The sequence below is a fragment of the Stomoxys calcitrans genome, chromosome 1, assembly GCF_963082655.1.
Source record: "Stomoxys calcitrans chromosome 1, idStoCalc2.1, whole genome shotgun sequence".
NCBI lineage: Eukaryota > Metazoa > Arthropoda > Insecta > Diptera > Muscidae > Stomoxys > Stomoxys calcitrans.
The window spans coordinates 41,383,317-41,455,405 of record NC_081552.1 but is presented as its reverse complement, the minus strand read 5'-3'; the positions used below and the strand labels follow the sequence as shown (position 1 = coordinate 41,455,405).

At 37.3% G+C, this 72,089-nt stretch overlaps 3 long non-coding RNA genes across 6 annotated transcripts; 1 reads left to right on the top strand and 2 right to left on the bottom strand.

Moving 5' to 3' along the window:
• Positions 1-24,202: 24,202 nt before the first annotated feature.
• Positions 24,203-64,076, bottom strand: LOC131994316 (uncharacterized). Its single transcript, XR_009396627.1, has 3 exons — positions 63,766-64,076; positions 24,543-24,734; positions 24,203-24,390 (listed from the first exon to the last, which is right to left on the bottom strand). It is a non-coding gene; the product is annotated as an uncharacterized LOC131994316 (long non-coding RNA).
• Positions 42,433-43,423, bottom strand: LOC131994314 (uncharacterized). Its single transcript, XR_009396622.1, has 2 exons — positions 42,776-43,423; positions 42,433-42,712 (listed from the first exon to the last, which is right to left on the bottom strand). It is a non-coding gene; the product is annotated as an uncharacterized LOC131994314 (long non-coding RNA).
• Positions 43,739-65,070, top strand: LOC131994315 (uncharacterized). 4 transcript variants are annotated; one of them, XR_009396626.1, is made up of 3 exons: positions 43,739-43,753; positions 64,594-64,727; positions 64,791-65,070. It is a non-coding gene; the product is annotated as an uncharacterized LOC131994315 (long non-coding RNA). The 4 variants fall into 4 exon arrangements; XR_009396625.1 differs by lacking the exon at positions 43,739-43,753 and adding an exon at positions 59,095-59,109; XR_009396624.1 differs by lacking the exon at positions 43,739-43,753 and adding an exon at positions 59,181-59,195.
• The last annotated feature ends 7,019 nt before the right edge of the window (positions 65,071-72,089 follow it).

The following is a 72,089-nucleotide window of genomic DNA, read 5'->3' as shown; positions in this document are numbered from 1 at the left end:
AGATCAGTCCAGATTTGGATATAGCTGCCATATAGATCGATCCTCCGATTTATGGTGTAAGGCCCATAAAAGCCACATTCATTATCCGATTTTGCTGAAATTTGGGACAGTGAGTTGTATTAGGCCCCTCGAAATCCTCCGTCAATTTGGCCTAAATCGGTGCAGATTTGGATATAGCTGCCATATAGACCGATCCTCAGATTTAGGGTCTTAGGCCCATAAGAGCCACATTTATTATCCGATTTTGCTGAAATTTGGGACAGTGAGTTGTGTTAGGCCCCTCGACATCTTTCGTCAATTTTGTTCAGATCGGTTCAGATTTGGATATAGCTGCCATATAAACCGATCCTCCGATTTAGGGTCTTAGGCCCATAAAAGCCACATTTATTATCCGATTTTGCTGAAATTTGGGACAGTGAGTTGTGTTAGGCCCTTCGACATCCTCCGTTAATTTGGCTTAGATCGGTCCAGATATGGATATAGCTGCCATATAGATCGATCCTCCGATTTATGGTGTAAGGCCCATAAAAGCCACATTCATTATCCGATTTCGCTGAAATTTGGGACAGTGAGTTGTGTTAGGCCCTTCGACATCCTTCGTCAATTTGGCCCAGATCGGTCATTATTTGGATATAGCTGCCATATAGACCGATCCTCCGATTTACGGTCTTAGACCCATAAAAGCCACATTTATTATCCGATTTCGCTGAAATTTGGGGCAGCGAGTTGTGCTAGACCCTTCGACATACTTCTTCAATTTGGCTCAGATCAGTCCAGATTTGGATATAGCTGCCATATAGACCGATCCTCCGAGTTAGGGTCTTAGGCCCATAAAAGCCACATTTATTATCCGATTTTGATGAAATTCGGGACGGTGAATTATGTAAGACCCATCAACATCCTTCGTTAATTTGGCTCAGATCGGTCCAGATATGGATATAGCTGCCATATAGATCGATCCTCCGATTTATGGTGTAAGGCCCATAAAGGCCACATTCATTATCCGATTTTGCTGAAATTTGGGACAGTGAGTTTTGTTAGGCCCTTCGACATCCTTCGTCAATTTGGCCCAGATCGGTGCAGATTTGGATATAGCTGCCATATAGACCGATCCTCCGATTTAGGGTCTTAGACCCATAAAAGCCACATTTATTATCCGATTTCGCTGAAATTTGGCACGGTGAGTTGTGTTAGGCCCTTGGACATTTTTCTTCAATTTGACCCTGATCGGTTCAGATTTGGATATAGCTGTCATATAGACCGAACTCTCGATTTAAGGTTTTGGGCCCATGAAAGGCGCATTTATTGCCCGATGTCGCCGAAATTTGGGACAGTGAGTTAAAATATGCCCCTTGACAAACTTCTGCAATATGGTACAGATCAGTCCAGATTTGGGTATTGGAAGGTGGTTTACATATATACCCTAGGTGGTGGGTATCCAAAGTTCGGTCCGGCCGAACTTAACGCCTTTTTACTTGTTTAAAAGGGTTTTATTCCAGAATATGCCTTTTATGTGATTTGTAGTTTTTGGTTACTACGGGTATTAATGTAAAAACAAAATTTTACAACTCTGATATATTTCAGATATACCGCAAAATATTGAGACGCTTTGTCTTCTCTTTAGGCGCAAAAAGAAGTTTGGCCTGAGAACTCTGAACACTGATTTGACATTTACCGCACCCCTGACCTCGACCTTAAAATTGTTCCACAGTGTATTTCGTGACTCTTAAGTGATAGCAAATTTCAATATCCTTTTTAAACATTTAAGCAGCTGATTTAAATCCACTTTTTAGAAATTTTCGGCCGGTCAATGTTTAAATTAGCATCTTGAAAGAGGGCTTGTCATGTTTATACCTACCCAAAAACATGACTACTGCCGCTTCATTGGGCTACCGGTGAAAAGATCTATAGGGTGTTCTTAATTTGCTGGACAAATAGTTTTTTGTTAGTTTTCCTAAGCGAACACAAAACAATTCTGGCCACTTAGAAAGGCAATATAAACATTTTAAAAACATATTTTCAGCATTGGTGAATATGTGAAACAAGCCACAAAATTTCCCAAAGAAAATATTGGCTCAGAAAATTTTTCGGAGAAAAATATTTGCTTAACTTTGCTAGGTTTGAAAGCCACTAAACAATATTTTCACATGTTCCAAAAGGATATATGTATGACTAAAATGCAAATATTGGCTTCATCGTTGGTTGCTCAGAAATCGCAGTGTCATCTTGCCGCCTTTGACCTTTTGGGCTCTTATTAACTCCACAAAGTGGTCAGCCCACATCCATCATTTATTTGACATGTGTGGATTCGAATGACACACCATGTGTTTGCTTAGTTCTTTTTAATGTTATAGAAGGAGGACATCAGTGTTAATTCATAATGTGTCATGTTCATAGCATGTGCAAATTAGTAACGCTCAACCCAAATGCACCACAAACCAAAGAATATGAGAAACAATCCTCATAAATGTTCATAATTCTTCAAATATTCGTTGACATACATGTGATGCTTGATGATAAGTTAAGGCCTAGAAAAAAGGAAAGTGATTGAAAAAATCAAGCAAATGTTCCCTTAATTTTTCACGGTTTCCAAAATTCAACTCATTTGTGTCCTATCTCTTGAGCGAACTAGACCATTGTCCTTTTGATCCTTGACACACAGTGTTATACACATGCCGTGGCCCTTTTCGTAGCAGCACACACGAAAAAATCCTTTGATCCTATCAACTTATTAGTTACGCTTGTTTTCTATTCTTATAGGATTTATGTGTTTAGTTTTTAGATCTCTCGTAGGACGAGACTTGGTTCTGTTCACACGAAAATCAATTCGTTTTGCATGATCGAATTTAATGAGGAATCCTTGTTTTCAGTGTTTATTGAGAATCTTTTCCAGATGTTAAAGCAAGAAATTTTCGATTTGAACGCTTATATTTTATTCGCTTGTTCAAATGAACAATGCTGAATTTTATATGCCAAGGATAGAGCTTGTTAAGAAATTAATTGCAAGATATTTTTCGAAGAGCACTCCATTAAAGCGTTAAATATCTGTGTAATGCGTTAAATGTTTTGCTAATAGAAAGTTGGTAAATATTGCCTTCAGGCTTGATTAAGTTGTCAAAAGTTTATAAAAGGGTTGATAGTGATTGGAGAGAAGAAACAAAGTAAAAGCATGCTAAGTTCGGCAGGGCCACATCGGGAGATCGGTTATATGGGAGCTATATCCGGTTATTGACCGATTTGTACCGTACTTAGCACAGTTGTTGGAAGTCAGAACACTATGTGCACAACTTGACTAAGTTGGACAAACATTGCGGCTTCAGATATATTTTGCCCAAAAAGTAATTGCGGATTTTTCATATAGTCGGCGTTGACAAATGACAGCTTGTGACTCTGTAATTGCATTCTTTCTTCTGTCAGTTATCAGCTGTTACTTTTAGCTTGCTTTAGAAAAAAAGTGTAAAAAAATATATTTGATTAAAGTTCATTCTAAGTTTTATTAAAAATGCATTTACTTTCTTTTAAAAAATCAATTACTTTTTGGGCAACCCAATATATATATACTCCTACCTTTCGATATCAAATTCGTGTTCTACTCCCAAAGACCTTTCATTTGAGCCCCATATTGCTGTGGTCGTAAGTTTGTCCCCTTTGGGGGATGTTTTTGGGAAAAGTCGGCCCCCCAAACTCTTGGTTCCATATTTGGATATCAGATTCGAATTCTAAACTCAAATACATTTTATGTTAAGCCCCATATTCCCATGGTCAGTAAATAAGTCCTATTTGGGGGGTGTCTTGGGGAAGTGGTGGACCCGCAGAAACGTGGTCCTATATTTGGATATCGGATTCGTATTTAATGCGTAAATACCTTTCATTTGAGTACCATATTGCCATGGTCGGTAAATATGTCCGATTTAGGGATATTTTGGAGGTTATTCGATACGTTTTCTAATCTGAAAAACCTTTCATTTGAGTCCCATATTGTCGTTATTGGTGCATATATATATTTGGTAGGTTTTGGGGTGGGGCTACCATTTTTATACCCTCCACCATAAGATGGGGGGTATACTAATTTCGTCATTCTGTTTGCAACTACTCGAAATATTCGTCTGAGACCCTATAAAGTATATATATTCTTGATCGTCGTGAAATTTTATGTCGATCTAGCCACGTCCGTCCGTCCGTCTGTCTGTCGAAAGCACGCTAACTTCCGAAGGAGTAAAGCTAGCCGCTTGAAATTTTGCACAAATACTTCTTATTAGAGTAGGTCGGTTGTTATTGTAAATGGGCCATATCGGTTCATGTTTTGATATAGCTGCCATATAAACCGATCTTGGGTCTTGACTTCTTGAGCCTCTAGAGTGCGCAATTCTTATCCGATTGGGATGAAATTTTGCACGACGTGTTTTGTTATGATATCCAACAACTGTGCCAAGTATGGTTCAAATCGGTCCATAACCTGATATAGCTGCCATATAAACCGATCTTGGGTCTTGACTTCTTGAGCCTCTAGAGTGCGCAATTCTTATCCGATTGGAATGAAATTTTGCACGACGTGTTTTGTTATGATATCCAACAACTGTGCTACGTATGATTCAAATCGGTCCATAACCTGATATAGCTGTCATATAAACCGATCTTGGGTCTTGACTTCTTGAGCCTCTAGAGTGCGCAATTCTTATCCGATTGAAATGAAATTTTGCGCAACGAGTTTTTTTATTATATCCGATAACTGTGTCCAGTATGGTTGAAATCGGTCCATAACCTGATATAGCTGCCATATAAACCGATCTTGGGTCTTGACTTCTTGAGCCTCTAGAGGGCACAATTCTTATCCGATTTGAATGAGTTTTTGCAAGAAATATTTCGTCATGATATCCATCAACTGTGCCAAGTATGGTTGAAATCGGTCCATAACCTGATATAGCTGTCATATAAACAGCTCTGGGGATTTAACTTCTTGAGCTTCTAGAGGGCGCAATTCCTATCCGATTTGGCTGAAATTTTGCATGACGTATTTTATTTTTACTTTCAACAACTGTGTCAAATAAGGTTCAAATCGGTTCATAACCTGATATAGCTGCCATATAAACCGATCTGGGATCTTGACTTCCCTAGAGGTCGCAATTATTATCCGATATGCCTGAAATTTTGTACGACGGATCCTCTCATGACCATCAACAAACGTGTTTATTATGTTCTGAATCGGTCTATAGCCCGATACAGATCCCATATAAATCGTTCTCTCTATTTTAATTCGTGAGCCCCAATGGGCGCAATTCTTATACAAATTGGCTGAAATTTTACACAGGTCTCCAACATATAATTTAATTGTGGTCCGAACCGGACCATATCTTGATATTGTTTTAATAGCAGAGCAACTCTTTTCTTATATCGTTTTTAGCCTAAGAAGAGATGCCGGGAAAAGAACTCGACAAATGCGATCCATGGTGGAGGGTATATAAGATTCGGCCCGGCCGAACTTAGCACGCTTTTACTTGTTATATATAAGAGATACTCCATCCTATTGTGGTGGGTATAACAAGTAAAAAGGTAAGCCGTGCCGAACTTTGGATACCCTCCAATATAGGTACCGTCCAACATATTTATAGTTAAATGTAAATAGTGGCTGTCCTGGATCATATTTTATTTATTTATTTATTTTATTTAAGAACTCTTATCGAAATCAGGCAATAAATCCGCTTTTTATGGGATTAAGACCCTAAAACCTTAATTGCAACATCGGCCTATATGGGAGCTATATATATATATATATATATATATATATATATATATATATATATATATATATTGTCTGATCTGGATCGGATGTCAGGAGGCTTACAACAACTCACTATTAAATTTCAAATTGTGTAATAATGGGCCTCAGACCCTTATTCGGCAGTTCCGTCTATATGGGAGCTATATATCCAAATATGGTTCGATTTGGGCCGATCAAAAACTTAGCCTGCGTACATCAAAAAGGCTTATCTATGCCAAATTTCAGCTCAATATCTCAATTTTTGAAGGCTGTAGAGTGATTACAACAGACGGACAGACACAAGGACATGGTTAAAACGTCTTTGTATTTTACGACGATCGGAAAAATATATACTTTGTAGGGTCGGAAATGGATATTTCGATGTATTGCATACGAAATAACTAAATGAATTTACCCCTATCCTATAGTGATGGGTATGAAAAGTCCGGAACATGTTTCAATTATAAAACAGCCTTAAAAGTCGAAACGCATTAAAGATATATATGCGAGTTTTATCTAAATCTGATTAGATTTTGATGAAATTTTGCACACGTATTGGGAAGTCAATTAAAACATCTCATGAAAAATTTTGTAGAGATCAGACCAAAATTGAAGCTACTACAGCCTTAAACGTCGAAACGATTAAAAGATATATATGGGAACTTTACTAAATCTGGTTCGATTTTGATAACATTTTTTGCATGTAGTGCGACGCACAGTGGGCCAAATGGCAAAAAAATTGGAAATAAGTCTACAACTTTTTATCTGTTGATTTTAGCCATACAAAATGTTCTAGACATTTGTAGAGGAGGACATAGGCTTTCAGAAAAGTGCTGTTGTTGGTCCATATCTTTAATACAGGGTGAGCTACAGGGTGTCAAAGTTGACCACTTTTGACTTCTCCAAGCTTCTGGGGGCCATAACTTTTGATCTACTCAACCGATTTACATGATTTAGGACTCTAGAGAAAGAGCTTGACAAGATCTAAAAAACTTATGCATAAAGTACCATGCCATCGTGTACTGTTAAGGAGTTATGAATTGTTTAATTTTAAAATATGAAAATTTGGCCTTGGTTTTTTTCAGTGTTTTTTAAATAACTCCGTCAATTTTAAAGCTATAAACTTCATACTTCACACAAATTATGCCAGCATATGTGTGCATAAAATACAAAAGGAATCACGTGAATATCTTTGGCGGTTTAAAAATGGCATCGTTTTCAATATGAAAAATATTTTTTTTGTCAAAAAATTGCAAAATTTTTCAAAAAAGATACTCCCATTTCCTTTAAGTTTTCGCAAACTTTGGCCGTCAAAGCATTATCATTTCTTTCCATTTTCACAAAGTCGAGGTATTAAGAAAAGTTTTAAGTGCTAATTTGGCTAATTTCGATATCAAACAACACCGTTATCTTAAGACCAAAATGGCCAATTTTTTTACTAAACTTCAAAAGTTTCTCACTGGAAAAAAAGTTCCACGGGGATTTTTTCGCTTTTTTTGAACTTAAATGAAAGCTTAAAATGTTCCCAACATTTTAAGGTATGTCTCGCCATATCCTAGCCATAAATGAGATCGTAGCGATCAAAATACTGAAAAAAGTCAATTTTCAAGTAGTGCTATATTCATTGCTAAAAAACAAGTATTACGTCACATTTTATTGCAAAGATGTTAAATAAACTTTTATTTGGTAACACTTCTTCTACAAAACACAAAAAGAATCATGGAAATATCTCTATTCTATTCCATTTTATGGAACCGGCAATAAAAAAGTCAATTTTTCAAAAAAGTCGAATTTCCCAAATTTTGTTTTTGTTGTCCTAATTGCACATGACACACTATAGCCATATTTACGCAACATACCTTATCGTAAAGGAAATTTTCATACCTTTCCAACAATGTATAAAACATTTCTCAACTCGGATTCTATCTACTCTAAAATTCATTTACACTTCATTAAACTCTATATAAAAATGTCTATTTGTGAAATGGAACCTTATATGGGGCCTACACTAAAACATTGATAGATTTGCCCAGGGTTTACAATACAAATGTGTTAGAATAAAAAAAGGTCTCCTGCCAAAGTTTAAAAAAATTGGAATAAAAATATGTGTTTTAGAGCGAAAACACTTCGCATCGGCGTGCGTTTATATGTATATTAGCTACTCCCAAAATAAAAAAGCATTTTAGTTTTGTATTATTTGATTTTATTCTCTACCAAATAATCTAAGGTATCAAAATTTAAAAGCTCTTTAATTTGAATGGCATCGGGATCGTCCTTATCTATATCGTCACATATTTTTGGTAGCCATTTAGTTCTGATGCTGTATAGTACCGGATCAGACGATAACAATAAATATTGAAGTAAATCATAATTTTGGTTAAATTTGGTGCTCTTTCGGGTATTGAAAAGCCGGAACTGTTTAACATCTCTATTACGGGATTCCTGAGCTTCTTCTGTAAGTTCTCCTAACGGAAGTATGTTGTATTCCACAATTTCCTTGCCATGATGTAAGACTTTATGTACTGTCGGTGTTAAAGCTTTCCACGAATATAAATCAGATAAAATGTTTTTTGTGTCATTACTATAAGCTTCAAATTTGGTTGAATTTATCATCTTTTTGCTATTGATTACAGCCAAAATCACTTTGAATCGTCTTAGCAAGTGTTCATCAAGACCGGTTATTTTAGATGTCGATACGGGGTCCTCAAAAAACCGCCTTGCCGAGTTGCCATCATTTGTGCTTCCGTATCCGTAAAGAGGTTTATCTATTATAAGTCCCTTTTGTTTAAACTCCAACTGGATTCGATTCTTCTCTTCCTGCCTCATTTTGTGAAGATCTTGGTTGTTTCTAGCAGAGACATCGCGGTTTCCAGGGCTAGTCCGATATTTAAGGTCATACGATAAATGCAAACAATACTCCATGAATCGAATTCTACAGTGCAGGGGCGAAATACCGAAATTGAGCGCATTTTCGTTTACTAAATTTTCATCAGACTTGTCCTCGAATTGCCCATTCTTCTTGCCACAAATATTGCATCTCCAATTGGACATAACGCCAGTTAATGCGTTTGCCACCTTTCCATCGATCATAGTGAGTTGTAGTTGAAACGAAACTTTTATATTTCTTCCCAATTGGTTTATAACAATCATGGGTAATGCAGCAATTTCTTCCTTTATTTCGTTCACCAAAGATCGTGTTGTGTTCCGGTCTTCCTTTGTATACTCAAACCGAATTGGGCGACATAAATATTTTGACCCAGGTGTTCTATTTATCCATATATCTTGAAATGCATTTTCTTTCGATGATGAAGATTGGTCCTTGTACAATCTCATTCTCAATGGTACTAATGATGCCATGAAAATTGATGCGAAGTTGGTATCTATTTCTGTTTGTTGCTTATATTCGGAAAATCCAGATGATCCATCACAACCCCATTTGCTGATCAAAACCACTTCGGAATTATTACATGTGTTCAACTGTTCTTCAGTAAAATTAGAAATAATTCTAACAGCTGTATTTTCAACAAGATCAGCAAGTTTCACTCTTGCTTTTAATTCGTCCACGTATATATTTGATGGCACCATTTTCGTCCTGGTGTTGTACAATTTATGTTTTGAGGGTAAACAACCCCATCCTTTTTCACGAAGAGCCTTCCTCATTGTTGAGTATTTGTTTCTTGAGAGGCCTAGGTTCAAAATCAGGGCCAGTGCATCTTCCTCCGTGAATTCTGTAGTCGATTTTGGAGTTGGAATACTTTCTACCATTCTCTTTACCCTTTTCGGAGATGCTAATGGTAAAACATCGACAATTCGTCCAACATTTTTTGGTTGTGTTTTTAACAATGCTGTTTTGAACGTATCTTTTATTAAATTTGGCGGATGTGCCGCCAATAGTTCCTCTTGTTTTTTCTTTTTGGTTTTCTCCGTAACTTCGTCGTATGCTTTGCTAGGCCGGCCGGGAATCAGCGGTTTAATTTCAATAAGTAGATCCGATTTCAGCCACTTCTCATACATTTTGAAAAACTTGATTTTTGCGAATGAACATTCTGGCAACCTTCTCTCAAATGATTTGTAGAATTTTTCAAGTTTGTCTAAAGCGTCTTTATTTAGCCTTATTCCATATATGTGGTCCAAAGTGTAAACAAGTTCCTTAAATGACTCCGTGTATGATTTGGAATCATTTTTGATGTCCCATACAATTTTCGAAAGAGTGGAATACTTCAGTATGACTTCCATAACTTATAAATGTCCTTTACGCCTCTACAAAATATAATGAAGAAAATTTGGATTTTGTTCAAATATTTATGCAATATATTCACAATTAATGACCCATTTCAGGTATCAGACGCAATCGTAAAAAGGGGTCCAAAGTGCCTCTTTTTACTTACTCTTCTATAATTATTTACCTGGACTCGAATTTGGTTAAAAAAAATGACAATGAATTTTTTATGGGTAGGTTTTTTCACATTCATTGATACGGTGGATTTCCTGGGAATTCGACATAGCGAAACAGGTAACATTTGTCTGCATCAAATCTTAACACAAATATATATATATATGCAGGTATATTTCTAGGTTACTTTTTATTCAAAAATCATCAGCTTACATTAAAAATAGATGTAGGTACTATACAAACGCACGCCGATGCGAAGTGTTTTCGCTCTAAAACACATATTTTTATTCCAATTTTTTTAAACTTTGGCAGGAGACCTTTTTTTATTCTAACACATTTGTATTGTAAACCCTGGGCAAATCTATCAATGTTTTAGTGTAGGCCCCATATAAGGTTCCATTTCACAAATAGACATTTTTATATAGAGTTTAATGAAGTGTAAATGAATTTTAGAGTAGATAGAATCCGAGTTGAGAAATGTTTTATACATTGTTGGAAAGGTATGAAAATTTCCTTTACGATAAGGTATGTTGCGTAAATATGGCTATAGTGTGTCATGTGCAATTAGGACAACAAAAACAAAATTTGGGAAATTCGACTTTTTTGAAAAATTGACTTTTTTATTGCCGGTTCCATAAAATGGAATAGAATAGAGATATTTCCATGATTCTTTTTGTGTTTTGTAGAAGAAGTGTTACCAAATAAAAGTTTATTTAACATCTTTGCAATAAAATGTGACGTAATACTTGTTTTTTAGCAATGAATATAGCACTACTTGAAAATTGACTTTTTTCAGTATTTTGATCGCTACGATCTCATTTATGGCTAGGATATGGCGAGACATACCTTAAAATGTTGGGATCATTTTAAGCTTTCATTTAAGTTCAAAAAAAGCGAAAAAATCCCCGTGGAACTTTTTTTCCAGTGAGAAACTTTTGAAGTTTAGTAAAAAAATTGGCCATTTTGGTCTTAAGATAACGGTGTTGTTTGATATCGAAATTAGCCAAATTAGCACTTAAAACTTTTCTTAATACCTCGACTTTGTGAAAATGGAAAGAAATGATAATGCTTTGACGGCCAAAGTTTGCGAAAACTTAAAGGAAATGGGAGTATCTTTTTTGAAAAATTTTGCAATTTTTTGACAAAAAAAATATTTTTCATATTGAAAACGATGCCATTTTTAAACCGCCAAAGATATTCACGTGATTCCTTTTGTATTTTATGCACACATATGCTGGCATAATTTGTGTGAAGTATGAAGTTTATAGCTTTAAAATTGACGGAGTTATTTAAAAAACACTGAAAAAAACCAAGGCCAAATTTTCATATTTTAAAATTAAACAATTCATAACTCCTTAACAGTACACGATGGCATGGTACTTTATGCATAAGTTTTTTAGATCTTGTCAAGCTCTTTCTCTAGGGTCCTAAATCATGTAAATCGGTTGAGTAGATCAAAAGTTATGGCCCCCAGAAGCTTGGAGAAGTCAAAAGTGGTCAACTTTGACACCCTGTAGCTCACCCTGTATTAAAGATATGGACCAACAACAGCACTTTTCTGAAAGCCTATGTCCTCCTCTACAAATGTCTAGAACATTTTGTATGGCTAAAATCAACAGATAAAAAGTTGTAGACTTATTTCCAATTTTTTTGCCATTTGGCCCACTGTGCGACGTCAAATAAAATATCACCTTAAAAATTTTGTAAGGATGGGACCAAAATTGTGGCTACTACAGCTTTAAAAGGGCATGAAATATATATATGTAAGCTATATATAAATCTGATCCGATTCTGATGCAAAAACGTATTCGTGGCAAATTCGGTAAAGATCGGACCAAAATTGTGCCTTCTACAGCCTTTAAAGACTAATCTATCTAATCTGATTCTGACGAAATTTTGCACACATACTAGGACCTCAAAAAAGCACTTCGTGCTAAATTTGGTAAAGATTGGACCAAAATGGCTGTAGAAGGCGCACTACAGCCTTAAAAGACCATATCGGATGAATGATATATATGGGAGCTATATATAAATCTAAACCGATTATGATGAAATTTTTTACACATATTGGCACGTCACAAAAAGCATTTCGTGCCAAATTTGGTAAAGATCGAACCAAAATTGCGACTTCTACAGCCTTAATAGGTCAAATCGGATAAAAGTTATATATGGTAGCTATATCTAAATCTGAACCGATTGCGATGAAATTTTGCACACCTATTAAGACGTCACACGAAACATTTCATGCTAAATGTGGTAAGGATCGGACCAAAATGGCCCCCACAGCTTTAAAAGGGCACATCGGAGGAAAGATATATATGGAAGCTATATCTAAATCTGAACTGATTTTTTTTAAATCAACAGCTTTCGTCCTTGATCCAAAAAAGACACTTATGCAAAATTTTGTGAAAATCGGACAACAAATGCGATCTGTACCTTGATTACAAAAATACATGGACAGACAGACGGATCGATGGACAGACGGACATAGCTAAATCGAATCAGGAAGTGATTCTTAGCAGTACCACAGTGGTGATGTAGGGTATAAAATGGGGTTTAACTGGCATGCCGCTAAATGATTATTCTAGAAAAATGCTAGAAAATTAAGCAAAATGAAGTTAAAGCGCGGCAAGTTCAGCCAAGTTGAGCCAGGGCGGAAATTATATACCCTCCACCATGGATCACATTTGTCAAGTACCTCGCATTTTTTTTCTTATAGGCAGAAACTTAAAACAAGTAAAAACGTGCTATGTTCGGCCTGGCCTAATCTTGGGAACCCACCACCATGGATTCTGCTAAAATATCTAGTTATAAACCGAATCGGACCGTACTTTCCGCAGTTGTTGAGAGTCATAACAGGACAATATAGGCAAAATTTCAGCCAAATCGGATGAAAATTTCGGCTTCCAGGGGCTGAAGAAGTCAAATCGGGAGATCGGTTTTTATGGGATCTATATCAGGTTTTATACAAATTTAAACTGTACTTGGCACAATTGTTGAGAAAAGTGTAGATCCATTTTTAATAAAGCTTAGAATGAACTTTAATCAAATATACTTTTTTATACTTTTTTTCTAAAGCAAGCTAAAAGTAACAGCTAATAACTGACAGAAGAAATAATGCAATTACAGAGTCACAAGCCGTTGAAAAAATTTATCAACGCCGACTATATGAAAAATCCGCAATTACTTTTTGGGCAACCCAATATATACTTTATGGGATCCTAGATCAATATTTCGAGGTGCTACAAAGGGAATAATGGGATTAGATTATACCAACTTTCTATGGTGGTGGTTATAAAAATGTAATGTGAGTGATCTCCCTAAAAAGAAATCACCATTGGATTTTATATTTGTGCCTTCCAGAGGCTAGAGAAATATATTCAGGGTATCGGTTGATATGGGAGCTACATCAAGTTTGGGACGGATTCAGACCATACTTAATACAACTTTTAGACGCCATAGGAGAAGTCATTGTGCGAAATTTCGCCTACTCGTATAAGAATTGCGCTCTCCAGAAGATGAAGAACAAGTAAAAGCGTGCTAAGTTCGGCCGGGCCGAATCTTCTATACCCTCCACCATGGATCGCATTTGACGAGTTCTTTTCCCGGCATCTCTCTTAGGCAAAACAGGATATAAGAAAAGATTGACTCTGCTATTAGAGCGATATCAAGATATGGTCCGGTTTGGACCACAATTAAATTATATGTTGGAGACCTGTGTAAAATTTCAGCCAATTCGAATAGGAATTGCGCCCTTTGGGGGCTCAAGAAGTAAAATAAAGAGATCGATTTATATGGGAACTGTATCGGGCTATAGACCGATTCAGACCATAATAAACACGTATGTTGATGGTCATGAGAGAATCCGTCGAACAAAATTTCAGGCAAATCGGATAATAATTGCGACCTCTACAGGCTCAAGAAGTCAAGATTCCAGATCGGTTTATATGACAGCTCTATCAGGTTATAGACCGATTTGAACCATACTTGGCACAGTTGTTGGATATCATAACAAAACACGTCGTGCCAAAATTCTTTCTAATCGGATAAGAATTGCGCACTCTAGAGGCTCAGAAATTAAGACCCCAGATCGGTTATATGACAGCTATATCAGGTTATAAACCGATTTGAACCATTCTTGGCACAATTGTTGGATATCGTGACAAAACACGTCGTGCGAAATTTCATTCCAATCGGATAAGAATTGCACAATCTAGAGGCTCTAGAAGTCAAGACCCAAGATCGGTTTATATGGCAGCTATATCAGGTTATGGACCGATTTAAACCATACTTGGCACAATTTTTGGATATCATACCAAAACACGTCGTGCAAAATTTCATTCAAATCGGATAAAAATTGCGCACTCTAGAGGCTCAAGAAGTCAAGACCCAAAATCGGTTTATATGGCAGCTATATCAGGTTATGGACCGATTTGAACCATACTTGGCACAGTTGTTTGATATCATATCAAAACACGTCGTGCAAAATTTCATTCCAATCGGATAAGATTTGCGCCTTCTAGAGGTTCAAGAATTCGAGACCCAAGATGGGTTTATAGGGCAGCTATATCAAAACATGGACCGATATGGCCCATTTACAATACCAACCGACCTACACTAATAAGAAGTATTTGTGCAAAATGTCAAGCGGCTAGCTTTACTCCTTCGGAAGTTAGCGTGCTTTCGACAGACAGACGGACGGACGGACAGACGGACGGACTTGGCTAAATTGACATAAAATTTCGCAACGATCAAGAATATATATACTTTATGGGGTCTCAGACGAATATTTCGAGTTGCTACAAACAGAATGACGAAATTAGTATACCCCCCATCCTATGGTGGAGGGTATAAAAACAAATAAAACACCAGTGATTATATTTTTTCTATAAACAAAGAGTTGTCTTTATTAGTGGGTGATATTTCAACACAGGCGTATCGCCTTTGCCTTAAAGACAATGAGTGAGAGATGCGCGAAGAAAGGCCGAATATCTGGCGCCCGATCTGGCCACTATTTTCAACGCGTGCTCAGGACTTGGATATACTCCGAAAGCCTGGCAGGGGTCAAAGGTGGTATTTATACCCAAGCCCAACAAGACAAGTTATGCGACACCAAAGGTCTACAGACCTATAAGCCTTACGTCTTTTCTACTCAAAACCCTGGAACGTATTGTGGACGGCATGATAAAGAGTAGGACATCCACCGAACTGCTCAAATACAAACAAAATGCATATGTCAAGGGAAGATTTGTGGATAAATATTGTGCATTAAATAGAAGAATCCTGCGATGCCAAGAAGTACACATTAACCTTATGCGTTGATATCTAAGGGACTTTTAATAATGTACGAACCGACACAATGATCCAATCCTTAGAACTGTGACGGGTGGATCAAATTCTTAGAGACTGGGTAAACCATATGTTGTTGGTCCCATGACGTAAATGTAAGAAAGAAAGTGACACAAGTTACACCACAGAGGGGGCATATTATCTTCACCCCTATGGGTGACCACCATAAAATCATATTACGCATGCTGACTGAGGAGGGAGTTGAAACCGTATTCTACGCAGACGATGTTACAATACTTCTAAGAGGTAAGGATCCGAATCAGCTATCCAGTAGGTTCTTTCATATGGCATACGACTGGGTTACCCCTAGGGGTCTCAATGTTAACCCAGAGAAGACTGAAATATGCCTGTTCACGAGGAAGACGAATGTGGGCCAATTTGATGCAACACGTATCCTCAATAGAACGAATTCGATATCTGACAAGGTCAAATACCTAGGTGTGATCTTGAACAGGAAACTAAATTGGAAGTGTCACATTCTGGAACATGCCAAGAAGGCTCTCAGATCTTGGGCACTATGTAGGGCCTAAATCCGAGGATAGTCCACTGGCTCTACAGGAACATTATTAGACCAATACTTTCTTACGCTTCAGTAGTTTGATGGACTGCGATGAAAAAAAAGTGCAACATAAGGACCATACAGGTTCAGAGAACATTTTGTCTTGGCATACACGGACCACGCCCACTAGGCCACTAGATATCCGACCCATTGATATATATATTGTATTAAGTGTGAGGCAGCCACTGCGTCTATAAGACTAAGGCGATGGGAGAACAGATAGAAAATAGGAGCAGGTCACACCATCGCTGTTTGACGGTACACAGTGGGCCAAATGGCAAAAAAATTGGAAATAAGTCTACAACTTTTTATCTGTTGATTTTAGCCATACAAAATGTTCTAGACATTTGTAGAGGAGGACATAGGCTTTCAGAAAAGTGCTGTTGTTGGTCCATATCTTTAATACAGGGTGAGCTACAGGGTGTGAAAGTTGACCACTTTTGACTTCTCCAAGCTTCTGGGGGCCATAACTTTTGATCTACTCAACCGATTTACATGATTTAGGACTCTAGAGAAAGAGCTTGACAAGATCTAAAAAACTTATGCATAAAGTACCATGCCATCGTGTACTGTTAAGGAGTTATGAATTGTTTAATTTTAAAATATGAAAATTTGGCCTTGGTTTTTTTCAGTGTTTTTTAAATAACTCCGTCAATTTTAAAGCTATAAACTTCATACTTCACACAAATTATGCCAGCATATGTGTGCATAAAATACAAAAGGAATCACGTGAATATCTTTGGCGGTTTAAAAATGGCATCGTTTTCAATATGAAAAATATTTTTTTTGTCAAAAAATTGCAAAATTTTTCAAAAAAGATACTCCCATTTCCTTTAAGTTTTCGCAAACTTTGGCCATCAAAGCATTATCATTTCTTTCCATTTTCACAAAGTCGAGGTATTAAGAAAAGTTTTAAGTGCTAATTTGGCTAATTTCGATATCAAACAACACCGTTATCTTAAGACCAAAATGGCCAATTTTTTTACTAAACTTCAAAAGTTTCTCACTGGAAAAAAAGTTCCACGGGGATTTTTTCGCTTTTTTTGAACTTAAATGAAAGCTTAAAATGTTCCCAACATTTTAAGGTATGTCTCGCCATATCCTAGCCATAAATGAGATCGTAGCGATCAAAATACTGAAAAAAGTCAATTTTCAAGTAGTGCTATATTCATTGCTAAAAAACAAGTATTACGTCACATTTTATTGCAAAGATGTTAAATAAACTTTTATTTGGTAACACTTCTTCTACAAAACACAAAAAGAATCATGGAAATATCTCTATTCTATTCCATTTTATGGAACCGGCAATAAAAAAGTCAATTTTTCAAAAAAGTCGAATTTCCCAAATTTTGTTTTTGTTGTCCTAATTGCACATGACACACTATAGCCATATTTACGCAACATACCTTATCGTAAAGGAAATTTTCATACCTTTCCAACGATGTATAAAACATTTCTCAACTCGGATTCTATCTACTCTAAAATTCATTTACACTTCATTAAACTCTATATAAAAATGTCTATTTGTGAAATGGAACCTTATATGGGGCCTACACTAAAACATTGATAGATTTGCCCAGGGTTTACAATACAAATGTGTTAGAATAAAAAAAGGTCTCCTGCCAAAGTTTAAAAAAATTGGAATAAAAATATGTGTTTTAGAGCGAAAACACTTCGCATCGGCGTGCGTTTATATGTATATTAGCTACTCCCAAAATAAAAAAGCATTTTAGTTTTGTATTATTTGATTTTATTCTCTACCAAATAATCTAAGGTATCAAAATTTAAAAGCTCTTTAATTTGAATGGCATCGGGATCGTCCTTATCTATATCGTCACATATTTTTGGTAGCCATTTAGTTCTGATGCTGTATAGTACCGGATCAGACGATAACAATAAATATTGAAGTAAATCATAATTTTGGTTAAATTTGGTGCTCTTTCGGGTATTGAAAAGCCGGAACTGTTTAACATCTCTATTACGGGATTCCTGAGCTTCTTCTGTAAGTTCTCCTAACGGAAGTATGTTGTATTCCACAATTTCCTTGCCATGATGTAAGACTTTATGTACTGTCGGTGTTAAAGCTTTCCACGAATATAAATCAGATAAAATGTTTTTTGTGTCATTACTATAAGCTTCAAATTTGGTTGAATTTATCATCTTTTTGCTATTGATTACAGCCAAAATCACTTTGAATCGTCTTAGCAAGTGTTCATCAAGACCGGTTATTTTAGATGTCGATACGGGGTCCTCAAAAAACCGCCTTGCCGAGTTGCCATCATTTGTGCTTCCGTATCCGTAAAGAGGTTTATCTATTATAAGTCCCTTTTGTTTAAACTCCAACTGGATTCGATTCTTCTCTTCCTGCCTCATTTTGTGAAGATCTTGGTTGTTTCTAGCAGAGACATCGCGGTTTCCAGGGCTAGTCCGATATTTAAGGTCATACGATAAATGCAAACAATACTCCATGAATCGAATTCTACAGTGCAGGGGCGAAATACCGAAATTGAGCGCATTTTCGTTTACTAAATTTTCATCAGACTTGTCCTCGAATTGCCCATTCTTCTTGCCACAAATATTGCATCTCCAATTGGACATAACGCCAGTTAATGCGTTTGCCACCTTTCCATCGATCATAGTGAGTTGTAGTTGAAACGAAACTTTTATATTTCTTCCCAATTGGTTTATAACAATCATGGGTAATGCAGCAATTTCTTCCTTTATTTCGTTAACCAAAGATCGTGTTGTGTTCCGGTCTTCCTTTGTATACTCAAACCGAATTGGGCGACATAAATATTTTGACCCAGGTGTTCTATTTATCCATATATCTTGAAATGCATTTTCTTTCGATGATGAAGATTGGTCCTTGTACAATCTCATTCTCAATGGTACTAATGATGCCATGAAAATTGATGCGAAGTTGGTATCTATTTCTGTTTGTTGCTTATATTCGGAAAATCCAGATGATCCATCACAACCCCATTTGCTGATCAAAACCACTTCGGAATTATTACATGTGTTCAACTGTTCTTCAGTAAAATTAGAAATAATTCTAACAGCTGTATTTTCAACAAGATCAGCAAGTTTCACTCTTGCTTTTAATTCGTCCACGTATATATTTGATGGCACCATTTTCGTCCTGGTGTTGTACAATTTATGTTTTGAGGGTAAACAACCCCATCCTTTTTCACGAAGAGCCTTCCTCATTGTTGAGTATTTGTTTCTTGAGAGGCCTAGGTTCAAAATCAGGGCCAGTGCATCTTCCTCCGTGAATTCTGTAGTCGATTTTGGAGTTGGAATACTTTCTACCATTCTCTTTACCCTTTTCGGAGATGCTAATGGTAAAACATCGACAATTCGTCCAACATTTTTTGGTTGTGTTTTTAACAATGCTGTTTTGAACGTATCTTTTATTAAATTTGGCGGATGTGCCGCCAATATTTCCTCTTGTTTTTTCTTTTTGGTTTTCTCCGTAACTTCGTCGTATGCTTTGCTAGGCCGGCCGGGAATCAGCGGTTTAATTTCAATAAGTAGATCCGATTTCAGCCACTTCTCATACATTTTGAAAAACTTGATTTTTGCGAATGAACATTCTGGCAACCTTCTCTCAAATGATTTGTAGAATTTTTCAAGTTTGTCTAAAGCGTCTTTATTTAGCCTTATTCCATATATGTGGTCCAAAGTGTAAACAAGTTCCTTAAATGACTCCGTGTATGATTTGGAATCATTTTTGATGTCCCATACAATTTTCGAAAGAGTGGAATACTTCAGTATGACTTCCATAACTTATAAATGTCCTTTACGCCTCTACAAAATATAATGAAGAAAATTTGGATTTTGTTCAAATATTTATGCAATATATTCACAATTAATGACCCATTTCAGGTATCAGACGCAATCGTAAAAAGGGGTCCAAAGTGCCTCTTTTTACTTACTCTTCTATAATTATTTACCTGGACTCGAATTTGGTTAAAAAAAATGACAATGAATTTTTTATGGGTAGGTTTTTTCACATTCATTGATACGGTGGATTTCCTGGGAATTCGACATAGCGAAACAGGTAACATTTGTCTGCATCAAATCTTAACACAAATATATATATATATGCAGGTATATTTCTAGGTTACTTTTTATTCAAAAATCATCAGCTTACATTAAAAATAGATGTAGGTACTATACAAACGCACGCCGATGCGAAGTGTTTTCGCTCTAAAACACATATTTTTATTCCAATTTTTTTAAACTTTGGCAGGAGACCTTTTTTTATTCTAACACATTTGTATTGTAAACCCTGGGCAAATCTATCAATGTTTTAGTGTAGGCCCCATATAAGGTTCCATTTCACAAATAGACATTTTTATATAGAGTTTAATGAAGTGTAAATGAATTTTAGAGTAGATAGAATCCGAGTTGAGAAATGTTTTATACATCGTTGGAAAGGTATGAAAATTTCCTTTACGATAAGGTATGTTGCGTAAATATGGCTATAGTGTGTCATGTGCAATTAGGACAACAAAAACAAAATTTGGGAAATTCGACTTTTTTGAAAAATTGACTTTTTTATTGCCGGTTCCATAAAATGGAATAGAATAGAGATATTTCCATGATTCTTTTTGTGTTTTGTAGAAGAAGTGTTACCAAATAAAAGTTTATTTAACATCTTTGCAATAAAATGTGACGTAATACTTGTTTTTTAGCAATGAATATAGCACTACTTGAAAATTGACTTTTTTCAGTATTTTGATCGCTACGATCTCATTTATGGCTAGGATATGGCGAGACATACCTTAAAATGTTGGGAACATTTTAAGCTTTCATTTAAGTTCAAAAAAAGCGAAAAAATCCCCGTGGAACTTTTTTTCCAGTGAGAAACTTTTGAAGTTTAGTAAAAAAATTGGCCATTTTGGTCTTAAGATAACGGTGTTGTTTGATATCGAAATTAGCCAAATTAGCACTTAAAACTTTTCTTAATACCTCGACTTTGTGAAAATGGAAAGAAATGATAATGCTTTGATGGCCAAAGTTTGCGAAAACTTAAAGGAAATGGGAGTATCTTTTTTGAAAAATTTTGCAATTTTTTGACAAAAAAAATATTTTTCATATTGAAAACGATGCCATTTTTAAACCGCTAAAGATATTCACGTGATTCCTTTTGTATTTTATGCACACATATGCTGGCATAATTTGTGTGAAGTATGAAGTTTATAGCTTTAAAATTGACGGAGTTATTAAAAAAACACTGAAAAAAACCAAGGCCAAATTTTCATATTTTAAAATTAAACAATTCATAACTCCTTAACAGTACACGATGGCAAGGTACTTTATGCATAAGTTTTTTAGATCTTGTCAAGCTCTTTCTCTAGAGTCCTAAATCATGTAAATCGGTTGAGTAGATCAAAAGTTATGGCCCCCAGAAGCTTGGAGAAGTCAAAAGTGGTCAACTTTCACACCCTGTAGCTCACCCTGTATTAAAGATATGGAACAACAACAGCACTTTTCTGAAAGCCTATGTCCTCCTCTACAAATGTCTAGAACATTTTGTATGGCTAAAATCAACAGATAAAAAGTTGTAGACTTATTTCCAATTTTTTTGCCATTTGGCCCACTGTGCGGTAGGAGATGTGGAAGGAATGGAAATGGTTTCTTATCGGATCTGATACGTCACTAGAGGTCGAGTCCGAGGCATTGCTGCCAGCGTCACAGTCTTGGATTCATGAAACCCTGGTATTGCCATCATGCTACACAGATGGATCAAAGCTAGAGCACACAGTGGTCCTGGAGGTCTACATTAATTCATTCCAGGGACTGAGATCTGCTTCCAACTGCCTGACCATAATAGTGTTCTGCAGGCGAAGATCCGGACGATCATAAAATGTGTGAGTTGGTGTGGCGTTAATGCGAGGACGTCGAGTGTGAACATCTTTACGGACAGTAAACTGGCCATCAGGGCAATAAAAACCAGGATGGAGATTAACGCCTTCTCTGAGGTTGGAACGATCCGCATCGTTTGGGTGCAAGCCATACCAGAGTAAGGAGGAATAAAATAGCAAACGATTTGGCAAAGAAAGCTGTAGGACTGGCGTCAATAGACTAAGTTAACCCGAAGTCTTTCGTGTCGACACAGTCCGCCAATTATAGGCATTGATATATGTCCATGGTGGCAGGGCAGGTTACCGCACCCTCTTTTCAACCAAGCCTAACTTTCCTAAGGCATTACCTTGTGCTAGTTTTCCAAAATATGTTAAAGTCTTTCACGGGATATTTTCAGATATTTAGCCATTACCACCAAACCCAACGTGGCGAACAGGTTGTCCGGCTATCACGCCAAATGCCTAGGTTCAAATCCAGGCGTGAATATGAAAAAAATTTTCAGCGATTGTTATCCCCTTACTAATGCTGGCTACATTTGTAAGGTATCCTGCCATGTTTAAACTTCGCTACCAAGTGGTGCCGCTATGCAGCACGAGGCCGTTTATCATTGAGCTTAAACTTTAAGTGGACTGCACTCATTGATATAAGAGAAGTATCCTCTATTCCTTAGTGGAAAATTCATGGAATATTTAGTAGCCATTACATAAACACTACGAATGGTTTTTCGTTTCTACACTCGCCGAACCATTTCATGTGTTGTTGCAGCTACCAGTATCATTATAAGGATTTATGCTGCGAGACATAAATATTTTGTTCACTCTGAGGTGTTTGAGTTTGCCAACAATAGCTGTTTGTTATTTTCCATCCAACTACAACTCAATCACACTATTACGCTTGAAATTCACGAGGAATATTTTTGTTTTTATTTAAACAAAAGTCAAATGCTTTTGGTAACTTGTAAACAATAGAATGAGCGGCTAATAAAACAAATATCGTGCATCTTTCACTTCTAGTTTGACAGATATTCCATTGCGATCTGGTTAACACTTCGTGTTAGCTACCTTGCATAAGCACAGCCTCGGTTGCATAGTTCCAGATATAAATCTTATTTGGCTTTACATTCATCTTCGCTTCCAATTCAGCTCGCAATGTACATATATATTAGCAAACCCAAGAGTCCGAAGTAGATAAGTCCCCAGCAAAAACTCATATTACCGGGTAAGTCAGTGGGTAACCCGAAACAAGATTCTGTAAACACCCAGGTATACCCGCAGTAATACTTTAACATTGGCATGTCCTCAAAAGAAAGTACTTCAGAGTAAACATACCACCAGATGACAAATAATGAAATCTTCGTACAAATACTGAAGTGCTAAAAATAATGACATACCTCTAAACATACCAAAGTATGGAAAATAATAGCTTCAATTTAATAATACCTATTGCTTTAAAATAATGGCATATCCGCAAACATACTAAATGTTGCAAAATAATGAATTACTTCCAAATGTACTGAATCACCCAAAATAATGACTCCCATTCAGTAATACTTACTTTTCAAAAATAATGAATTTTTTATGGGATATAATTAATACAGTTAATTTCTGTACGAATTAAATATATTCAAATGAGATCTAGTCTTTCTTTAACTAACAGAAAGAATTCAAATTGTCTTTGCTTTTAAAACTAAAAATGATTTACGTGAAAAACAAATTATAAGGTATTTACAGTAGCGTGAAAAAATTAGTACAAAAGTAAGTTTCAGAATGATAAAGGCAAGCTTACATTAATCAAATATTTGACCGAATTTGATTTATCATGTTTGGCCAACATTTAAATTTCATATAGTTTGTTTATAAATCGAGTAGAATTAATCAACCGATGGCGAATCATTTTCCTCGTCCGATGTTTTGCTGTTTTTTGATTTCTTAACGCTTTCGTTCTTAAAATGCCGATTTTTGGCGTTTTTTATGGGCTGTTTGATAAGCTGCTCAAATGTGCCGTTGTGGAGTTTACGGCTGCCTCTGTTATGAAAAAATAATATATTAAATTTGTAATTTAAAAATCATGCTCACAATTATTTATACTTACTTTCAATAACGTCCATTAGGTTTCTGTAGTTTTTTAGGGCTTTTTTTCTTGTGGTCAACCCCAACCCGTCAACCCCTTTACAATACCTTTTCCGGCAAGGAGAGATCTTACAGCATTTATTTTAAAATATTATTTTAACAAATTTTATATTTTACTTTCATAATAATACATCATATATACATACAATTGGTAATTTATTTTCGTCATAAATTAGATCATCCATTGCCTTTAAATTTTTTTCTGTCTTTATTGGGAATTTTGATAAGAAGTCCGAGGACATACTGAGGGACGATTTGACAATCGAATTTAAGGTGATATTCTGTTCCCCCCATAGATTGCTGATTATTTAATTGTGATTTGTCATGGTCTCTGTTTAACAAAAAAAGTAAAATAAAATAAAATGGATTAAAATAAAATGAAATAAAATAAAGTACATTAAAATAAAGTAAATAAATCGACTAAATAAATATACCCCCATCCTACGGTGGTGGGTATAGAAATGATAGATTTTAATTACTTACCTAAAATCATATTATTCCGTGCTTCATCTTTTTCTTCCGTTTGCAAAATGAACAAAATATAATTAGTACACAAACTATTTTTTGCACGCATTTATTTCCAATTTTTCATAAATTGTGGGCGAGGATTTTGACAGTTTTTGTTTCTTTGGGGCGCTCATTTTGTGTTGGAGTTACTTAACACACGTGATGTATCTGTGGAATAAGAACAAACACATTTTGATATGGAAGTAGTACAACTTTCGCAATGATGTTTTTGAAAAGATAGGTTTGCTTCCCTTCGTAATCACAATCAGCAAAAGCTATATCCAGTTCTAAAGAATTTAAAGGAATCTTATAAAAATTTTGTAATTGTTTAAATGCCATAGCCTTAAATTTGGATTCTTTTATAATTTTGGTCATTTCCAAAAACTTTTTTTCATTTTTTGCATCTGGTGCACTAATCCAATGTGAACGTACGTTCCGGGAGAAACATTTCTCTCTGTGCAAGGGACATTTTGTCCCAATAATCCCCTTACGGATAGAGGTACGTCCAAATTTTCCGATTTCAAGATTTTCAAAATACTTTGAGTGCATTTAACTGTAGGTTTGTTTTCCAAAAAAACATATCTTTAGCTTTTCGAACAATGAGTTTTCGCTATATTGCGGCAATGTGTGTTCATTCACGGAAATAAGAACATTGAACGTTTCAACACATTCATTATTTAAGCTATTTCGGGCAGTTAAAATATCAGATGTTGGTAAAGAACATGTCGTGGAGGTGGCAGGTTCCTCAGCTTCCACAGGATTCGGACCGGGTGCCTCCAAAAGCTTCATAATTCTCTCCCTTTCTAATTTAACTTTACGGCTATGTTGCCGCTTACCAATCATATTTAATGTGTAAACTTACCTGTTTGTTTTTTGTTGTTGTTGCTTTCAAATAACGATATACAACTTAAAATAAAGCTTAATGATTTTATTTTTTTACAAACACACGCGTTCCTAGATTGCTTATAGTCAAACAAAGCGGGCACGCATGCTTGATACCATCGGCGTTCTCTGCGATTGTTGTAGGCGACCAACTTTTTTTAAGCAACACAACGGATACGCCGATGAAAAACACATTGATTAATTTATTAATTGGCACAGGTGGCTTTTTTGGCCTAGAGACGGACGCTATTGATCGTATCGTAATTACTTTAAGATTTAACAGAATTCTTTTCGTTTCCAAATTTTCTTTTGAATTATTACTTAATCTTTGGTTATTCTTTAACTTCTTATTACCAATAAGTAATTATTTAACTCATTATAGGTAACCCATTATTAGGTATGCTTCGTAAGAAATTGTAGGCATATAGTGTCTTACAGAACTTTTCCTTCATATTCCGATTCCAGTATAGCTTATTATCGGGGCCTACAACTAGTTCGTTGAAGAATAACCCCATTCAGAGATTGGAGTCTGAATGCCGATACCTTATCTACGAGTGAAAAGCACTTGCTTGATCTCCCTGGGATTCAAACTGGAAAAAATTGAAAATAAGTCCACAACTTTTTATCTGTTGATCTGATCTATAAAAGATGTTCTAGACAATTGTAGAGGAGGCTATGCACTGGAAATTTTACAACAATTTTACCCGTATATGTATGCACAAAATAAAAAAAGTAAAAGCGAGCTAAGTTTGGCTGGGCCGAATCTTGGAAACTCACCACCATGGATTCTGCTAAAAATGTATTGAAAATAAATTTAGTTGAAGGGCATCATTTTATTCTACATACCAAACTTCTGTCAAACCAGCAAAAAATAAAACTTCTAGGAACAGCCAAATCGGACAAAAATTGCGGCTGGTAAGGGCTAAAGAAGTCAAATCGGCAGATCGGTTTATATATGAGCTTTATCTAAATCTGAAAAGATATGGGCCATTTGCAATCCTCAACGACCTATATCAATTTTAAATAACTGTGCAAAATTTCAACGAAAGCTTGCGGACCTCTTTCCCAAAATTGCAAATCTCCCCGGTCTTTCAGGGTTTTTCTTGGGCTGATTTCCTTTCTCGAAGAGGACAACTATCTTCGAAAGACCAAATGCAGTCGTAATTTTGTTGAAATTTGGGACAGTGAGTTCTGTTGGGTTCTTCGACACCCTTCTTACATTTGGCCCAGATCGGCCCATATTTGGATATAGCTGCCATATAGACTGATCTCTCGATTTAAGGTCTTGCGCCCATAAAAGGTGCATTTGTTGTCCGATGTCGCCGAAATTTGGGACAGTGAGTTGTGTTAGGCCCATCAACATTCTTTGCATATAGCTGCCATATAGACCAATCTCTTTATTTAAAGTCTTGGCCCCACACAAGGCACATCTATAATCCGATTTCACTCAAATTTGACAGTGACAATGACTTGTACTTATAAGGCCACTTAATATCCGTGTTGAAATTGGTGCAAATCGGACCATATTTCGATAAATCTGCTAAGGGGGCATTAATTATACATTTTTCTCCCGGATTATGACGAAAGGTGGTTTACATATATGCCCGAGTAATTTGCGAATACGCCTCTATGATACAAGTACCCCATTTAACACACTCGACAACCCTGTCTATAAGCTGTACTTAACCCAATGCATGTATTCGTGTAATGACTACTTCCATGATAGCACATGATTTAGTGCATCTGTTGGAAGTTGTATTGATGAAACAATTACACTACTTCCATTATAGCACATGATTTAGTGCATCTGTTGGAAGTTGTATTGATGGCTTCGATCGCTAGACAACGGCAACGGCTCTCGCTGTTGCTCCGTTCGACCAGGTTCGAATCCCGACCGGGCACTGCCAAATTTTTTCATTTAAAATTTAAAAAGTGTTCATATTGAAAAACGTGTCTACAAATAACTCTTCTGTAACTTGTAGTATTTCTTACAACATATAACAGAAATAAATTATATAAAATTTTTAAAATTAAATTAAAAGTTAAAATTAAAATTAAACTAAAGTGAAAGCACACATGCTGAGCTGCCACATATAAAATGTTTGTGTTCCTTTTGTTACCCACCACCGAAGGATGGGGGTATATTCATTTTGTCATTCCGTTTGCAACACATCGAAATATCCATTTCCGACCCTATAATGTATATATATTCTTGATCAGCGTAAAAATCTAAGACGATCTAGACATGTCCGTCCGTCTGTCTGTTAAAATCACGCTACAGTCTTCAAAAATTGATATATTGAGCAGAAACTTTGCACAGATTCTTTTTTTGTCTATAAGCAGGTTAAGTTCGAAGATGGGCCAAATCGGACTATATCTAGATATAGCCCCCATATAGACCGATCCTCGAATTTAGGGTCTTAGACCCATAAAAGCCACATTTATTATCCGATTTTGCTGAAATTTGAGACAGTGAGTTATGTTAGGCCCCCTTACATCCTCCGTCAATTTGGCTTATATCGGTCCAGATTTGGATATAGCTGCCATATAGACCGATCCTCCAATTTAGGGTCTTAGAATCATAAAAGCCACATTTATTATCCGATTTTGCTGAAATTTGGGATAGTGAGTTGTCTTTGCCCCTTCGACATCCTTCGTCAATTTTGCCCAGATCGGTACAGATTTGGATATAGCTGCCATATAGTCCGATCCTCCGATTTAGGGTCTTAGACCCATAAAAGCCACATTTATTATCCGATTTTGCTAAAATTTGGGACAGTGAGTTGTGTTAGGTCCTTCGACATCCTTCGTTAATTTGGCTCAGATCGGTCCAGATTTTGATATAGCTGCCATATAGACCGATCCCCCGATTTAGGGTCTTAGACCCATAAAAGCCACATTTATTATCCGATTTTGCTGAAATTCGGGACAGTGAGTTGTGTTAGGCCCTTCGACATCCTTCGTTAATTTGGCTCAGATCGGTTCAGATTTGGATATAGCTGCCATATAGACCGATCTCTCGATTTGAGGTTCGGAGCCCATAAAAGGCGCATTTACTGTCCGATGTCGCCGAAATTTGGGACTGTGAGTTGTGATGAAACTTTCGATATTATTTTTTTTCAATTTGGCTCAGATCGGTTCAGTTTTGGATATAGCTGCCATATAGACCGATCTCTTGATTTAAGGTTTTGGGGCCATAAAAGGCGCGTTTATTGCCCGATTTCGCTGAAATTTGGGACAGTGAGTTGTCTTGGGCCCTTCGACATCCTTTGTCAATTTGGCTCAGATCGGTTCAGATTTGGATATAGCTGCCATATAGACCGATCTCTCGATTTGAGGTTCGGAGCCCATAAAAGGCGCATTTACTGTCCGATGTCGCCGAAATTTGGGACTGTGAGTTGTGATGAAACTTTTGATATTATTTTTCAATTTGGCTCAGATCGGTTCAGTTTTGGATATAGCTGCAATATAGACCAATCTCTTGATTTAAGGTTTTGGGGCCATAAAAGGCGCATTTATTGCCCGATTTCGCTGAAATTTGGGAGAGTGAGTTGTGTTAAGCTCTTCGACATTTATCTGAAACTTGGTCGAAATCGGTCCAGATTTGGATATGGCTGCCATATAGACATATATCTTGACAAAAAGCCTTGGCCCAATAAAAGGCGCATTTATAATCCGATTTCACTGAAATTTGACACAGTGATGTATGTTAGCCTTTTCGACATCCGTGTCGTTTATGGTTCAGAGCGGTTTATTTTTAGATATAGCTACTAAAAAGAGCAACATTTTGTTTTATACAGTTGAACAATGACTTTTACTTATTATTGTAGTATTTGGTCCAAATCGGAACATATTTCGATATAGCTGCTATGGGTTATAAGGTATGCATTTTTCCCCGGATTTGACGAAAGGTGGTTTACATATATACCCGAGGTGGTGGGTATCCAAAGTTCGGCCCAACCGAACTTAACGCCTTTTTACTTGTTTGTACTTTTTTTGTTTCACTCCACTTTTATTTGCATTTTCTAAGACAACTTTACGTATATGTTTCTGAAAGCTCTTCTAAATACCTTTCATTTCTGATACAACTTGCTATATAACTAGTTTTAAAGAATGAAGTTTATCAAAGTAAAGTAGAGCAAAAAATTCGGCATGTAAAAGACAAAAAAATTTAAAAACTATTCAACGACTCAACGAACCCCTGACTGACAGTTTATTATCATTTTTAATAAAAACTGTTATTTTTCTCCTTTTGAACGTGTTTTCTATTGAAGTAAAACAAAAATATGTCAAAACTCATTGGTCATTGGAACCATGCCAAGGAATTGGATACGCTGTGCCCAAAAAATGTGAGCTTTCTTGGTACGCTCCAGAATATGACTCTTCCAGATAATCAACAAGATGATCAACCCTTAGTATTCGCCTTGTCGGATATCGAAATAGTTTCTTTAAGGTAACTTGAAAACGCTTCCTCCTCTTTTTAATTAGTATATAACAAAATTCTCTACTAGAAGATCTTTCCTGCTTGCCAGTAGCACCTGTAACATATGTATGACTACACATTAAACGAACAATTATTAATCAGTGGGCAACATTAAGATAACGACTAACCGAGAAATCAATAGCAATTCGGAACCATTAACAATTTCAATTTCATTTTTTTTTTTTTTGAAACCCTTCAGCTCCGAGGGATACAAGAACAATTTTCCCATTCCAGCAGAAAGAAAGACATTATTGGCAACTTTTTTCTCTGAATTTCTAGACAAACAGTCATGTTTAAATTCCATATTTTTCCTTACAACAAACACGTCTTTGAAATTAAGTCATATTTATTGTAAAAAAAACTCTAGTCAACAAAGTCCGTGTCTGGTTACGTTAATAATTGAAAGACATTTTAATAGCCGAAAACACAAAACACTTAGCAAGAAACGCATGACATCTAAACAAAACTAAAAGCATGAAATTAACGAAAAACCATGCTGGGAAATTAAGTCAAATGAGAAGAAAATTTAATGGAATTGATGACAGTAAAATTACGAAGAAAATTGCCAATTTCATAGTAACTCCACACACAAAGTCCAGAGTTGGCAATATTTTGTATCCAAAGGACAAAAGTAAATAAAAATTCACAGGAATTTCAAGGCTTTTTCCAGACCAAAGAAACAATTTATTGTTAAGAACATTAATTCATGCTTTTTCCTATGTATGTCACAAATTTAGAGAAATCCTTTTGTGGCTCTCTGCCATATCATAGGATGCATGAAAATCGTTACAGGAAATATTAGCCATAACTAAACATCTGTCTCGAATCTCTGAATTGACTTGACTTTTTGTTGAAAATTTGCTTATGGAGTGTCAAACGTATGGAACAAATCGATTCGGTTGGTCTCAATGATGGAACACAAAAGTCAAAGATTTTTTAGTTTGTCTCACAAATTCTTTAGAATAAAAAGTTCATAATTTACCATGAAGCTATGGAGCAAGCAAAAGGCAGCCAGACAATGTCTTTGAGACTCATTCAAAGGCAGCGTAACAAATTTGCTTAGGAAACAAAAGTGGAAGGTTGCAGTAGTTACTACTTCAGTCGCTTGCACCGGCAGCCAACATGTTGTGCACATGCGCACGCTCTGGTAGCAAGGATATCGCAGAGACACACTTATTGTCATATATGTATGTCTGGGACAAAAATCTTCTGGCACTGCTAAATGTTCGCTGGCAATTCGTTCTGCTCCCTATTGTCCCTCATACTGTGTTCTCAATCATTGTGCTGATCAGTGTCCTTGTTGTTTTGTTCTTACATTTGAGTAATACAATGATGCCATGGTTTTCTTATTCTTGTTGGATTCTTTGTCACGCCTCATTAAAACTTTTTATTCAACAGAAATTCGGCCACACACAAATCGATTTGCTACAAATCATTGCATTTCAATGCCAAACAGCCCAACTATTTGGCTAGCCAAAAACTTGGGGCGAGTTTTGTGTAGTTCGCTGTCGAACAAAATTTGTTACAGCTGTTTGCTATGGGCAATTCTAAAACTTTATGCCATTTTTAAAGCGTGACCATGACTAGAAATTTTAGAATTGACTTTAATGTCGGCAAAATTGTCCAGGACTTTTGTACTGGCAACACACTATGAAATTTGCAATTTCCTACTAATTTTATTGTCATCATAGAATATTTTTTCGGAAATGTCTTATTTTCGTTTGGACAGGCAATTTCTAAAGAAATGTTTGTTGTGTTCCTTGGTTTCTTGGGAAATTTCATGCTTAATGTCAAATTTCACGAAATTTAACTTCTCAGATCTTCAAAATTTCCTAATAAACTTTATGTTCGATGGCAAATTGAAATGTCCTTAAAAGATAATTATCATAAGATGGAGTGATTGCGAGGATGGCCAGATTTCAACATTTTGATTTTCTTGTCCATATTAACTAGACATCTTAAACATGTGCAAATGCATATAATTTTTGGAGCATAGGTACAAAAATTTGAGAGCATAGAAATTCCTTTCATCGAATGTAAGTTGAGAAAACGCTAAGAAATTTCTACACATCTTGCATAATTTCATAAAAACTGTTTGCATATTTTGCATAGTTTTGAGATATTCAATATTTGTTACCATCAAAAACGCGAGATTTTGATGATTTGAAACACACATCTGGTAAAGCTATTGAAGGAACCCCGCAACCCAAACTCACTCAGACATATTAGCTTAATATCTTGCTCAAATCAAAGGAATATGCGAGTACAATATGAATCTGGCAATCAGTTTTTTAACCATTTCGACCTCGACTTCAATTTCGCTGAAATTTAAAACAACATCTATGTAAAATTTTATATAGAACATATCTATTGGGTTGCCCAAAAAGTAATTGCGGATTTTTTAAAAGAAAGTAAATGCATTTTTAATAAAACTTAGAATGAACTTTAATCAAATATGCTTTTTTACACTTTTTTCTAAAGCAAGCTAAAAGTAACAGCTGATAACTGACAGAAGAAAGAATGCAATTACAGAATCACAAGCTGTGAAAAAATTTGTTAACGCCGACTATATGAAAAATCCGCAATTACTTTTTGGGCAACCCAATATTTATATAAAAATGAACTTGTGTTTGTTTGTGGGTTTGTAAATTTGTTTGTTCCGTATAGACTCCAAAACGGCTGAACCGATTTCTTTCAAATTTTCACAGATTGTGGGTAATGATCCAGAAGGAGCAATAGGCTACATAATATATTGATATCGCTAGGGGGGCCGACCCTAAAAGTACCACCTCAAAATAAAAGTGAACCGATCGGGACAATATGGGATTCAAATGAAAGGTATTGCGGAGTAAACTACAAATTTCATATTAATAATTGGATCCAAGTAACTGGGGTGCCGCCACGACCCCAAAACCCCCTAAAATAGGTTTATTAGACGATAATGACAATATGGGACTCGAATAAAAGGTGTTCGGGAGTAGATTATGAAAATGGTCAGTAAGGAGGAAAAGGCTTTTTAGTTTGTCGGTATTGGAAAGGGGCGGATCCTCCCCCGTTACCCCAAATACACCACTTAAAATCACAAGTGGACCGATAGGGACAATATGGGTATCAAATGAAAGGTATTGGGGAGTAGAATACGAATATGGTATTAAAAATTGGGATGAAGATGCGAGGGGTCGTCCATCCCCAAAAACTCCCCAAAAACAAACATATTGGGCGTAAATATCAATATGGGACTCAAATGGAAGGCATTCGGAACTAGACTACGAATAGGACATAAAAAATGAGGTCCAACTAATTGGGGGTGGCCCCCACCCCCAAATGAGAATATAATTCGATCATAGCTAGATGAGCCTCAAATGAAGTGTATTTGATAGCAGATTACGAATATGACATTAAACTATGTGTACAAGAATCTAGGTGGCGCATTACTTCCCAAAGTCGCCTCCAATAGTTTATTTGACCCATTAAAACAATGGGGGATCAAGTGATAGATATTTTGAAGTGGAGTGCGTTATTCAAATTTGTGCTCAAGTAGCACATGGAGTGAGGCGCACAATTGTCCTACGCCCCCACCAAACGGCTGTATACACAAATTATGACAATATGGGGTTCAATTTAAAGTACTAGTTTGTGGACTACGAATATGAAATCTTTTTCTGCTCATATATCTAGCGGACCACATCACCCCAAAACAGTTGATCAGTTATAATGACCTAATAGGATACTGCCGCCATACCCCCAAAGTTATGACGTTCAGTGTGATAGGAGCAGTTGCAAACCTTAACGTCATGGTGGCCGCCATTTTTAGCTCATCGACAAGGAGCCTTCTTTCCCCATACAATTGCAAACAACATGCTGCTGGACGATACTTTCATGATTAAAAGTGTTGCACGGTTTAATTACTAAGAACTGTCGCCACCGCACCTTATATAAAGACCGGCAAATTGGTTCTTTACCACTGAGAATCGTTTAATATGGCAATTTGATTTGATTTAAAAGATTTAGCCTTTATGACTATTCAACAGGCAGCCATATAGTCAGTTATAGACAACTAACACATGATGATCAATGTTATCAGCGCTAAGCCGCTCCAAGCGAGTAGCAAACAAGTAAAAAGGCGTTAAGTTTGGCTGGGCCGAATTTTGGATACCCACCACCTCGGGAATATACGTAAACCACCTTTCATCAAAATCCGGTGAAAATTGTATACATTTTGTCCCATAGCAGTTATATCAAAATATGTTCCAATTTGGCCAAATTCTTATAAGTTCAAATCATTGTTCAATTGTGTATAACAAAATATTGGTCTTTTAGTAGCTTTATCTAAAAATAAACCGATCTGAGCTACATACGACACGGATTTCGAAAAGCCTAACATAAGTCACTGTGTCAAATTTCAGTGAAATCGGATTATAAATGCGCCTTTTATGGGGCCAAAACTTTCAATCGAGATATCGGTCTATATGGCAGCTATATCCAAACCTAAACCGATTTAGCCCAAGTTTCAGAAAAATTCCAAAGGGCCTAACTCAACTCACTGTCCCAAATTTCGGCGAAATCGGACAATAAATGCGCCTTTTATGGGCCCAAAACCTTATATCGAGAGATTGGTCTATATGGCAGCTATATTCAAATCTGGACTGATCTGGGCCATATTGCAGAAGGAAGTCGAAGGGCTTAACCTAACTCACTGTCCTGAATTTCGGCGACACAAGACAATAAATGCACCTTTTATGGGCCCAAAACCTTAAATAGAGAGATCGGTCTATATGGCAGCTATATCCAAATCTTAACCGATCTGTGGCATATTGCTGGATTATGTCGAGGGGCTAAATTTAACTCACTGTCCCAAATTTCGGCGACATCGGACAATAAATGAGCATTTAATGGGCCCAAAACCTGAAATCGAGGAATCGGTCTATATGGCAGCTATATCTGCACCAAATTAATGAGAAATATCAAAGAGCCTAACACAATTTACTGTCCCAAATTTCAGCAAAATCGGATAATAAATGTGGCTTCTATGGGCCTAAGACCCTAAATCGGAGGATTGGTCTATATAGCAGCTATATCCAAATTAGGACCGATCTGAGCCAAATAGACGAAGGATGTCGAAGGGCCTAACACAACTCACTGTCTCAAATTTCAGCAAAATCGGATAATATATGTGGCTTTTATGGGCCTTAGACACTACATCGGATGATTGGTCTATATGGGGGTTATATGAAGATATAGTCCGATATTGCCCATCTTCGAACTTAACCTGCTTATGGACAAAAAAAGAACCTGTGCAAAATTTCAGCTCAATATCTCTACCTTCTCTACCACCCACCTTCGGTGGTGGGTATAAAAAGCAGATGGGAGAAATGTCGAATTCTCAGTCGTTTATCCTTGCGCAAGCACAGGATCCGAGGCGACATGGAACGGAGAACTTTTAAGTTATTTTATTAACATTTTGGGTATAAAAGTCTAAACCTTACTCTTATAAAGAAAAACGTCATCTGTTTGCCAATGGATGCGGTGCAGTGGAGCGGGTTTGAATGAAAATTTAGCTCAAAGATTGTAAGCCTCGCACACATTTTTTTCGTTTTCCCATTAGATTCGTTCGCTTAATCATTGAAAACAGCTGATTTTATAAAGGGAAAATAGTTGTTTTCAATGACTTGGCGCACGAATACAGTGACAACAAGTAAAAGCGGGAAAAGTTCAGCCGAGCCAAATCGTACATACCCTCTACCATGGATCTCATTTGTCATTTTTTTGCCCGATATCTCTCTATAGGTAAACAAAGGATATTGGATATAAATTGCAAAGCTATTGGAGTTATCAACCAATTCGGAACATGCTTAGTTTGGCTGTTGGAGACCATAGTAGATGTCATTGCGCAAAATGTCAGCAAAAATTGGATTAGAATTGGGCCCTATAGTGGCTTAAGAATTAAAATCGGGAGATCGGTTCATATGGGAGCTATATCAGGGTATGGACCCATTCAGACTATATTTGGCACGTATGTGGAAGGTCATAGGAGAAGTCCTTAAAATAATGTTTAGCTAAATCGCATAAGCATTTCACCCTCTAGAGGCTCAAACAGTCAAATTAGGAGATCGGTTTATATGGGAGCTACATAAAGTTTTAAAGCGATTTGAACCATACTAAGCACAGATGTTGGAAGTCAAAATAAAATATCTTATAAAAATTTTGAGACAAATCAGATAAGAATTGCGGCGATTAGGGGCTCAAGAGTTTAGGTTCCAAAATCGGTTTTTATGGCAGCTTTATCAAAACATAGACCAATATGACTATGGCCAATTTAAAATCCCAACTGACCTACACTAATAGCAAGTATTTGTGCAAAATTTCATGCGACTAGCTTTCTCCCTTCGAAAGTTAGCGTGCTTTCGACAGATGAACTAACCGACATGACTAAATCGACTTAGAATGTCAAGACGATCAAAAATATACATATATACTTTGTTGGGTCTCAGATGCATATTTCGATGCCTTACAAACGAAATGACGAAATTAGATTATGATGGAGGGTATAAAACAAATTTAGTGGTTTAAGCCGTACGTTTTTGTACTGAAGTCATAAATGGATAAAGATTATTGTCACAACTATTACTGAAGGAATATCCAGTGCTCAAATTTTTATACCCTCCACCATAAGATGAAGGGTATACTAATTTCGTCATTCTGATTGTAACTACTCGATATATTCGTCTGAGACCCCATAAAGTATATATATTCTTGATCGTCTCGAAATTTTATGTCGATCTAGCCATGTCCGTCCGTCTGTCCGTCCGTCCGTCTGTCGAAAGCACGCTATCTTCCGAAGGAGTAAAGCTAGCCGCTTGAAATTTTGCACAAATACTTCTTATTAGTGTAGGTCGGTTGGTATTGTAAATGGGCCATATCGGTCCATGTTTTGATATAGCTGCCATATAAACCGATCTTGGGTCTTGACTTCTTGAGCCTCTAGAGAGCACAATTCTTATCCGATTGGGATGAAATTTTGCACGACGTGTTTTGTTATGACATACAACAACTGTGCCAAGTATGGTTCAAATCGGTTTATAACCTGATATAGCTGCCATATACACCGATCTTGGGTCTTGACTTCTTGAGCCTCTAGAGTGCGCAATTCTTATCCTATTGGAATGAAATTTTGCACGACGTGTTTTGTTATGACATTAAACAACTGTGCCAAGTATGGTTCAAATCGGTTCATAACCTGATATAGCTGCCATATACACCGGTCTGGGGTTTTGAATTCTTGAGCCTCTAGAGTGCGCAATTCTTATCCGATTGGTATGAAATTTTGCACGACGTGTTTCGTTACGATATCCAACAACTGTGCCAGGTATGGTTCAAATCGGTCCATAACCTTATATAGCTGTCATATAAACCGATCTTGGGTCTTGACTTCTTCAGCCTCTAGAGGCAATTCTTATCCAATTTGAATGAATTTCGGCACGTAGTATTTTGTTATGATATCCAACAACTGTGCCAAATATGGTTCAAATCGATTCATAACCTGATTTAGCTGTCATATAAACAGATCTGGGATCTTGACTTCTTGAGCTTCTAGAGGGCGCAATTCCTATCCGATTTGGCTGAAATTTCGCAAGACGTTTTTATTGTTACTTTCAACAACTGTGTCAAATAAAGTACAAGTCGGTTCATAACCTGATATAGCTGCCATATAAACCGATCTGGGATTTTGAATTCTTGAGCCTCTATAGGTCGCAATTATTATCCGATTTGCCAGAAATTTTGTACGACGGATTCTTTCATGACCATCAACATACGTGTTTACTATGGTCTTAATCGGTCCATAGCCCGATACAGCTCCCATAGAAATCGATCTCTCTATTTTACTTTTTGAGCTCACAAAGAGCGCAATTCTTATTCGAATTGGCTGACATTTTACACAGGTCTCCAGGTCTCGCTCTAATAGCAGAGCAAATCTTTTCTTATATCCTTTTTTTGCCCAAGAAGAGATGCCGGGAAAAGAACTCGACAAATGCGATCCATGGTGGAGGGTATATAAGATTCGGCCCGGCCGAACTTAGCACGCTTTTACTTGTTCGTTTTGTCATTCGATTCGTTCGCTAAATCATTGAAAACAGCTGATTTTATAAAGGGAAAATAGTTGTTTTCAATAACTTGGCGCACGAATACAGTGACAACAAGTAAAACCGGGAAAAGTTCAGCCGAGCCAAATCTTACATACCCTCTACCATGGATCTCATTTGTCATTTTTTTGCCAGATATCTCTCTATAGGTAAACAAAGGATATTGGATATAAATTGCAAAGCTATTGGAGTTATCAACCAATTCGGAACATGCTTGGTTTGGCTGTTGGAGACCATAGTAGATGTCATTGCGCAAAATGTCAGCAAAAATTGGATTAGAATTGGGCCCCATAGTGGCTTAAGAATTAAAATCGGGTATGGACCCATTCAGACTATATTTGCCACGTATGTGGAAGGTCATAGGAGAAGTCCTTAAAATAATGTTTAGCCAAATCGCATAAGCATTTCGCCCTCTAGAGGCTCAAACAGTCAAATTAGGAGATCGGTTTATATGGGAGCTACATAAAGTTTTAAAGCGGTTTGAACCATACTTAGTACAGATGTTGGAAGTCATAATAAAATATCTTATACAAAATTTGTGACAAATCGGATAAGAATTGCGGCGTTTAGGGGCTTAAGAGATCAAGATTCAAAATCGGTTTATATGGCAGCTATGTGAAAACATAGACCAATATGACCCATATAAAATCCCAACTGACCTACACTAATAGGAAGTATTTGTGCAAAATTTCATGCGCCTAGCTTTCTCCCTTCGAAAGTTAGCGTGCTTTCGACAGATGGACTAACCGACATGACTAAATCGACTTAGAATGTCAAGACGATCAAAAATATACATATATACTTTGTTGGGTCTCAGATGCATATTTCGATGCTTTACAAACGAAATGACGAAATTAGATTATGATGGAGGGTATAAAACAAATTTAGTGGTTTAAGCCGTACGTTTTTGTACTGAAGTCATAAATGGATAAAGATTATTGTCACAACTATTATTGAAGGAATATCCAGTGCTCAAATTTTTTCTGATATTTTTAGCGAAGATGCTTACCCATGCGACGGTGACATTAGATAGACTGAAAAAAAGTGGAAATTAGATTTATTTTAATAATAGACAAAATGATGACAATTTGATTGGAAATAACAGCGAGCATCACTAACAACAAATTCAGCGCCATGTATTGGGAGATAGAAATTATTTGAATAGCCAAGCAAATCCTTATAGTAACCTACAAACAAAATTTGGTATCCAAATTTCGGATGGGGTACCTAGGAGCCGTCCCACCCCTAAAGCCTTCCAAATATATATATATATTCCAATCACGACAATATGTGACTCAAATGAAAGGTATATAAGAGTAGAAAACTTATCTGATATCCAATTGTCGGACCTAGTGTTTGGGGGACCACCCCAACCCCCCAAAACCCCCCTAAATCGGACATATTTACTGACAATGGCAATATGGGACTCAAATGGATGGTATTTGCGAGTAGATTACGAATTGATATTCAAATGTGGGACGAAGTTTCTGGGGGTCCCCCTTCCCCAAAACACCCCCCAAAGGGGACATATTTACGAACATAGCAATATGGGGCTCAAATGAAAATTCTTTGGGAGTAAAGCACGAATCTGATAACAATATTTTGGAAAAGTGTTAATAGACCACCCCAACCCCATAAAACCACCTAAATAGGACGTGTTTGCTGACCATTGGAATATGATATATATTTTCAGGGCCAAGTCACTGAGTGGCCACCCCATCCCTCAAAACAGCCCCCAAAACGATCATGTTTCTCGACTATGGAAATATGGGGCTCAAATGAAAGGTAGTTGGGAATAGACTACAAATGGGATATCAACATTCGGGACGAACTGTCTAACCGACGTCCCACCTGCAAATAGAACGTATTTGCTCACCATTACAATTTGGGGCTTAAAGAAAGTGGAGCTCGATATTTAGAGTTGTTAGGCACATACCCCAAACCGGACATATTTGCTAACTTTTTCAGTAAGAGGTTTAAATAAAAGGTATTTGAGATTACCAAATGTATTTGTATCTAAATTTGAGGCCAATGGCAATATGGGGTTCAAATAAATGATATTTGAGAGAAGAGCAAGATGCTGATATATTTACAGGGCTAAATGTTTACCGCCCATGTCAATTTGGGCCTCAAGTGAAAGCTATTGGGGAGTAGAGCACGAAATTGGTACCCACTTTCAGAACCAATGTTCTGGGTGTCTACCCTTTCCCCAAAAACAACCCACAAACAGGAATTATTTACTGACCGACGCAATAAGAGGCTCGAATAAAGGTATTTGGGAGTATAATATGAATCAAATATCCAAAAGAGGGACCATGTATTTGGGGCACCGCCCCTTCCCCCAAAACACCCGCCCAAATAGTAAAAAATTACCGACAATGGTAATATGTGGCTCAAATGAAAGGTATTTGAGATTTAAAAACGAATTTAATGAACAATTTGGGGCCAAGTGCCTGCGGAACGCCTCATCCCATAAACTCCCCTTAAACCAATGGCAATATGGGATTTAAAAAATGGTTCTTGAGGTTAAAGCACGATGCTAATATTTTTTCGGGGCTAAGTGTCTGGAAGACCACCTCAATCCACAAAACATCCCTAAATTGGACATACATACATATTTACAAGCAATTTGGGGCTCAAATGAAAGGTATTTGGGAGTAGGGTACGCAATTCATACCCACTTACGGGGCCACGTTTCTGTGGTTCCATACCTCCCCCTTAGCCCACCAACCACCACCCTGAGGCACTTCCCACTACCAAACTCCATATGAGAATATCGGGCTCCAATGAACTCTTTTAAGCCAAAATAAGACTTTAACATCCAAACTTAAATGACCATAAACCCTTCGAGCGATTTCATAGACGAATAATGATCATATGGATTTCAGATAAAGGCATTTATATTGTTATACTGTTTCTCAACACATACTATTTCCATTGCTTGACATTTTACTCAAAGCTCTTTAATTGTCAAAAATAAATATTCAAAGGATAATTTTGTCCCCATACTTATCACAGTTATTGGAAGTCATAACAACACACCTCATGCAAAATTTCAGCCTAATCGGATGAGAATTGCGAAGTTAAGATCCAAGATCGGTTTATATACCTAAGTATGGTTCTACCTAAGTATTCTTATCCGATTTGAATGAAATTTTGCACGCAGTGTTTTGGGATCACTTCCAACAACTACGCCAATCGGTCGATATTTTGATATAGCTGCCATATAACCGATCTGGGGTCTTTACTTCTTGAGCCTCTAGAGGGCGCAATTCTCGTCCGATTTAACTGAAATTTTGCACGTAGTGTTTTGGTAGTACTTCCAACAACTGTGCTAAGTATGATTCAAATCGGTTCATAATCTGGTATAGCTGTCATATAAACCGATCGTGGATCTTGACTTCTTGAGCCAATTGAACGCGCAATTCTCATCCGATTTGGCTGAAATTTTGCATGAGGTGTTTTGTTATGACTTCCAATAACTGTGCTAAGTATGGTGTAAATCGATATAGAACCTGATATAGCTGCCATATAAACCGATCTGGGATCTTGACTTCTTGACCCTCTAGAGGGCGCAATTCTCATCCGATTTGGCTGAAATTTTGTACATGGGCTTCTCTCTTGACCTTCAACATATGTGTCTAGTATGGTCTGAATCGATCAATAGCTTGATACAGCTCCCATATAAACCTATCTCCCGATTTTGCTTCTTGAGCCCCTACAACGCGCAATTCTTATCCGAATGAACTGAAATATTACACAATGACTTCTACAATGTCAATCAGCATTCATTTATGGTCCGAATCGGACTATAACTTGTTATAGCTCCAAAGGCATAACAGTTCTTATTCAATATTCTATGTTTGTCTAAAAAGAGATACCGCGCATAGAACTCGACAAATGCGATCAATGGTGGAGGGTATATAAGATTCGGCCCGGTCGAACTTAGCACTCTCTTACTTGTTTTTCTCTTATTGTGTTAAAAACAACTCAAATGTTTATATGAGCTATGCCAAAGGGACCAGAGCCTTAAACAAAACATCGACTCTTCTTTAAACACACATGTTAGTAAATATTTTCATAAGAATCCTAACTGTTTATGTTAGAGAGGGGTTTAAAGAAAGTAAACGCAAAAAATAAACAAGAAGCACATTTTGTAAAAAATTTGTGATCAGAAGTAATGGGTTGTTCTTAGCTGACATGTGCCAGCCCACAAGAAACATATGATCTATCTTTAGAAACCCTTTGCGAGGTATTGGAAAATGATTCCCTTAAATTCCCTTAAATCAACAAATCAACTTACGACCCTTCCATTAGCCACCCTATCTCATGTAATATCTCCAAATAAAAACAAAAAACATATTTTAATATTCTGCGGTGCTAGTATTTTTATTGGCTTTCATTGCAATGAAGTGAATCCCAATTCGATTTCCCAATAATATTTTGCTTATTCCTTTGCCATTTTCCACTTCCTCGTTCATCAGTATCAAATTGGAGACTAAAATGTTGGCAAACTTTTACTTGCCAAGATTATCAGTTAATCCACTTATTGTCTGCAAAATCGGTTCAGGATTGGCAGAAGCAAATGCCAAGACACTCATGATAGCTACAGCAATGGTGGCGTAGAATTTCATTTTGGACTAAGGTAGAAAGAGTTTGATAATAAAACAGGAAAATACTCAGTTAATTGTTTTTCAAATTACCTTTTATAAAGTGTTAGTTTTTTGCTTGGATATCCAAAGAAAACTGTATGATTTTCAAGGTGCTTCGAATGGCTTTTATAGCAAAAATATTGTTGTCGAAAAATAATACTTGTGGCAACAATTTTTACTATATTCTGCACGACAATTTTAAGTAATTAACGATAAAGAGGGCACAACAAATTGTAGAGAACTATTTTATAGGCCAATTAAAAATTTTATTTCAAGCATTTAACAATCTAGACAAGTAAGAGCGTGCTAAATATGGCCGGGCCGAATCTTATATATATCGATATCTCTTTTAAGGTAACTAAAGAATAATGGATAAGAACTGTTATGCTATTGGAGCTATATCAAGTTATAGTCCGATTCGAATCATAAATGAATTGAAGACTATTGTAGAAGTCATTGTGTAATATTTCAGTCCATTCGTATAAGAATTGTGCCTTGTAGGGGCTCAAGAAGCAAAATAGGGAGATGGGTTTATATGGCAGCTATATCCAAATCTGAACCGATATGGCATAACTTCAAGCGGCTAGCCTTACGCGTTCTTGAGCCCATGGAAGCTGCAATTTTTGTATGATTTGGCTGGAATTTTGCATGTAGTGTTCACTTACTATTTACAACAACTGTGCCAAGTATAGTCCAAATCGCTTTTTAACCTGATATAGCTCTCATATAAACAGATCTTCCTATTTGACTTCTTGAACGATTCTTCTCTAAATCCGTCTATAACCTCAAATATAGCTCCCATATCAACCGATCTCTCGATTTGAATTCTAGAGCCCTTACAAGCCGCAACTTTTGTCTGATTTGGCTGAAATTTTTCATGTGGTTTTCTGAAACAACTGTTGGTACAGTTGTTACCAAATACGGCCCAAATCAGTCTATAGCCAGATATAGCTCCCATGTAAACCAGTCTCTCGATCATCCTTGTTGGTTATCAGAAGTTTTTATTTTTGCTGGTTTCGCAGAAGTTTGGTATGTAGAATAAAATTGTACCCTTCAACTAAATTTATTTTGTATAAACTTTAAGCAGAATCCATTGTTGTGGGTTCCCAATATTCGGCACGGCCAAACTTAGCACGCTTTTACTTGTTATACCCACCACCGAAGGATGTGGTATATCCATTTTGTCCTTCCGTTTGTAGCACATCGATATATCTATTTCCTACCCTATAAAACAAATGTCCGTCTGTCTGTTGAAATCACGCTACATTCTTTAGTTATAGAAATAATGAGCTGAAACTTTGCACAGATTCTTGTTTTTGTAGATAAGTAGGTAAAGTTCGAAGATGGGCTATATCGGATTTTATCTTGTTAAACCATATAAACCGATCCGCCGGTTGAAGGTCATAGGCCCATAAAAGCCACATTTATTATCCGATTTTTCTGAAATTTCAGGGAGTGAGTTGTGTGTGGGCTCTTCGACATCCTTCTTCAATTTGGCTCCGATCCGTTCAGATTCGGTTATAGCTGCCATATAAACCGATCTCTCGATTTAAGGTTTTAGGCCTATAAAAGGCGCATTTATTGTCCGTTGTCGCTGAAATTTGGGACAGTGAGTTGTGTTAGGCTCCCCGATATTTTTCTGCCCAGATCGGTCCAGAATTGTATATAGCTGCCATACTGACCGATTTCTCGATTTAAAGTTTTGGGCCATAAAAAGCCGCAATTATTGTAAGATGTCGCCGAAATTTGGAACAGTGAGTTGTGCTAAGGCTTTCGACATCCTTCTTCAATTTGGCCCAGATCAAACTAGATTTGAATGTAGCTGCCATATAGACCGATCTCACGATTTAAGGTCTTGGGCCCATAACAGATGCATTTATTGTCCGATTTCGCTGAAATTGGACACATTGACTTATGTTAGGCTTTTCGAAATCCGAGTCATATATGGTTTAGATCAGTCTATATTTGGATATAGCTACCAAAAAAGACCAACATTTTGTTGTCCAAGATTGAACAATGACTTGAACTTATTAGACCACTCAATGTCCGTACCGAATTTGGTTCCAATCGGACCATATTTCGATATAGCTGCTATAGGGGCATAAATTATGCATTTTTCACCGGATTATGACGAAAGGTGGTTTACATATATATCCAAGGTGGTGGGTCTCCAAAGTTCGGCTCGGCCGAACTTAACGCCTTTTTATTATACCCTCCACCATAAGATGGGGGGTATACTAATTTCGTCATTTTGATTGTAACTACTCGAAATATTCGTCTGCGACCCCATAAAGTATATATATTCTTGATCGTCGTGAAATTTTATGTCGATCTTGCCATGTCCGTCCGTCTGTCCGTCCGTCCGTCCGTCCGTCTGTCTGTCGAAAGCACGCTAACTTCCGAAGGAGTAAAGCTAGCCGCTTGAAATTTTGCACAAATACTTCTTATTAGTGTAGGTCGGTTGGTATTGTAAATGGGCCATATCGGTCCATGTTTTGATATATCTGCCATATAAACCGATCTTGGGTCTTGACTTCTTAAACCTCTAGAGTGCGCAATTCTTATCCGATTGGAATGAAATTTTGCACGAAGTGCTTTGTTATGATATCCAACAACTATGCCAAGTATGGTTCAAATCGGTCTATAACCTGATATAGCTGCCATATAAACCGATCTTGGGTCTTGACTTCTTGAGCCTCTAGAGGGCGCAATTCTTATTAAATTAAGACGAAATTTTGCACGACGTGTTTTGTTATGATATTCAACAACTGTGCCAAGTATGGTTCAAATCGGTCCTTAATCTGATATAGCTGCCATATAAACCGATCTGGGGTCTTGACTTCTTGAGCCTCTAGAGTGCGCAATTCTTATCCGATTGGAATGAAATCTTGCACGACGTGTTTTGTTATGATATCCAGCAACTGTGCCAAGTAAGGTTCAAATCGGTCGATAGCCTTATATAACTGTCATATAAACCGATCTTGGGTCTTGACTTCTTGAGCCTCTAGAGGGCGCAATTCTTATCCAATTTGAATGAATTTTGGCACGTAGTATTTTGTTACGATATCCAACAACTGTGCCAAGTATGGTTCAAATCGGTTCATAACCTGATATAGCTGTCATATAAACAGATCTGGGGACTTGACTTCTTGAGCTTCTAGAGGGCGCAATTCCTATCCGATTTGGCTGAAATTTCGCACGACGTTTTTTATTGTTACTTTCAACAACTATGTCAAATAAAGTACAAGTCGGTTCATAACCTGATATAGCTGCCATATAAACCGATCTGGGATCTTGACTTCTTGAGCCTCTAGAGGTCGCAATTATTATCCGATTTGCCTGAAATTTTGTACGACGGATTCTTTCATGACCATCGACGTACGTGTTTATTATGGTCTGAATCGGTCTATAGCCCGATACAGATCCCATATAAATCGATCTCTCTATTTTACTTTTTGAGCTCACAAAGAGCGCAATTCTTATTCGAATTGGCTGACATTTTACACAGGTCTCCAACATATAATTTAATTGTGCTCCAAACCGGACCATATCTTGATATCGCTGTAATAGCAGAGCAAATCTTTTTTTATATCCTTGTTTTTTTGCCTAAGAAGAGATGCCGGGAAAAGAACTCGACAAATGCGATCCATGGTGAAGGGTATATAAGATTCGGCCCGGCCGAACTTAGCACGCTTTTACTTGTTTGTTTAGCTATTATCGTTTAGCCAACACTGGTTTATACAGCTCACGCGCGTTTCTTGTTTTTTTTATAACCTCCACCATAGGATGGGGGTATACTATTTTCGTCATTCTGTTTGTAACTACTCGAAATATTCGTCTGAGACCCCATAAAGTATATATATTCTTGATCGTAGCGACATTTTGTGTCGTTCTAGCCATGTCCGTCCGTCTGTCCGTCCGTCCGTCTGTCTGTCGAAAGCACGCAAACTTCCGAAAGAGTAAAGCTAGCCTCTTGAAATTTTGCACAAATACTTCCTATTAGTGTAGGTCGGTTGGTATTGTAAATGGTCCATATTTTGATATAGCTGCCATATAAACCGATCTTGGGTCTTGACTTCTTCAGCCTCTAGAGTGCGCAATTCTTATTCGATTGGGATGAAATTTTGCACGGCGTGTTTTTTTACGATATCCAACAACTGTGCGAAGTATGGTTTATGTTGGTTCATAACCTGATATAGCTGTCATATAAACCGATCTTGGGTCTTGACTTCTTGAGCCTCTAGAGCGCGCAATTCTCATCCGATTTGGATGAAATTTTGCATGAGCTGTTTTGTTATGAAAATCCAACAACCGTGCCGAGTATGGTTCAAATTGGCTCATAACCTGATATAGCTGTCATATAAACCGATCTTGGGTCTTGACTTCTTGAGCCTCTAGAGGGCGCAATTCTTATCCGATTTGAATGAATTTTTGCGCGAAGTATTTTGTTATGATATCCAACAACTGTGCCAAGTATGGTTCAAATCGGTTCATAACCTGATATAGCTGTCATATTAACCGATCTGGGGACTTGACTGCTTGAGCTTCTAGAGGGCGCAGTTCTTTTCGATTTGGCTGAAATTTTGCATGACGTATTTTATTCTGACTTTCAACAAATGTGCCGAATAAAGTTCAAATCGGTTCATAACCCGATATAGCTGCCATATAAACCGATCTGGGATCTTTACTTCTTGAGCCTCTAGAGGTCGCAATTATTATCCGATTAGCCTGAAATTTTGTACGACGGATCCTCTCATGACCATCAACATACGTGTTTATTATGGTCTGAATCGGTCTATAGCCTGATACTGCTCCTATATAAATCGATTTCTCTATTTTACTTCTTGAGCTCCCAAAGGGCACAATTCTTATTCGAATTGGCTGACATTTTACACAGGTCTCCAATATATAATTTAATTGTGGTCCGTACCGGTCCATATGGTGATATCGCTCTAATAGCAGAGCAAATCGTTTCTTTTATCCTTTTGCCTAAGAAGAGATGCCGGGAAAAGAACTCGACAAATGCGGTCCATGGTGGAGGGTATGTTGTTGGAAATATTGTTAACAAGCGTGGATGATTTTGTGAACACCCATTGTTGTTTCATACACCGAGCGTTGTGAACGGGATCCCTACAAAATGTGTGTGTATAGCAACTCTTAGTTTAAATGACTTTAAAAATATTTTATGTAAATAGCCGTCTATGGTGCAATGTGGTAAAGCATTTGTAAATATTCAATGGAATGAATGGAACGCAGGTTCAATACACAGGAGCACACAAAATCTTTTTTGCAATCTTTTAAAAAACTGTGCACTAGACGTTATCAGAATGTGATCGGGTGTATACGTTTCATTCATACGTATATACTGTTGTTGATTGATGAAGATTTGTGTATGAGCTGATAATATCTGTGTGCTAATTCGCTTTTATGAATGAATATGGATCCTTTTGTCAACGCCGTGCTTGATTTTTTGTAAGGATGCGGTCTATTGGCCGCCTAGATCGTGCGATTTAACGCCTTTTGACTATTTTTCGTGGAGCTATCTTATAGCTCATATCTATACAGACAATCTCGCTGCAATTGACGCATTGAAAGACAACATTGAAGCATTTATTTGTGGGATAACGGCCGAAATGTTGGAAAGAGTATGCCAAAATTGGTGGATGGACCATTTCAGACGCAGTCACTGTCAACAAACATCAAACTATCCAAATTGTACTATAGATTCAAATAAAGATTTAATGCATTTTTCTGAACTTTGTGTATTTTTCTAAACTTGGAGATATCCAAAGCCATGACCTTACTCTCACTATACTGGTGGATAGAGCGACTTCAATGTTCCGTCAAAAATGCCATTAGTTCTCCCGTGGAGCGATTTCTGCAGTCCCCATACCGTCTATCGCTAAGAAGGCCAATGGACTTTAAGTATCTCACAAGATGATGGTTAACCATACTCTCGATAACCTTGGAGAGAGCGGAGCATAGCGTAGTTGGGCGATAATTTGCAGGGTTTTTAGTCCCAGAACGTTCTGAACCTTCCAACGCGCTGGGAAAACTCCCTCACGGTAAGCAAGGTTGAAAAGGTTTCGTAGTGGACAAGCAAGCGTCGAAGAATACTTAAAAAGTACAAGTGTTAACATATATCATCCTGGCCCGGAGATTTATTAACTTCGAGATCCGCAACCCTTTTAAGACGAATAAAGGGGAAACCCAACAACCGAAAAAGTACAAATTGATGATATTTGTACCATGATTTTCCGGAAGGTTTAAGAATTCCGATATATATAATATTTACAAAATTAGATTAGCATTTAAGACCTGCAATATGACTAATCAGTTATTCAGTTAAACTTAATCTAAGGCAACCAAAAACGACAAATCTCTTGTAGTATACCGGATAATGTGCAATGGAGACGAGTCTGACTTATGAGAGAAGGTATATGTAAAACTAACCAGAAATCACCAATTAAACCGATGGAACAAAGAAATGCACTAGTCACCCACTGTAAGATCACAGTGCATCAGCCAAACATTGAAAATGTTAATATATTGGTGGAAGAGAAAAACTCTCTTAGACAATACACCTTGGAGATGCTCCCATTACAAACATCTCACCAGATAAGAGATTACATTACAAGACAGACGCAGACAAGTGTTCGCAAATGTACAGGCACATAGTTAACAAGTAACCAGTAAGGAAAGGCAAAAGTCGGGCGGAGCCGATTATATAGTCCCCTACACTACCGAGTATGCCTACTACCATTAGGCAAATGCGAGGGCAGTAAAATTTTATAACAGTCCCAACGAAATATTTTTGCCATGCATGTCAGATGAAAAATATATATGGAAGCTATATCTAAACCTGGTCCTATTTTGATGAAATGAACGAACGTCAAATCAGAAATTGTGGCTGCTACAGCCATCATGCTACAGCATCATATGAATATCGGATGAAATATATATATAGGAGCTATTTATATCAAGTAAAAGCGTGCTAAGTTCGGCCGGGCCGAATCTTACATACCCTCCACAATAGATCGCATTTGTCGAGTTCATCTCCCGGCATCTCTTCTTAGGCAAAAAAGGATATGGGAAAAGATTTGCTCTGCTATTAGAGTGATATCAAGATATGTTCCGGTATAAAATTTCAGCCAATTCGAATAAGAATTACGCCCTTTGGGGGCTCAAGAAGTAAAATAGAGAGATCGATTTATATGGGAGCTGTATCGGGCTATAGACCGATTCAGACCGTAATAAACACGTATGTTGATGGTCATGAGAAATCCGTCGTACAAAATTTCAGGCAAATCGGATTATAATTGCGACCTTTATATGGCAGCTATATCAGGTTATGAACCGATTTGAACTTTATTTGACACAGTTGTTGAAAGTAAGAATAAAATACTTCAAGAAAATTTTCAATCAAATCGGATAGGAATTGCGCCCTCTAGAAGCTCAAGAAGTCAAGTCCCCAGATCTGTTTATATGACAGCTATATCAGGTTATGAACCGATTTGAACTTTATTTGGCACAGTTGTTGTATATCATAACAAAACTCTTCGTGCAAAAATGCATTCAAATCGGATAAGAATTGCGCACTCTAGAAGCTCAAGAAGTCAAGTCCCCAGATCTGTTTATATGACAGCTATATCAGGTTATGAACCGATTTGAACCACACTTTGCACAGTTGTTGTATATCATAACAAAACACTTCGTGCAAAAATGCATTCAAATCGGATAAGAATTGCGCACTCAAGAGGTTCAAGAAGTCAAGACCCAAGATTGGTTTATATGACAGCTATATCAGTTTATGAACCGATTTGAACCATACTTAGCACAGTTATTGGATATCATAACAAAACACGTCGTGCAAAATTTCATTCCAATCGGAAAAGAATTGCGCACTCTAGAGGCTCAAGAAGTCAAGACCCAAGATCGGTTTATATGGCAGCTATACCAGGTTATGGACCAATTTTAACCATACTTGACACAGTTATTGTATATCATAACAAAACACGTTTTGCCAAAACTAATTCAAATCGGATAAGAATTGCGCCCTCTAGAGGCTCAAGAATTCAAGACCCAAGATCGGTTTATATGACAGCTATATCAGGTTATGGACCGATTTAAACCATACTTGGCACAGTTGTTGGCTATAATAACGAAACACGTCGTGCAAAATTTCATTCAAATCGGATAAGAATTGCGCACTCTAGAGGCTCAAGAAGTCAAGACCCAAGATCGGTTTATATGACAGCTATATCAGGTTATGGACCGATTAGAACCATACTTAGCACAGTTGTTGGATATCATAACAAAACGCGTCGTGCAAGAATTCATTCCAATCGGATAAGAACTGCGCACTCTCGAGGCTCAAGAAGTCAAGACCCAAGATCGGTTTATATGGCAGCTATATCAAAACATGGACCGATATGGCCCATTTACAATACCAACCGACCACTAATAAGAAGTATTTGTGCAAAATTTCAAGCGGCTAGCTTTACTCCTTCGGAAGTTAGCGTGCTTTCGACAGACAGACGGACGGACGGACGGACGGACGGACGGACATGGCTAGATCGACATAAAATGTCGCGACGATCGAGAATATATATACTTAATGGGGTCTCAGAGAATATTTCGAGTAGTTACAAACAGAATGATGAAATTAGTATACCCCCCATCTTATGGTGGAGGGTATAAAAATGAACTGATTTTGATGAAATTTTGCGGAAAGGTCAAATCAAATACCGCGCGCAAAATTTTGTAAAAATTGAATCACAACTGTTTTTGCTGTTGCCGTAATAGCTCACATCGGATGAATGATATATATGGGAGCCATATATAACCCTGAACCGATTTTTTTTCCAAAAAATAGCATTTGTAAAATTTGAAGGTAATCGAACAACAAGTGCGACCTGTACCTTGATTACAAAAATACATGGACAAACAGATAGACGGACATACTTGAACCGAATCAGGAAGTATTTCTAAGCCAATACCGATTGGCTTAGAATTACTTCCTTAAACATGGATCTAGTTCGTCTCCATTTTATCGTTGCAAACAACTGCACAATGTTATAATACCCTGTTCCACAGTTGTGGTGTAGGGTATGAAAACGTTCGAATTTCAGCCGGGCTGAAAATTTGAAACCCACCAGCATGGATTCTGCATAAAATTGACAAAAAATAAAATTAGTTGAAAGACATAATTTTACTCTACGTAGCCAAATTTCGACCAAACCAGGCATAAACAAGAAAGAGCGTGCTAAGTTCGGCCGGGGCGAATCTTATATATCCTCCACCACGGATCGCATTTGTCGAGTTCTTTGCGCTGCATCTCTTTTCATGAAAACAAAAATAATGAATAATAAAACTTGTATGCTATTGGATCTATATCAACTTACAGTCCGATTCGGACCAAAAATTAATTAAATGCTGAACATTAAAGAGGTCATTGTATAATAGATGGGGAGATGGGTTTATATGGGAGCTGTATCAGGCTATAGATCGATTCAAACCATATTGGACACGTTTCTTGGTCGTAGGAGAAGCCATTGTACAAAATTTCCTCCAAATCGGATGAGAAATGCGCCCTCTAGAGGCTCAAGAAGCCAAAGTCCCAGATCGGTTTAATGACAGCTATATCAGGCTATGTACCGAATTTCGCCGCACTTAGCAAAGTTGTTGGAAATCATAAGAAAACACCCAATGCAAAACTTCAGATAAATCGGATTAGAATAGCACCCTCTAAAAGTTGAAGAAGCCAAAACCCAAGGTCGGTTTATATCGCAGCTATATCAAGTTATGATTATTTAAAACCGCACTTTATTTTGTCCGACAGTGTACATTCTTGATCGTGTAGACGTTCTGAGTCGAATTAACCAAGACCGTCCGTCTGTCGAAGTCACGATAGCGGTCGAATGCGTAAGGCCAGCGGCTTAAAATTTTGCACAGATACTTAGTATTGATGTAGATTTTCGGAGATTGCAAATGGGCCATATCGGCTCAGATTTAGATATAGCTCCCATATAAATCGATCTAAAGATTTGACTTCTTGAGCCTCTGGAACGTAATTTGGCTCGATTTGGCTGACATTAATTTTGCATGAAGTGTTCTGTTATAATATTTATTTTGCATGTAGTGTTCACTTACTATTTACAACAACTGTGCCAAGTACAGTCCAAATCGGTCTATAACCTGATATAGCTCCCATATAAACCGACCCCCCGATTTAACTTTTTGAGTCCGATTTGGCTGAAATTTAGCATATAATGTTCTGTTGGGACATTCAACGACTGTGTCAAGGACGGTCCAAATCGGTTTATAACCTGATATAGCTCTAATATAAACCGATCCCCCGATTTGACTTCTTCAGCCCTTATAAGCCGCAATTGAGATATTGAGCTGAAATTTGGCACAAGTACGTCTTTTTGATGCACGCTGGTTAAGTGCTTGAACGGGCCAAATCGGACCATATTTTGATAAAGCTGCTATATAGACCGATCTGCCGATAAAGGGTCTAATGCCCATAAATGTTTATTTTTTTATCTGATTTCGCTGAAATTTAAATCAGTGAGTAATTTTAGGCCTCCCGCCATCTGACTGAAATATGGTTTAGATCAGACTATATTTAGATATAGCTGCCATATAGACCGATCTGCCGATAAAGGGTCTGAAGCCCATAAAAACTTTATTTATTACTCCATAAAGCATAAATTCGACACAGTGAGTTTCTTTGAGCCTCCTGATAATCGACTTGAATATGTTTCAGATCGGACTATATTTAGATATAGCTGCCATATAGACCGATCTGCCGATAAAGGGTTTAAACCCCATTAAAGTTTTATTTTTTATCCGATTTCGCTGAAATTTGGAACTGTTGGAACTGATTTCGTTGAAATTTGAAATAGTGAGTTCTTTTAAGCCACCCGAAATCCAACCCAAATATGACTCAGTTCAGTCTACATAGATATAGCTGTCATATAGACCGATCTTCCAATTTAGGCTCTTAATCCCATAAAAAACAGATTTATTGTCTAAAAATTTTACCTGTATATGAGTACTCGGGACCTGAATATATAACTATATATATATTTAATCAGTTATTCCGTTTGCAACACATCGAAATATCAATTACCGATTTCGCTGAAATTTGAATCATTGAGTACATTTTACGCCTCCTACCATAGGACCCAAATGTGATTTAGATCGGACTATATTTAGATATAGCTGCCATATAGACCGATCTGCCGATAAAGGGTCTAATGCCCATAAATGCTCTATTTACTACCCGATTTCGCTGAAATTTGAAACAGTGGGTAGCCGTCCCAAATATGGTTTGGATCGGACCATATTTAGATATAGCTGCCATACTGACCGATATCCCGATAAAGGGTTTGAAGCGAATAAAAGCTTTATTTTTTTTCAATTTCGCTGAAATTTGTAACAGTAAGTAGTTTTAGGCCACCTGCCATCCGACCTAAATATGGTAAAGATCGGACTTTATTTAGATATAGCTCACATGTCGACCGATGTGCCGATTAATAGTCTGAAGCTTATAAAAGCTTTATTTATTACCCGATTTTGTTGAAATTTGAAATAACAACATTGACTTATATTTATTACACCACTCAATGTCCGTACCGAATTTGGGTGCATAAGTTATCCAATTTTCATCGGATTGTGACGAAAGCGGGTTTTCATATATACCAGAGGTGGTAGGTAGGTTCGGCTGGGCCGAACTTAATGACTTTTTACTTGTTGTTCAATTTCATGTATTATTTGTAGGATTCGTACCCCTCTTCTTAAATTTATGCCCCACATTGTTATTATCGGATTATATGTCTGTTTGGTGCAAATTTAAGGAGGGGCGAGTGCAAGAAACTTGACATTATATAGACATTTCAGGTGCTTACCATACTTACTGTTTAAAGCTTGTGCATGTTATATACCCTTCATTTGATATCTTATTGTCATTATTGGGCTACATGTTAAATGTTTGAATGTTACGTTCGTTTTCTACTCCTCAAACTTTTTCATTTACACCAAATTTTTTTTAATCGGCTAAATGTCCTTTTGAGCAAGTTTATAGGCTCTTGAGATTGTTGATCTCAATTTCGATGTCAAATTCCTACTCTATTCTCAAAGGCCTTGAATTTGAGAACCACATTTTTCTAGTAAGGCTACATGTCCACTTGTGCGTTTTGGGGTACAACTATCTAAAAGTTTAATCCATATTCCAAAGTAAGGTTCGTACTCTACTTGTAAAACCCTCATTGTCATGATTGGTGGTTTAAAGAAAAAGGATAACCCCCAAGTACTTGACATCATATTTCTAAGTCAGGTTCGAGACCCCATATTACCAGATCGCGCTTCATACCGCTTTGGGTTGTTCAGTGCCAGGGAAATGCCCCAGTGCATTATTTTCGTTACATGATCGTATTTCAAGTAAATCTAAGTCTATGCAAGCATTTGGGACCTTATGGGAGCTATCACATGATGTAAGCAAAAATACTGCACACTCTTTCCTTTACTTGTTTTAACTTTCCGCCAACTATTTCAGTCATAAAGTGCATAGTGTTGACACACAATTAGTTACTTTGACTCCATTTCATGTTTACTTCGATGTTTTAATAAGTTATTAGGCAAAACAGGATATAAGAAAAAATTTGCTCTGCTATTAGAGCGATATCAAGATATGGTCCGGTTTGGACCACAATTAAATTATATGTTGGAGACCTGTGTAAAATGTAAGCCAATTCGAATAAGAATTGCGCTCTTTGTGAGCTCAAAAAGTAAAATAGAGAGATCGATTTATATGGGAGCTGTATCGGGCTATGGACCGATTCAGACCATAATAAACACGTATGTTGATGGTCATGAAAGAATCCGTCGTACAAAATTTCAGACAAATCGGATAATAATTGCGACCTCTAGAGGCTCAAGAAGTCAAGATCCCAGATCGGTTTATATGGCAGCTATATCAGGTTATGAACCGACTTGTACTTTATTTGACACAGTTGTTGAAAGTAACAATAAAAAACATCTTGCGAAATTTCAGCCAAATCGGATAGGAATTGCGCCCTCTAGAAGCTCAAGAAGTCAAGTCCCCAGATCTGCTTATATGACAGCTATATCAGGTTATTAACCGATTTGAACCATACTTGGCACAGTTGTTGGATATCATAACAAAATACTACGTGTCAAAATTCATTCAAATCCGATAAGAATTGCGCCCTCTAGAGGCTCAAGAAGTCAAGACCCAAGATCGGTTTATATGGAAGCTATATCAGGTTATGGCCTGATTTGAACCATACTTGGCACAGTTGTTGGATATCGTAACAAAACACGTTGTGCAAAATTTCATTCCAATTGGATAAGAATTGCGTCCGCTAGAAGCTCAAGAAGTCAAGACCCAAGATGGTTAATATGGCAGCTATATCAGGTTATGGACCGAATTGAACCATACTTGGCACAGTTGTTGGATATTATAACAAAACACGTCGTGCAAAATTTCATTCCAATCAGATAAGAATTGCGCACTCTAGGGGCTCAAGAAGTCAAGTCCCAAGATCTGTTTATATGGCAGCTATATCAGGTTTGGAACCGATTTGAACCATACTTGGCACACTTGTTGGATATCATAACAAAACACGTCGTGCAAAATCTCATTCCAATCGTATAAGAATTGCGCTCTCTAGAGGCTCAAGAAGTCAAGACCCAAGATCGGTTTATATGACAGCTATATCAGGTTATGAACCGATTTGAACCATACTTGGCACAGTTGTTGGATATCATAACAAAATACTACGTGTCAAAATTCATTCAAATCCGATAAGAATTGCGCCCTCTAGAGGCTCAAGAAGTCAAGACCCAAGATCGGTTTATATGGCAGCTATATCAAAACATGGACCGATATGGCCCATTTACAATACCAACCGACCTACACTAATAAGAAGAATTTGTGCAAAATTTCAAGCGGCTAGCTTTATTCCTTCGGAAGTTAGCGTGCTTTCGACAGACAGACGGACGGACGGACAGACGGACGGACAGACGGACGGACAGACGGATATTTCGATAGTTTCGATAGGATATTTCGAGTAGTTACTATCAGAATGACGAAATTAGTATACCCCCCATCTTATGGTGGAGGGTATAAAAATTGCGGCTTGTGGGGGTTCCAGAAATCAAATCGGAAGATCGGTTTATGGCGGCTATATCAGGTTACAGACCGATACGAACCGTACTTAGCACGGCTGTTGAGAGTCATAACAGAACAGTTTATACAAAATTTCAGCCAAATCGGACAAAAATTGCGGCTTTCAGGGGTTCAAGAATTCTAATTGGGAGTTCGGTTTATATGGGAGCTACAATATATCAGATTCTTGACCGATTCGAACCGTACTAAACACAGTATTTAAAATATGTAACAGAACACTATGTGCGGTTTATATAGAAGCTATATCCAAATAAGAACCAATATGGCCCATTTGCGGTCCCCAACGACCTGCATCGATTGGAAGTATCTGTGCAAAATTTCAAGCGGCTACCATTACGCGTTCGACCGCTATCGTGATGTCGACAGACGGACAGACATGGTTAGATCGACTCAGAACGTTGAGACGATCAAGAATATATAAACTTTATGGGGTCTTATTTCGAGGTGTTACAATCGGAAGGACTAGATTAGTTTACCCCCATCCTATGGTGGTGGGTATAACTAGTTTAAATTAAGAAATTTGTACATTCAACTTAAAAATTTGCTGAAATCGGTCCTATTAAGGAATTTGTATTAATGATTTACAATCTTGAAATTTGGATTTATGATAAGCTCAACAAGTAAATACGTGCTAAGTTAGGCCGGGTCGAATCTTAAATACCCTCCTCCTTGGAACCATTTGTCAAGTTCTTTGCTCGGTATCCCTTTATATAGCAAACAATGGATAAGAATTACTACGCTATTGGAGTTATATCCGGTTATAGACCGATTCGGAAAGTGCAAATGGAAGATTGCAAATGGGAGCTATATCAGGTTAAAAGCGAATAAAGCCAATACTTGGCAGGTATATTAACGGTCGTAGGAGAAGTCTTTGTGCAAAATTTCAAAATCGAAAAATATTTGCGCCCTTTAGAGGCTCAAGAAGTCAAATCGGCCGATCGGTTTGTATGGAAGCTATATCATGTTAGGGACCTATTTGAATTACACTTGGTACGGCTGTGGGAACTCACAGCAAACCTTTGCGTACAATATTTCAGTCAAATCGGGTGGTAATTGCGTCTTCTAGAGGCTCAAGAAGTCAAATCTGAAGATCAGTTTATATGGCAGCTTTATCAGATCCATTTACAGTCCTAACCGACCTACACTAATTAGAATTAGTTTACGCAAAATTTCAAGCGCCTAACTTTACTCCTTCGAAAGTTCTCGTACTTTCAACAGATAGACGGAGGGACATGGCTAGATCGACCTAAAATGCCATGACGATCAAGAATATATATTCTTTATGCAAAAATTGCAAATTTTGGCCATGAACATTCCACTAAGGAACAGGGGCAAACTTCTCACATATCAATGAGTGCAGTCCGTTTTAAGTTTTAATCTCAATGATAATATAGTATATATTTTATATTCTTTATGGAATGACGAAATAAGTATACCCCTATCCTATGGTGGAGGATATAAAAATATCCACTGGATATTTCGATGTGTTGTAAACGGAATGACAAAATGAATATATGGTGGGTATAAAAGAATTTTGTGAATATCGTAAAAAGTTCTTCTGAAAAAATTTTCTTCATAAAATTTCTCGTCTTAGAAAATGTAATAAAACTTTTGTGCTTAAGCTGGGTATATACCTATGGCGAAATTTTCGGTTGCAGCCAAGACATTTATGTCTCCACTGAAAATAGCTGTGTACACTACAAAATGGCGACAAACATTACTTTACCATTTTGGGCGACTTTTATTAATTTTTGGCTAATAAAGCACATACATATGTACTGAAATTAGCTGTGTTTATTTGCAAATAACTTTATTTCATATATTTTATAAATTTCGACTACAATATGTCAAAGCATTTCTTATCGCAACAAAAATTTTGTTTGTGGTGCAAACCGGCCTTTAGAAATTCATATTTTGACATTAGACCAGTTGCATTTAAAACTTTTTAATTATTTTGTGTTTATCTTTTAATGAAATACTCTCGCATTCTAAGCTATAATTAATATTTTTTAATGCGCCTCCACAAATGTTCCCTATTATTTTTTAATGCCCTTCCTTATTGCTAATTGTTTAAAAAAAATGTCGTGCAGACATCAGATAGAAGCATTTGTATTGACGTACGATTCACAGTGGGAGAAAATCGAAAAGGTCTACAATATCTCCACAGGTTTCCGAGATATTTGACTTAATTTTGTTTTGTGCAATTTTGATCGAGATCTGTTTCGTATTTTGCAATTTTCAAAAGCATTTGTGGTTTGATTTTCATATTTTTGAAAGATTTGGATTCGTAACAAAATTTGAAATTGAAAAATAAGAAAAACACGAATCTTAGTAGTTTTTATTTTGGATTTTGCAAATAAAATTGTACTTAAGAAACTTAAAATAAATTCTGGCCGATTTTTTTTACAAAAATTCCCGAAATACCTCTTTTGAGCAAAGATGGTTTCAAAATCAGCATCTTTTAGTTAGTTCAGCAAATATTGTTAGGTGCAAAATATATTTTTAATGGGTTTAGGTGACATATGGAGTAAAAAGTAAAAAGCCGTTAAGTTCGGCCGGGCCGAACATTGGATACCCACAACCTCGGGTAAATATGTAAAAGACATTTTGTCATAATCTGGTAAAAAATTTATCATTTATTCCCCCATAACAGCTATATCGAAATATAGTCCGATTTGGACCAAATTCGGCACGGGCATTGTGTGGTCTAATAGGTAAAAGTCATTGTTTAATTTTGTAGATCAAAATATAGCTCTTTCTGGTAACTATATCCAAATAAAGACCGATCTGGACGATAAACGACACGGATGCCGAAAAGCCTAACACAAGTAACTTCATCAAATTTCAGCTAAATCGGACAATAAATGCGTCTTTTATGGGCCCAAAACTGGTTGCCTGTTACTGGTTTTGATTACCTTAGCCATTTTTATACCCACCACCGAAGGATGGGGGTATATTCACTTTGTCATTCCGTTTGCAACACATCGAAATATACTTTTCCGACCCTATAAAGTAAATATATTCTTGATCAGCGTAAAAATCCAAGACGATCTAGAAATGTCCGTCCGTCTGTCTGTTGAAATCACGCTACAGTCTTTAAAAATAGAGATATTGAGCTGAAATTTTGCACAGATTCTTTTTGTCCATAAGCAGGTTAAGTTCGAAGATGGGCTACATCGGACTATATCTTGATATAGCCCCCATATAGACCGATCCGCCGATTTAGGGTCTTAGGCCCATAAAAGCCACATTTTTTATCCGATTTCGCTCAAATTTGAGGCAGTGAGTTGTGTTAGGCCCGTCGACATCCTTCGTCAAATTGGCTCAGATCGGTCCAGATTTGGATATAGCTGCCATACAGACCGATCCTCCGATTTAGGGTCTAAGGCCCATAAAAGCCACATTTATTATCCGATTTTGCTGAAATTTGGGACAGTTAGTTGTGTTAGGCCCTTCGACATCCTTTGTCGATTTGGTCCAGATCGGTTCAGATTTGGATGTAGCTGTCATATAGATCGATCCTCCGATTTATGGTGTAAGGCCCATAAAAGCCACATTCATTATCCGATTTTGCTGAAATTTGGGACAGTGAGTTGTGTTAGGCCCTTTGATATATTTCTTCAATTTGGTCCAGATCGGTTCAGATTTGGGTATAGCTGCCATATAGACCGATTTCTTGATTTATGGCTTTGGGCCCATAAAATGCTCATTTATTGTCCGATGTCGCCGAAATTTGGAACAATGAGTTAAGTTAAGCCCCTTGACATACTTCTGCAATATCGCACAGATAGGTCCAGATTTGGATATAGCTGCCATATAGACCGATATCTAGGTTTAAGGTTTTGGGGCCATAAAACACGCATTTATTGTCCGATGTCGCTGAAATTTGACACAGTGGGTTTGGTTAGGCTCTTCGACGTCCTTCTTCAATTTTGCCCAGATCGGTCCAGATTTGCATATAGCTGCTATATAGACCGATCTCTCGATTTAAGGTTTAGGGCCCATAAAAGAGAGAAATTTGGGACAGTGCTTTGTGTTAGGCTTTTCGACATGTTTATGCAACTTGGCCCAAATCGGTCCAGATTTGGATATAGCTGCCACGTAGACCGATATCTCGATTTAAAGTCTTGGCCCCATAAAAGGCGCATTTATAATCCGATTTCACTGAAATTTGACATAGTGGCTTATGTTCGGCTTTTCGACATCCGTGTCGTATATAGTTCAGATCAGTATGAGGTATATGAGTATAAGGTATGAAATTTTCACCGAATTTTGATGAAAGGTGGTTTACATATATACCCGAGGTGGTGGGTATCCAAAGTTCGGCCCGGCCGAATTTAACGCCTTTTTACTTGTTTTAGATTGTTTTTAGAAATTTTGTTGGATGAGATGATTTACATTTGTGAAATATTACTATTAAGAAGCTACCTGTTCCATCTATTCGTATACATTTCGAAATGTGGATGGGCTAGCTCGCATTTTTATACCCACCACCATAGGATGGGGGTATACTAATCTAGTTATTCCATACGAAACACCTCCAAATAATGTTCTCCGAACCCATAAAGTATATATTGTATATTCTGGATCGTCTCGACATTGTGATTCGATCTAGCCATATCCGATCTTCAGCCCGTCCGTCTGTCGAAATCACGATAGCGGTCGAACGCGTAAAGCTAGCCACTTGAAATTTTGCAGAGACACTTAATATTGATGTAGGTCATTGGGAATTGCAAATGGGCCATATCGGTTCAGAATTAGATGTAGCGCCCATATAAACCGATCACCCGATTTGACGCCCTGGAAGACGCAGTTTTTTCCGATTTGACTGAAATTCTGTACGTAGTGTTTCGTTACGATCTCCAACAACAGTGCCTAGTACGGTTCAAATCGGTCTATAACCTGATATAGCTCTCATATGAACCGATCTCCCGATTTGATTTCTTGAGACCCTGGAAGCCACCAGTCCGTAATTCCTATGCGATGTGGCTGAAATTTTGCACGACTTGGACCATTACTTGATATAGCTGCAATATCATAGCAATTTTTATACCCTCCACCATAAGGATGGGCGTATACTAATTTCGCCATTCTGTTTGTAACACCTCGAAATATGCGTCTAAAACCCCATAAGGTATATATTGTATATTGTTGATCGTCGTGACATTTTAAGTCGAACTAGCCATGTCCGTCCGTCCGTCTGTCGAAACCACGCTAACTTTTGAAGAAGTAGAGCTAGCCGCTTGAAATTTTGCACAAATACTTCTTATTGGTGTAGGTCAGTTGAAATTGTAAATGGGCCCAATCGGTCCATGTTTTGATATAGCTGCCATATAAACCGATCTTGTGTCTTGACTTCTTGAGCCTCTAGACGGTGCAATAATTATTCGATTAAGCTTTGCATGACGTCTTTTGTTTGCGCAAATAGATGCAATTCTGCGTGCTAAGTTCAGCCGGGCCGAATCTTATATACCCTCCACCATGGATCGCATTTGTCGAGTTCTTTCACGGCATCTTTTTTTAGGCAAAAAAAGGGTATAAGAAAAGATTTGCTCTGCTATTAGATCGACATGAAGATATGGTCCGGTTTGGACCACAATTAAATTATATGTTGGAGACCTGTGTAAGATGTCAGCCAATTCGAATATGAATTGCGCCCTTTGTGGGCTCAAGAAGTAAAATAGAGAGATCGATTTATATGGGAGCTGTATCGGGCTATAGACCGATTCAGACCATAATAAACACGTATGTTAATGGTCATGAGAGAATCCGTCGTACAAAATTTCAGGCAAATCGGATAATAATTGGGACCTCTAGAGGCTCAAGAAGTCAAGATCCCAGATCGGTTTATATGGCAGCTATATCCGAATGAACCGATTGAACCTTATTTGACATAGTTGTTGAAAGTAAGAAAAAAATACGTCATGCAAAATTTCATTCCAATCGGATAAGAATTCCGCACTCTAGAGGCTCAAGAAGTCAAGACCCAAGATCGGTTTATATGGCAGCTATATGAGGTTATGAACCGATTTAAACCATACTTGGCACACTTATTGTATATCATAACAAACTACTACGTGCAAGATTTCATTCAAATCGGATAAGAATTGTGCACTCTAGAGACTCAAGAAGTCAAGACCCAAGATCGGTTTATATGGCAGCTATATCAGGTTATAAACCGATTTAAACTATACTTAGCACAGTTATTGTATATCATAACAAACTACTACGTGCAAGATTTCATTCAAATCGGAGAAGAATTGCGCACTCTAGAGGCTCAAGAAGTCAAGACCCAAGATCGGTTTATATGGCAGCTATATCAGGTTATGGACCGATATGGCCCATTTACAATACCAACCGACCTGCACTAACAAAAAGTATTTGTGCAAAATTTCAAGCGGCTAGCTTTACTCCTTCGGAAGTTAGCGTGCTTTCGACAGACAGACGGACGGACGGATGGACATACGGACGGACATGGCTAAATCGACATAAAATGTCGCGACGATCAAGAATATATATACTTTATGGGGTCTCAAACGAATATTTCGAGTAGTTACAAACAGAATGACGAAATTAGTATACCCCCCATCCTATGGTGGGGGGTATAAAAAGATTACGCTCACTAACACAATTTCAGCGAAATCGGACAATAAATGGGCCTTTTATGAACCCAAGACCTTAAATCGTTAGATCGGACTAAATAAATTAAACAAGATAAAACGTGCTAAGTTCGGCCGGGCCGAATCTTGGGAACCCACCACCATGGATAAAAAAATTCATACAAAATAAATTTTGTTGAAGGGTACAATTTTTTTCTACATACCAAACTTCTGCGAAACCAGCAAAAATAAAAACTTCTGAGAACCAACAAGGATGATCGAGAGACCGGTTTACATGGGAGCTATATCTGGCTATAGACTGATTTGGGCCGTATTTGGTAACAACTGTACCAACAGTTGTTACAGAACACCACATGAAAAATTTCAGCCAAATCAGACAAAAGTTGTGGCAAAAGTTGCGAGAGATCGGTTGATATGGGAGCTATATTTGAGGTTATAGACCGATTTAGAGAAGAATCGTTCAAGAAGTCAAATAGGGAGATCTGTTTATATGAGAGCTATATCAGGTTAAAAAGCGATTTGGACTATACTTGGCACAGTTGTTGTAAATAGTAAGTGAACACTACATGCAAAATTCCAGCCAAATCATACAAAAATTGCAGCTTCCATGGGCTCAAGAACGCGTAAGGCTAGCCGCTTGAAGTTATGCCATATCGGTTCAGATTTGGATATAGCTGCCATATAAACCCATCTCCCCATTTTGCTTCTTGAGCCCCTACAAGGCACAATTCTTATACGAATGGACTGAAATATTACACAATGACTTCTACAATAGTCTTCAATTCATTTATGATTCGAATCGGACTATAACTTGATATAGCTCCAATAGCATAACAGTTGTTATCCATTATTCTTTAGTTACCTTAAAAGAGATATCGATATATATAAGATTCGGCCCGGCCGTATTTAGCACGATCTTTCTTGTTTAGATTGTTAAATGCTTGAAATTAAATTTTTAATTGGCCTATAAAATAGTTCTCTACAATTTGTTGTGCCCTTTTTATCGTTAATTACTTAAAATTGTCGTGCAGAATATAGTTAAAATTGTTGCCACAAGTATTATTTTTCGACAACAATATTTTTGCTATAAAAGCCATTCGAAGCACCTTGAAAATCATTCAGTTTTCTTTGGATATCCAAGCAAAAAACTAACTCTTTATAAAAGGTAATTTGAAAAACAATTAACTGAGTATTTTCCTGTTTTATTATCAAACTCTTTCTACCTTAGTCCAAAATGAAATTCTACGCCACCATTGCTGTAGCTATCATGAGTGTCTTGGCATTTGCTTCTGCCAATCCTGAACCGATTTTGCAGGCAATAAGTGGTTTAACTGATAATCTTGGCAAGTAAAAGTTTGCCAACATTTTTGTCTCCAATTTGATACTGATGAACGAGTAAGTGGAAAATGGCAAAGGAATAAGCAAAATATTATTGGGAAATCGTATTGGGATTCACTTCATTGCAATGAAAGCCAATAAAAATACTAGCACCGCAGAATATTAAAATATGTTTTTTGTTTTTATTTGGAGATATTACATGAGATAGGGTAGCTAATGGATGGGTCGTAAGTTGATTTGTTGATTTAAGGGAAGGCTCATTTTCCAATACCTCACAAAGGGTTTCTAAAGATAGATCATATGTTTCTTGTGGGCTGGCACATGTCAGCTAAGAACAACCCATTACTTCTGATCACAAATTTTTTACAAAATGTGCTTCTTGTTTATTTTTTGCGTTTACTTTCTTTAAACCCCTCTCTAACATAAACAGTTATGATTCTTATGACAATATTTACTAACATGTGTGTTTAAAGAAGAGTCGATGTTTTGTTTAAGGCTCTGGTCCCTTTGGCATAGCTCATATAAACATTTGAGTTGTTTTTAACACAATAAGAGAAAAACAAGTAAAAGCGTGTTAAGTTCGGCCGGGCCGAATCTTATATACCCTTCACCATTGATCGCATTTGTCGAGTTCTATGCGCGGTATCTCTTTTTAGACAAACATAGAATATTGAACAAGTAAAAGCGTGCTAAGTTCGGCCGGGCCGAATCTTATATACCCTCCACCATGGATCGCATTTGTCGAGTTCTTTTCCCGGCATCTCTTCTTAGGCAAAAAAGGATAAAAGAAAAGAGTTGCTCTGCTATTAAAACGATATCAAGATATGGTCCGGTTCGGACCACAATTAAATTATATGTTGGAGACCTGTGTAAAATTACAGCCAATTCGAATAAGAATTGCGCCCATTGGGGCTCACGAAGTAAAATAGGGAGAACGATTTATATGGGATCTGTATCGGGCTATAGACCGATTCAGACCATAATAAACACGTTTGTTGATGGTCATGAGAGGATCCGTCGTACAAAATTTCAGGCATACCGGATAATAATTGCGACCTCTAGAGATCAAGAAGTCGAGATCCCAGATCGGTTTATATGGCAGCTATATCAGGTTATGAACCGATTTGAACCATACTTGGCACAATTGTTGGATATAATAACGAAACACGTCGTGCAAGATTTTATTCCAATCGGATAAGAATTGCGCACTCAAGAGGTTCAGGAATTTAAGACCCAAGATCGGTTTATATGGCAGCTATATCAGGTTATGGACCGATTTGAACCATACTTGGCACAATTGTTGGATATCATAACAAAACACGTCGTGCGAAATTTCATTCAAATCGGATAAGAATTGCGCACTCTAGAGGCTCAAGAAATCAAGACCCAAGATCGGTTTATATGGTAGCTATATCAGGTTATAGACCGATTTAAATCATATTTGGCACAATTGTTGGATATCATAACAAAACACATCGTGCAAAATTTCATTCCAATCGGATGAGATTTGCGGCTTCTAGAGTTTCAAGAAGTCAAGACCCAAGATCGGTTTATATGGCAGCTGTATCAAAACATGGACCGATATGGCCCATTTACAATACCAACCGACCTACACTGATAAGAAACTTCTGTCAAAGCGGTAAAAATAGAAGATTCTATGAACCGAACAAGGATAATCGACAGACCGGTTTATATGGGAGCTAAATCAGGTTAAAGATCGATTTAGACCGTACTTGGCACAGTTGTTGGAAGTCATAACAGAACAAACAAGTAAAAAGGCGTTAAGTTCGGCCGGGCCGAACTTTGGATACCCACCACCTCGGGTATATATGTAAACCACCTTTCATCAAAATTCGATGAAAATTGCATACATTATGCCCCATAGCAGCTATATCGATATATGTTCTGATATGGACCAAATACTAATAAGTAAAAGTTATTGTTCAATTGTATATAACAATATATTGGTCTTTTTAGTAGTTATATCTAAAAATAAACCGATCTGAACTACATACGACACGAATGTCGAAAAGCATAACATAAGTCAGTGCGTCAAATTTCAAAAATGCGCCTTTTATGGGGCCAAGACTTTAAATCGAGAGATCGGTCTATATGGCAGCAATATGCAAATCGTGATCGATCTAGACCAAATTGTAGAAATATATGGAGGGGCTTAACTTAACTCTTTGTCCCAAATTTCGGCAACATCGGACAATAAATGCGCTTTTTATGGCCCCAAAACTTAAAACCGAGAGATCGGTCTATATGGCAGCTATATCCAAATCTGAACCGATCTGAGCCAAATTGGCGGAGGATGTCGAAAGGCCTAAGACAACGCACTGTCCCAAATTTCAGCAAAATCGGATAATAAATGTGGCTTTTATGGGCCTAAGACCCTAAATCGGAGGATCGGTCTATATGGCAGCTATATCCAAATCTGGACCGATCTGAGCCAAATTGGCGGAGGATGTCGAAGCGCCTAACACAACTCATTGTCCCAAATTTCAGCAAAATCGGATGATAAATGTGGTTTTTATTGGCCTTAGACCCTAAATCGGCGGATCGGTCTATATGGGGGCTATATCAAGATATAGTCCGATTTAGCCCATCTTCGAACTTAACCTGTTATGGACAAAAAAAGAATCTGTACAAAGTTTCAGTTTAATATCTCTATTTTTGAAGACTGTAGCGTGATTTCAACAGACAGACGGACATGTCTAGATCGTCTTAGATTTTCACGCTGATCAAGAATATATATACTTTATAGGGTCGGAAATGGATATTTCGATGTGTTGCAAACGGAATGACAAAATGAATATACCCCCATCCGTCGGTTGAGGGTATAAAAATCACATTTTCAGCCAAATCGCAAGTCAAATCAGGAGATCTGTTTATATGGGAGCTATATCAGGTTTCAGACCGATTCGGACAGTGCTTGGCACAGTTGTTGAACGTCATAACAAAACACTACATGCCTAATTTCAGCCAAATCGGACAAAAATTGTTGCTCGCAATGGCTCAAGAAGTCGGTTTATATGGGAACTATATGTAAATCTGAACCCCCAACATCAATATAAAGTTTTTGTGCAAAACTTTAAGCAGCTAGCTTTATGCATTCAACCGCTATCGCGATTTCGACCGACGGACGGACGGACATGGCTAGATCGACTCAGATCTTCGAAACGATAAGAAATATATACCCTTTGTGAGGTTTTGGACAAATATTTCGAGTTGTTACAAACGGCATGACTAGATTAGTATACTCCCATACTATGGCGGTGGGTATATAAAGATGTCGAAGGCCCTAACTCACTGTCCGAAATTTCAGCAAAATCGGATAATAAATGTATCTTTTATAAGCGTAAGACCTTAAATCGGCAGATCGGTCTATATGGGGGCTATATCAAAATATAGCCCGTCTTCAAACTTAACCGGCCTAAGTTGGTTCACAATACCAGACATGAACCAACTTAGGGGCGTGGCATGGAAAACTATTAAGGATTTTGTAAGTAGCATGGAATACCTAACTCAGATATTCTTTTTCGAGGTTATTTTTAAGTATTTAGAGCGCACAACAATACAATTACTGGCTTAGGTGTATGTCCATAGTGGTATGGGGCGGATTAATATCCGCACCCTAACCTATCCAACCTATAAACAGGAATAGAATCTGTGCAAAGTTTCAGCTCAATATCTTTATTTCTAAAGACTGTAGCGTGATTTCAACAGACAGACGGACGGACATACTGATGGACAGACGGACGGACACATGGACGGACATGTCTAGATCATCTTAGATTTTTACGACGATGAAGAATATATACTATATTGGGTCGGAAAAGGATATTTCGACGTGTTTCAAACGAAATAACAAACTTTCTTTGGTAGGTATAACCACATTCAAAAAGGTTGATTTTAATACAAATACTTTGAATATTTTCCTAATTATTATTGAATTGGTGTCTTGGCATTTGCTTCTGCTAATCATGTACCCATTTTTCAACAATTAGTGGCTTAACCGATGAACTTTGCAAATAAATGTTAGCAGAGCTTTAAAGTTCCCGGCTGATATTGATGACCCAGGAAATGGAAAAGGACTAAGCAACATATTTTAAGAAATCGAAATAAAAATACATCACAGCAATGAAAATAGATAAAAAATCCTGCACTATGGAATATTAAACTGTGTTTGATAATTTTTCCTAAAAAAACACCCACAGGATGGGCACTAAAGTTGACTTATTGATTTTATAGAAGGCCCATCTTCTTTTACAATAGTGATACATATGTCCTACGGATATTTAATTTTTATACCCTCCACCATAGGAAGGGGGGTATACTAATTTCGCCATTCTGTTTGAAACTACTCGAAATATTCGTCTGAGACACCATAAAGTATATATATTCTTGATCGTCGCGACATTTTATGTCGATCTAGCCGTGTGTCCGTCCGTCCGTCCGTCCGTCGAAAGCACGCTAACTTCCGAATGAGTGAAGCTAGCCGCTTGAAATTATGCACAAATACTTCTTATTAGTGTAGGTAGGTTTTGATATAGCTGCCATATAAACCGATCTTGGGTCTTGACTTCGTGAGCCTCTAGAGTGTGCAATTCTTATCCGATAAGAATGAAATTTTGCACGACGTGTTTTGTTATGATATCCACCAACTGTGCCAAGTATGGTTCAAATCGGTTCATAACCTGATATAGCTGTCATATAAACCGATCTGGGGTCTTGACTTCTTGAGCATCTAGAGTGCGCAATTCTTATCCGATTGGAATGAAATTTTGCACGACGTGTTTTGTTATGATATCCACCAACTGTGCCAAGTATGGTTCAAATCGGTTCATAACCTGATATAGCTGTCATATAAACCGATCTTGGGTCTTGACTTCTTGAGCCTCTAGAGGGCGCAATTTTTATCCGAATGGAATGGAATTTCGCACGACGTCTTTTGTTACGGGATCCATCAACTGTGCCAAGTGTGGTTCAAATCGGTTCATAACCTGATATAGCTGTCATATAAATAAATCTGGGGACTTGACTTCTTGAGCACTTGACTTCTAGAGGTCGCAATTATTATCCGATTTTGCATGACGTATTTTGTTCTCACTTTCAACAACTGTGTCAAATAAGGTTCAAATCGGTTCATAACCTGATAGAGCTGCAATATAAACCGATCTGGGATCTTGACTTCTTGAGCCTCTAGAGATCGGAATTTTTATCCGATTTGCCTGAAATTTTGTACGACGGATCCTCTCATTACCATCAACATACGTGTTTATTATGGTCTGAATCGGTCTATAGCCCGATACAGCTCCCATATAAATCGATCCCTCTATTTTACTTCTTGAGCCCCAAAGGGCGCAATTCTTATTCGAATTGGCTGAAATTTTATACCGGACCATATCTTGATATCGCTCTAATAGCAGAGCAAATCTTTTCTTATCTCCTTTTTTGCCTAAGAAGAAATGCCGGGAAAATTCAAAAATTTGTACAAAATTTGTAAACAGAAGTCATGCACGACATGTGGAAGTCTACAGAAGACAAAACAAGTAAGAGCGTGCTAAGTTCGGCCGGGCCGAATCTTATATACCCTCCACCATGGATCGCACTTGCCGAGTTCTTTTCCCGGCATCTCTTCTTAGGCAAAAAAGGATATGAGAAAAGATTTGCTCTGCTATTAGGGCGATATCCAGATAGGGTCCGGTTTGGACCACAATAAAATTATATGTTGGAGACCTGTGTAAAATGTCAGCCAATTCGAATAACAATTGCGCCCTTTGGGGGCTCAAGAATTAAAATAGAGAGATCGATTTATATGGGATCTGTATCGGGCTATAGACCGATTCAGACCATAATAAACACATATGTTGATGGTCATGAGAGAATCCGTCGTACAAAATTTCAGGCAAATCGACCTCTAGAGGCTCAAGAAGTCAAGATTCCAGATTTATAAGGCAGCTCTATCAGGTTATGAACCGATTTGAACCATACTTGCCACAGTTGTTGGATATCATAACAAAACACGTCGTGCCAAAATTTCATTCCAATCGGATAAGAATTGCGCACTCTAGAGGCTCAAGAAGTCAAGACCCAAGATCGGTTTATATGGCAGCTATATCAGGTTATGAACCGATTTGAACCATACTTGGCACAGTTGTTGGATATCATAACAAAACACGTTGTGCAAAATTTCATTCTGATCGGATAAAAATTGCGCACGCTAGAGGCTCAAGAAATCAAGACCCAAGATCGGTTTATATGGCAGCTATATCAGGTTATGAACCGATTTGAACCATACTTGGCACAGTTGTTGGATATCATAGCAAAACACGTCATGCAAAATTTCGTTCCAATCGGATAAGAATTGCGCACTCTACAGGCTCAAGAAGTCAAGACCCAAGATCGGTTTATATGGCAGCTATATCAAAACATGGACCGATATGGCCCATTTACAATACCAACCGACCTACACTAATAAGAAGTATTTGTGCAAAATTTCAAGCGGCTAGCTTTACTCCTTCGGAAGTTAGCGTGCTTTCGACAGACAGACGGACGGACGGACGGACAGACGGACGGACATGGCTAGATCGACATAAAATGTCACGACGATCAAGAATATATATACTTTATGGGGTCTCAGACGAATATTTCGAGTAGTTACAAACAGAATGACGAAATTAGTATACCCCCCATCTTATGATGGAGGGTATAAAAATTTAGTACCCTAATTTCACCACGAGCTCATTTTGCACCATCTGTGAAAATTTCAAGAAAATCGGTTCAGCCGTTTCTGAGTCTATAAGGAACACACAAACATACAAACAAACAAACACAAATTGATTTTGATATATAAGATATGATCGGAAATGGATATTTCGATGTGTTACAAACGGAATGACAAAATTAATATGCCCCCATCCTTCGGTGGTGGGTACAAAAATAAAACCGAAAACAGTCATTTATTCGAAGGATAGACAACTCACTACTAAACAGTAGTAAAAATCATATGATCAACTTTGAACACACTCTGATGTACCTCTCGTGCTCTTTTTATACCCTCCACCATAAGATGGGGGGTATACTAATTTCGTCATTCTGTTTGTAACTACTCGAAATATTCGTCTGAGACCCCATAAAGTATATATATTCTTGATCGTCGTGAAATTTTATGTCGATCTAGCCA